Below are 72,089 nucleotides of genomic sequence, written 5' to 3'. Positions count from 1 at the left end.
TGGTATTCCAGTAGTTGTAAATTTACTTCCTGATAAAAACTTTTGTATATCTCCTCCGAGTTTGTGTTTGGAGATAAATTGATTTTTTTTTTGAACCACACACCGAACATATACCTTTTTGTATAACCCTGTTATTTTTACTTTTAATATATGAAATATTTTTAGTATTAGTTTTCTTTTTACATTTGAGACAATAACTCATTTATTTATGAGAAAAATTTCTGCAGAGTGCAAAAACCTTTTTAGTTTCCAACATGCACATTTGAATCTTAATTTTTAAAACATAAAGAATCCTTAGAAATGCCTTCACTCTCTCCTCCATTTATTTAAGAAAAAACTTGAATTAAAATGAATAGCTTGACGATGCTAATAGTTTTGTTGAAAGTATTGCAAATAGACTTCTTAATTCTTTGTATTCCTCCCTGGTGAGATGAGTTAATTTCTTTAATACCTCTATTCTTTTTTGAATCTCACTGGTTTCCATATTTTGATATTTATTCATTCTCTCTCTTTCCTCCCTCTCTCTCTTCTCTTTTTCCTCCTTCTCTTTCTTCTCCCTCTCCTCCCTCTCTCTCTTCTCTTTTTCCTCCTTCTCTCTCTTCTCTCTTTCCTCCCTCTCTCTATTCTCTCTTTCCTCCTTCTCTCTCTCCTCCTCCTCCTTTTCCTCCTCTTCCCTCTCTTCTTCAACTCCTTCCTCATCCCTTACTATACTTGAATCGTTTACACCCCATAGAATATTATACATATATTCATCAGGATTTCTTGTTATTCCTGTATCCAAAATAATTTTTTACAACAGGAAACCAATAAAATTTCTTTTGAATTTCTAAAAGAGCCTTACCTTTTCTTAACCTTATAATTTTTTCATTATTTAACATTCTAATTAAATCTAAAGTTGTCGGTTTATCAACATCAGCATAATGCCAATCTTTTATTGAAAATACCTCATTCTTATGTTGTAGAACATATTTATTAAAATACCGAATACCCTTTTCTTGAAGGTATGCTTGGACACAGAAATGATAATTTTCTTGAAGCCTTCTTGCTGTCATTTATGTATTAGAAATATATGTTAGAATAATATTATGGCACAAAACACCTCCCCATCTTCCCATAGTTAAATCATTTTGTATTTCCTTACTTATTATATATAATCCTGTTTTTTCTGTTTTCATGAGATAAACAAGGGCAAAACCATTATTATATTTACCCTTATTAAATTCTTTTATTTGTTGTTTACTAATCGTGGCTCCACAAAACTCATTCTCGATACCAAGTGGATAATATTCTTCCTTACGAGACTGATTTAATTGTTCCAGGTCTTCGAGGTTAATTTTAAATGACCAATTATACCCTAAATCATTCATATCATACCCCCATTGTTCTATTCTCATACAAACGATACGCCCTTCTTTATAAAAATTTATTTTAATTCGAACTGTGAATTCTGTATGACCTGGAGATAATATCAACACTTCTGTATCTTTAGAATACACAGCCGTTTTATTTAAGTATATATATTGTGATAAATCGCTTAATCTCACCAAGTCATTCGCGTCAGTCGGGCTTGGATAATTTTTTAATTTATAAGCATTTTTCATGTTAATATTTTTGTTTATATTATATTTATATCGTTCAGCCTGTGCCTTTGTATAATAATTTGATAAATCAATATCCAGTTCTTGAGAGACACCAAAGATAGAACCATCTTTACCAACATAAGTCATTTATATTAGATTAAAAATAATATCATAAAATTTTTTATTTTTGTTGAGTTGAAATAACACATATAGACATAATTGACCACAACACTTGGAATTTAATTCTTGGACTTGAAATGTTTGATAAACACCATTCTGTAAGAATTTTATGACTTCAACAGGTGGTGGAAGACCAAAACTATCAAAATAATATTTGTCTTGACTATTAAAAATACAAACCCAATGAGAACCGTTCCCATCATTATCTTCTAAGTTCATAATAATATTCTTTGTATGTTTCGACACATTTGTTAATTCATCTCTCATACAAATAACCACATTATGAATTTTTAATTTCTTACAATATTTGGCAAGTTGTAAATTTGATGTTGTATTCTTTCCAAATTCTTTCAACCACTCATCAATGCTCATTTATTTATTAGAAAGATATAATCCATTACCTCTTTTCGTTAATTTTACACCTGCTTGTGCTATAGAAGAAAGCATATCTCCAACTAACAATCTCGCTTTATCAGGCAGACCTTCAAGTTTTTCAGGAAAATCTACAATTACACCACTTCCACTAATTTGTTTCTCCAACTCTTTGTTATGTCTTTCCAATTCTTTTTGAGCCTGGAGTTGAGCCTTCCTTTCGTTGGCAGTTTTGACCGCTGTTGAAATACCACCCGTCAATGCTCCAACCGCACTTAAACCAGCAAATAAAGGAATTAGAAATGGGAGAAATCCTCCACTCGTCTCTCTTATTGAATATTTTTTCAACATTGGTTTTGTCATTTTAATTTTAAGTGAGCCAGTGTCATTCAAGATTTTAACCTGTTCTCTTGTGAGCAAAACATCAATTCTTACTGCTCCTTTTCTCTGAATTGTATTAACGTTAATCGTACAAGGCTTTTGATTTTGAACACAAGATGATAGTTTATGAAGATTGATTTGATTAACATATACCCCAGTTGGTACTTTGCCACTCATTTATTTAACAAAAAAATTATGTGAGACTAATCATCACACCATTATCTGTATTAATCTGCAATTCTGTTTCTTCCAAAAGCAAACAATATGTATCAACTTCTTCACTCTCTCCTCTTTCAATGTATAGGGAAGTATCCACTCGATTAGACTTTATAGTTTCTTTTTGAGCGCTCAGGTCAAACGTATAGATTGTATACAAACTTTTAAATGCTGTCATATCCAAAATAGGTTCTTTATTTCCATTACTTTCACACACCTTTTGGTAAGACTTGTATGCTTCAGCAAAATCATTTTTTCCCAATTAATTTCCAATCTATCTCGTGGATAAAATGTTCCATCTAGAGAAACGCGAAGTTGTTTCACCTTAGCATTATCACTCAATGCATTATTCTTATCAGTCGCAGTATCACCATCTGGCTTTTTAAAAATCATCCACAGATATCGTGGCTTTCCTTCCAGAACACCCAAATTCCACGTGTAAGTAGTTTGATTGAGTTTAACGTGTTGACATCTTCTTTTGAGGTATGATACACTGAGTGGTCTCTTTGAGTTAAGTCTTCGATTCAACATCTCTTCTGTTTTAAGATTAGGAGTATATTCACTGATATACCAACTCATCTCCTCAATTACAAATTTATTCTGATCACCAAAAGCATTACCAACACCAAAAAGCAATCTATTTTCATTATCATTCCTTTGTAGTTGAAATCTAATTTTAAGACCATACAGAACTTTATCATAATCACAAAATCCAAATATACCTTTAAGAGGAACTGCCACAGTAAAACTATTTTCTGCTTTTGTATCATCATTATACATTCCTTTCCTTTGAATATATCCAGGGTCTGTGTTTGTTCCCGTTGACATATCAGGAATAAAACCTTCGACAGACCCCTTTCCCATTCTATCACTGAATGTATAGAGTGTAAATTTCATCATTTCAGATACAGCAGAGACATAATCAACCGCTTCAACTTCTTGTGTTCCAATATACAATCGCACACTATCAAACATTTTCCAGAAGAAATCATTTACAAGTGTAGCGTTTGTGTTATTCCCAGCCTTAGTGAATTTAAATTTACACAACAAGAAACTTTCGGAGAGATTCAAATAGGTTTGTTGATTATTTATTTCAAAACTTTTTGTACCATTTGTATTCCAGTCTGTTCCAGTTATTGCATTTACCTTGAAGTAATCTTCTTTTTTAGTGGAGTTTGAGATAATAATAGTATCATCCAAATCATAGATACTATCAATTGCTTCCATACTTGTATTTATTTAGGAAAAAAGATGTTAAAACTTTTGAAACCCTGATCCAAGTATTTGAATTATTTTCTGTCGTTCTTGGGGGGACAACTGAGTTTTACCTTTCTTAATTTCTTTTATTGCTTGTAATTTATGAGATTCTTTCTGAGCATCTTTTATACTCTTTACAGCACCTGCTACATTTCCCACAGCAGAAGCAGTTGAACCAATTAGGTCTTTATGTTTAAGAATAGTTGAACCAATACCCATGAGAGTATCAATTATCCCATCTCCTCTAAATTGATGTCCAACACCCCTTTGTCTCTTAGGTTTATAGTATCCTCTACCAAGATACATACCTTCACCCTTGTAGTACGGGGAAAGGAACATCCCATCCCCTGTAATTATTTTATATTTTCCCAACTCGTGCTTCCTCACAATAACCATCGTATTTATTTATTGAAAAACTTCACGTAGGTGAATTCTGATGGATATAACTTCTCCATTAAAAGAGATCACACGATTATCTTGGTCGGTTATCCTAAAATTTACTCTGTGTATGGTTTTTCCTGACACAGGTAGATAAACCAAATTTTTAGGCTCCATATTGAATTTATAACCAATTGGGGTTGAGTATGCGCTGAATGAAAATATTGTATTTGTTTTTAATCCATCATTATAAGCACCATCAATCAAATCACAGTGAATTAACACCGAATTTATTCCTGAGGATATTTGAATGACATTATCACTGTAAAACGTCCCATTAGTTTCAATCTTTTTTGAGGAGAAACCTAATAACTCTCTAAATGAATTATCAATTGTGAAATCAACCTTGTAGTTATTTTTAACTTTAATCGTTGATTTTGAAGTATGTTTTTGAATGTTTATAACAATATTTTTTGGTTCATCACCCTGTTCTTTCATAAGACGAGCAATTTCGGAAGATATTTGAGAAATCTCGTATGCTCCGGTGAGACTGTTACCGCCTTGTGTCCACTTCCCGGATTATAACTAAACTTGTCATTTTTCTCGGTTATATTAAATAAGGTATTATAAGTCTCCATGGACAATAAAGATGCCTCATATTCTTTTGTTGTGTCAAGTTGTAGTGGGTATGGGAATGAAGATGTGTGGTCGCTTGTTGTGAAATTAAAACTCAGGATTGTGCTTCTCATCTTATTTAATATGAGATAAAATGTCTTTATATTGAGATTTATTAATTATTTTCATGTTCATCAACTGGTCTAAAATGGCTGATGCTTCATTAAAACAATTGTTATTTCCAGCCTTCTTACTGCCGAACAACAATAACAGTCTATTAACTAATTGCGATGGGTCATTTGGAAGAAAACTAATACCTGAACCAAGGATACTTAAAGCCTGAATAATGTGTTTCTCCTTCTCATTCTTCCTACTTTTACCAGAAAGAATAACCTTATAATTTAGAGTGTTCAGCAAATCAATATATACTCTATCATCCTTATTTTCCATATCTAATGGTTTATCAATATACTTTGATTCATCCCTCACAGTTGAACCTTGTCTTCCATCTTTTGTGAGAAGAAACATTAATCTCGGAGTTAGTTTAACAGGGGGTTGAGCAGAACTTAAGAACCTTAATTCATCATTAAATATCAATACCTTTTCTTGAACAAGATGAAATATTGCTGGTTGTTCTGTTGGAATGAGTCCTGCTTTGGTTTTTGAATCCGCTGAATATTCATTGTTTTGAACAGCATTCACAATATAATCAGGGGGTTGATTAATCTCTTCCAGTTGTTGAAATAAACCTTCATCATGTTCTAATTCTCCAATATGCTCTAATTCTTCCTCCGTCATTTGACTGAAATCTTTTAACATTTGAAGCTTTCTAGGAGTATATTCTACTGTGGGAACTGTGGAAACATCTTTCATTTTTTCTTGGGAAGTTTTTAAAAGTGGTTTAAAAAATTTCTCTTGTTTTTTCAAATGCTTCTTCGCCCGTTAGTTTCTGTCTGCGTTTCTTCTTTATGTCTTCCTGTTGTTTTACAACTTTTGAAACCAACTCTTGATGTTCCTTAAATCTTCTTGCTCTTTCTTTTGTATCCATTTATTTATTGTAAAATATCATTTAATGAATTGTAAAGATCAACAGGGAAATTTTCCTTTTCTTCATCATTCAAGTAGATGTGTTCAAATAAATCCTTTTCTTTAAATATTTCATCAAATTCTTTATTAACATTAATGCGAGTTGTAATTTCTTCTTCACTAATCCTTGCATCTCTGCTTTTCATACGTTTGTGTTGAGTTTCTTCATCAACATCAAAACCGAATGATAAAATCTTCACTCCGCTCAGATATTTAATAATTTGTCTCGTTCCTTCTGGATTAGTTTCTAATATCCCAACACCACCAGATTTTAGTTTCTTTAACTCACTCTTACAATGTGAATATTTTGTTGTACCAAGAGAAACCTCCTCAAATATTTGTCCTTCATTCCTCAATCGCATATGTTCCTCCACTGAAATATAGTGATAATCTTCACCTTTTACTTCTCCAGGTCTTATTGCTCTAGTTGTTGTTGATACAATGCGTATCACGGGGTGTTTTTAAGTAAATTTACAATATTCTCATTTGTACTACACAAGAACCTTGATTTATGAAAGTTTTTTCCAGAAGCAGATTTACCCACAAGATTTATAATAATAGTTGTCATTTATATATGTAATTGTTTATAAAACAAAAAATATATCCCTTAATATCTCATCTTGTTTCACAACAATATATTTATATTTTTCAGTCGTGTGCTTCATATAATCCTCAAATTTCTTTTTACTACATAATGTAGAACAATTATCTCTCCAAAAATTATTGATATCTATTGAATTTAACTTGAATAAAATAAAAGTATTAGCATTGTTTCTGATGGAACGACGAGGAAGTTGAAAGTACGATTGACTAAGATAAATACAATTACAAGAAGAATGTCTCCCTCTTGTGTAGTAGCTGTCCATTACCGTTTGGTTTCTCTCATTAACACAATCATCAAAGATAACGAGGTTCTTTTTTGATTTATCCAAATCTTGGGGAGACGGTATATCATCCGTATTATCACTAAGAATACAAGTTATAAGATTTGATTTCTTTTTACATCTCTGTGTATCACAAAATAGTTGAATTATATCTTCAATGTTATAATCATTTAGGTTTTTTTGACGTTTAAATAAACCGATTATATCTTCTTTTTGAAGACCAGCATTAAAACCTTGTGAGAGTAGTTGATACTCTGGTTGAAAACTCGACTTTGTGAAAATTATTAAATTGTCATAATCTAAAAAGTTGGGAGTGAGGAGCATTTTTAAAAGTAAGCAGGTTTTTCCACATCCACTTGAACCAACTATGAGACATCTTAATGAATTTGGGAGATTTTTATGGTTGTTAAATTTTATCTTATTTTCCCAAATAGGTAAAAAATCATTCATTTATATATTTGAAAAACAGGTTATTTAATTTATTATTAGCTTTTTTAGAAACTCTATATTTTATCCTAAGTTCAGGTTTAATTTCAAGATAATCCATTATTTTATTTATACAATATCTTGTGTTGATATTTCCCTGAAAATTACATCCATGAATAATATACAACAACAATCCTTTGAACATTTCTCTTATACGTTCAGTTTCTTCCCTTGTAAGGAAAGGTGTGTTATCATCCTCATACTTTACATTCATTTCTCTAATCAATCTTGTAAAGTAATTCATTTTTGGTGTAAATCTAAAAGAATTATTTTCCTTTTTATATTTTTTATTATCATTAATTAGAAGATAATCACAGAATATACATTGTTTATAGGCTTTTGACTCTGTGTTTAATCCCTGTCTTTCACACGCAGGACAATTCTCAAATTTGTCATATGGAGAATCAGGAAAGTCTAGCATATTTATAAAGTAAAACTTTACTTAAACTGAAATTCATCTATACTTTCAGTTGTATATTACCATCGATATCGATATACTTTTTTCATTATCAGATTCAACGACAACATTTTTTAAATTAAAGGTAATTTTAAAATTATCGTTAACTACTATTGAACGAAATGTCATTTCACCTGATATATTAACATCCTTTATTTCATCAAGATTTACATCTTTAGGGTTGTTGAAAAAAATACAAATTTCTCCTTGCATATTACAGATGGTCTTATCTTTTCTTTCTAAAGCTTCATCCATAAGGTTTTTGTTCTTTGATACTTTTTCTTGTTTCATTGCTTTTTCTAGTTTTGAATATATTACTAGAAGGAGAGGAGAAACTTTTGTTAGAGATACTTTAATTGATGTTCTACCAGGTATACTAAAAGCCCTTCCACTGAAGGAAATTGAAGAACTCATATTATTTACCATAATAGTTTTTATCCAATAGTTGTTATATTTATCTTTGTTCAATTTTACATCCTTGACATATTTCTCAGTATCTTTAACAGATGAAGAGATTGATTGAAACTTGTCTTTTGTGTCTTGAAACATTGTATTTATTAAGTGAAAAAGTTGGAGGATAAAATGTTTTTAAGCACAGATTCACCTATAAATTAAACGAAATTTTCATCAAGAAAATTTTAGTTTAAGCAAAGTTTTATTCTATAAATATGGTGAATACAACGTACTGCGATGTTTGTAATCACGAATATAAACATTATAGAAAACACCTCCGAACCAACAAACACACATTTAATCTATTTCATCAATATCTCCTCTTGAGTTGGAAAGAAAACATTGTGATATCTGTTCAAAGGATGTTTTGAAGAGTAGTTATAATCAACATCTTCAATCACAAAAACACAAGAAAAATGAGTTTAAAGTAAAGGGAGACTATTATATTAAAAACACTGATGAGGCATTTAAAGGGCATATAAAAATAAGGATTTTTCAATTTGGAGAACCCGGTCCATCATCAATCGCTGAATCAATTGAAATAGTGAAACCCGATGTTGAAAAATTTATTAAAAAGACATTAAAAGAAATAAAAACTTTAAAGTTTTATATGGGAGTGAAAATGAATATGAAAAGACAAGATGAAGAACAAACTCCTTATATGAGAACAGATCTTCATTTTATAACATCATTTCAAGATTTTTTGAATAGTGGGGTTTATGAAGAACTATCAAGACAAGAGGAGGATGTTGATAATACAGTGGTAGGAAGTGGATTCAATATTAAAAAAATCATCTTTTAGATATACACATTCTAAAATCAAACCCTCTTAAAGCTTCTTCTTATATTGAATTACCAAAAGAAATAAAACTAAAGAAGGCAGTTGTTAATATTAAGAACAATGATAATAAATGTTTTCTCTGGTCTGTTCTTGCTCACTTACATCCACCAAAATGTAATTCAGAAAGAGTAAAACAATATATGAAATATGAGAATACCTTGGACATTAAAGATTTTAAATTCCCAATGCCATTAACAGATATTCCTAAATTTGAGAAAAAGAATAATCTTTCTATTAATGTATATGGATTAACGGATACAAACAAAGTTCAAATATTAAAAATTTCAAACAACTATAAAAATGAAGAAACACACATTGACCTTTTATATTTTAGTGTTGGAAAGAATTCACATTACACATACATCAATAATTTATCAAGATTAATCTCTTCTCAGGTATTCAGAACAGCAAACAAAATATATCCTTGTAAGCGATGTCTTAATTCATTTCATACAAAAGAACGATTAGAACAACATTCAAAATATTGTAGTAATCATAAATCAGCTGTAATTACAATGCCTAAACCTGGTGAAAAGATTTATTTTGAAGATTATAATAAATCTATCATGCACCCATTTGTGATATACGCTGATTTTGAATGTATCCTTAAAAAGATAAATACTGCTTCTCCTAATCCAAAAGAACCATATACAAATAAATATCAAAAACATATTCCTTGTGGTTTCTGTTATTATATCAAATCATCTGTTGGAGAAAAGTATAACAAACTTGAACATTATCGTGGAAAAAATGCTTCACAAGAGTTTGTAAAACGATTAGAAAAGGATTGTATAAGACTCACTAAATTAATGAAAGAAACAAATGAACCGATGAAATTAACCAAAGAAGAAAAATTAGAATTTAGAATGAACAATATCTGCCATATTTGTGAGGGGAAATTAAGGAGTCTAAAGTTAGAGACCATTGTCATCTTACTGGTAAATATAGAGGTCCCGCTCATTCCTGTTGTAATCTTAATTATAAATTACCTTCTTTTATTCCAGTCTTTCTTCACAACAGCGCCAACTATGATACACATCTATTTATAAATGAACTTTCAAAAACACCAGGGAATATTTCTGCCATAACAAACACAAGTCAAAAGTATATTTCATTTTCAAAAATGATATTCACAAAACCTTTAACTCGTATTAGGTTTTTAGATTCTTACAAGTTTATGGGAACACCACTAGCCTACCTCGCATCAAATCTAAGCTCCACGGACTCTTTTCCAAATCTTAATTCATTCTTTCCAAAAGAGGAAATTCTCACTAAAGAGGAAATTCAGATTAAAGAGAGAATTCAAAGTAAAGAGGAAACTCTAATTAATGAAGAAATTCTAACTGAAGATGAAATTCTAATTATAAAGAAAATTCGAACTAAAGAGGAAATTCAGATTAAAGATGAAATTCTGATTAAAGAAGGAATTCTTACGAGAGAGGAAATTCAAACAAGGAATGAAATTCAAAGTAAAGAGAAAATTCTTACAAGTAAGGGAATTTATCCTTATGATTATATGGATTCATTTATGAGATTTAAAGAAACACAACTTCCTTCAAAAGAAAGTTTCTATAATAACCTTTATGAAGAAGAGATAAGTGATAAGGAATATAAACACGCACAAGAAATATGGAAAATATTTAAGATAAAGAACCTTGGAGAATATCATGATTTATATCTAAAAACAGATGTTTTATTGTTAGCTGATGTGTTTGAAGCTTTTAGATCACTCTGTCATAATAAAAATTGTTATGGATTAGATCCTGCCCACTATTTCACAGCTCCTGGTTTAGCTTGGAGTGCAATGTTGAAAATGACAAAACAAGATATAGATTTAATCAGTGATGTGGATATGCTTTTGATGATTGAGAAGTCTAAGAGAGGTGGAATATCACAAGTATGTTCAAAAAGATATGCTAAAGCAAATAATAAATATCTTCCAAATTATGATAGTGAAAAAGATAGTAATTATTTGATGTATTTTGATGCTAATAATTTGTATGGATGGGCAATGTCTCAATCTCTGCCTTATGGTAAATTAGAGTGGGTGGAAGAAAAGGATTATGAAAAGGCTTTGATGAATATTGTTATTTCTTCTCAAGAGGAATTGAATGACGAAGAAGAAGGTTATTATTTTGAAGTTGATTTGAGGTACCCGAGTGATCTTCATAATAAGCATAAAGATCTTCCTTTTGCATGTGAGAAAGAAACTCCAAAGAAAGAATGGTTAAGTGATTATCATAAAAGTTTTAATATTAAAGGTAAATCAACAGAAAAGTTATTAACAACATTCTATGATAAAGAGGGATATGTTTTGCATCAGAGAAGCTTAAAACAGTTTTTGAGAGAAGGATTGAGAGTAGCTAAAATTCATAGAGTTTTAAAATTTAAACAAAGTCCTTGGGTGAAAAAGTATATTCAATTCAATACAGATATGAGAGCAAATACAAAAGTAAAATTTGAAGGGGACTTTTATAAATTAATGAATAATGCTGTATTTGGAAAGACTATGGAAAATGTTAGAAACAGGCAAAACATTAGATTCGCAACATCTTGGAAAGAAGCTTCGAGATTGATAAATAAACCAAGTTTTGAGAGAGAAGAGGTTTTTTCAGAGAACTTTTCTGCAATTCATATGAAAAAGGAAAGTATTGTAATGGATAAACCAATTTATATTGGAACAGCAGTTCTTGATTTATCAAAGATATTGATGTATGATTATTTGTATAATGACTTAAAGAAAGAGTATGGTGAAAATGTTTCATTGTTGTATATGGATACTGATAGTTTTATCCTAGATATAAAAACTGATGATGTTTATGAAGATATGAAGAAAAATATTGGAGTATATGATACAAGTAATTTCAGCAAGAAGAGTGAGTTATTTTCCAAAAAGAATGAAAAGGTTATTGGTAAGTTTAAGGATGAGTTGGGTGGAAAAGTAATGAGTGAGTTTATTGGATTGAGAGCAAAGGCATATGCTTATAAGTATGGTGAACAGATTGATAAGAGGTTAAAGGGAATAAAGAAATATGTAATAAAGAAATCAATAACTTTTAGAAATTATTATAATTGTTTGATGAATAAGAAAGAAGAATATAGGAAAATGAATACAATAAGAAGTTATAAACATAACATATATATAGTGAAGAAGTAAATAAAAAGGCATTAGGAGCCTTTGATGATAAGATATTTATTTTAGATAATGGAATAGATTGTGTTCCATATGGATATTGTATGATAGAGTGTATAAAATAGATTATGTTTTAACGATGGGAAGATGGGTTAGGGTTTTTTAAGGGCTACCGCCGCGTTTTTTCACAATATATAAATGGTTAAACCAAGTATTAATCAAACTAAAGAGTGGAGAAAATCTCAGTCTTGGTATATAAATGGAAAACATAATGAATGTGAAAAATATCAAATAAGTCTTATTGAAAAAATAACTAAAACAAAGGTAAATAAAACAAATAAGCGAATTAATTTAAAAACTAGTAAGTTAGAGGATGTAAAGAAAAAAAAAATGAATATCCTTGAATGGACTGAAAACTTTGATGGTTATCAATTGAACAATGAAAAAACAATTTACTATAATCTCAAAATGATATGTGGCTCAGGAGGTGGTCAGATAAGAGCATTAAGAGAAGTTTATCATTTCGTAATGGCACAAATGGGGTATCTTCAAAAATATAAAGATTCAAATGTTTTGTTTGTCAATATTTTAGATGGGGATTATTGTGCAAAGAAAATTAAACTATTGAAGGAATTTGAGAATGAACAAATCTTTATAGGTTCAATGAGTGAGCTGTTCAACCCCCAGGTGTTCAATTCAATGAGGTTCAACCTCCAGGTTAAAAGGGGAGACAAATAAATATACCTTGGGATAAAAAGGGGGGTTTATTTTTAGGGAAAAAAAATATGAATCGCTGAAAATCCCCCATTCATTTACATGGGGAAAAGTGAGCCAGAATCAGTATTCTTACCCTACTCCCACGCCATAAAGACCCAAGAGGTCCAGTCTGACCCCATTGCCTTTGATGGGGTCTTTTTCCTGCTTTTCTTTCGAATGAATGTTGTGGCGCCGAGTCCCGTAAGTAAAACTGTGTAAGTGACTGTACATTAATAATTGCTTACAGACGGTTGTAGCGCTTTGTCTTGCCCACGTGCCGTGCCGCATCCACTGCTTGTTCTGTGTACGTGCATGTTGGTGGTTTTGAATGACTGCATGATTGTTCCTGCATACGTAGAGTAAATGAATGTGCTGGTTTAAATGTTCACCCGTTCGTCGTGTCCTCTTTCCCTTATTGGAACGCCATCTTGCATTGCGGAATGTTAGTTGGCTTTTAAATAGCCGATGAATAGAATCGGGTCCGGCGAGGTCTGGTGATAATACCCGCTCGGTTATCCCAGAACGGAACGGACCGCTTAAGCGGTTCGTGTCCAAGCAGGCCTTTCGTGGGGCAGATTAAGTCAGTATCCCACAAGAATCTTTCACTTGGTGGCACAAGCACCAAATTTGGTACACATGTGCTCCAGGACCCATTCTCTCAGAAAAGTACGTTACCCACGTTGAAAAACAAAATGTTTTTTTTTTTTTTTGCATTTTTCTTCTTCTTCCATTAATTTGCTAACGATTTGCCAAACCCCTTACCTTTCAGTTGTTTTTTTTTTTTTTAAGTACTGATCTTAATTCTGTTGTTGTTAAGTAATCTGCAGATATTTGATTTGTGAAGATCAAACCACTTATTTACAATTTGATGTGATGTGTCTGTAACTGGACATTTACGTACTCTGTGTCACTGAGAGTCTCTTGGTTAGGTGTTAAAAACAGAGGCGATTATGTTTTGGCCATTATGTTGCATTACATGTATATATGATCTTTCATTCAATGCATATGGGTAAGCAGTTCTTAATTCTTTAATCCAGAAAAAGTTCTCTTTGCTTACATAATTGTCATTGTTTTATCTTCCATCCCATTCATTTTTCGGCTATTACCGCTTATCTTTTCGACAACCTGAACACTGAAGCTCACATTTTTACAACATGCATGTGTAAAGTGAGGAGCGAGTAATAGACCAGCAGTTATTACCTCCACCACCGAAGGTGGAAGGAAATTATGTTTTCACCCCTATCTGTCTTTGTTACTTAAGAAATCTAAAGATTTCGTAAGTATATTGATGACTTCCGTCCTCTGTTTGTGTTTGTTTGTTTGTAGGCACAATAACTCGAACGGAAGAAGCTACCAATGTCAAATTACACCACGTGATTCAGAAGGGTGATGGCTAGCGCTGATTAGATTTTGGTCAAAATCGGTCAAAGGTCAAGGTCACAGTGAGGTCAAACATAATTCCGTAAATTCATGTGGAGAAATGGAGTATTTTTGCTTCGGTCGACGTTACGAGTTCGTTTTAACTTCGATTTTAATTTTGTCTTCGGTTTTTGCGATCGCTTAGGACGCTGAAAACTCGGTTGTCGAAATTCTGGTAAAAGCGGATGTTTTGGAGACGTTTTAAGATTGTATAAAAAATATTTCACTCGCCGCGTCACGGCTCGTCACGTGGTGCAGCGGGCTCAAGCAGACGCGTCGTTGAGTCGCGTAAAGGTTTTGCGTGTGCGCGCTGACGGTGTTTTCGATAAAGATGGTGTTTAAAAGACATTTTTTTTATCCCAATAAAGGTTATCGTCGCATGCCTGACTCGCGAAGCCGTCGGATTCTGTAAAGATTGTTGGTGGATGGCCGAATATTATGGTTTTGTGACTTTGATAAAATAATATTAAATAATTGCATGGAGAAATGGAGCTTTTTGCTTCAGTCGACGTTACGAGTTCGTTTTAACTCAGATCGCAATTCTGTTTTCACTTTTGGTAATGGCTAAATATGCTTAACACTCGGTTGTTGAAATTCTGGTAAAAATCGGATGTTTTATGAGATTTATGTCAGGTGTCATAACTGAGGTATTATGTACTGAAGATTATGCTAATGAGGGGGATTGTAACACACGGCATTACGCGCTCGTTAGGTCATCTCTATCATCTCGGTAGAGATGACCAAATAATAACAGTCTCGAACTTGGTTTTTCCTTCTCAACAGTTTCCTGTGTCTATCAAGAATGGTCCACCACCCAAAGAACATCCAGCCCACGGCAGGCCAGTGGTCAAAAATGGCTCATTGATGAAAGAGTCCAAAGGAGGCTGACATGAATTGTGCAGAGTAAGAGATGGGCTACAGTTAGTCAACTGAGTGTCCAGTACAACATTGGTGCCGAAAAAACCCATAAAATAATGCACAACTTGTCGTGCCTTGACACGAATGGGGAATGGCAGCCGACGACCATACAGAGTTGCACTTCTTTCAGTAAAAAACACAAGAACCTGAGGTTACAGTGGGTTAAGGAATGAAAACAATGGACATTTGAGGATGGGAAAAACATTGCCTGGTATCATGAATCCCGGTTCCTGCTGTTTCACGCTGATGGGAGGACTTGGGTATGGAGAAAACCACATGAGTTCATGCATCCATTATGTTGTGTGTCAACATTGCAGGCTGGTATTGGTGATGTGATTGTGTGCGGTGTGTTTTCATGGCACATATTGGGCCCCTTTATTTATTATTTATTTTTTTACACACTGTCAAGGCTCATATGACAGCTAACACACAGAAATGCACAACAATGGGAGCAGGAGACAAGAGGGGTGCGAGAGGGAAGGAAAAACAATGTGGAACAGAGACATGAGGAGATCTGTGGAAGGGAGAGGGAGGGGGCAGAGGACATGGGGTAAACAAAATGGACACTACAGGGACTTTCAGGTCCTGACACAACAGGGACTTTCAGGAAGGAAAGCAGGGAATTCGAAGGAGGTGGATTTGGGGTGGATTTGCGGGGGTAGAAAAGATCATAGTTTTGGATGGGGGGAGATAAAAGATGGTGGTGAACAGCTGTTTTTAGGACCTGGATGGAAGAGTGCGATTAAAGAGTGTGTGGGAGTTTGTTCCAAAGGTGGGGAAAAAAGAGGAATGAAGGAGTGAAGATGAGCAGTGATTCTTGATTTTGGTAGTTTTACCAGAAGGGGGATGCTGGCAGACCTTGAGTGCCCTGTGGAAATATGAGTAGGGGGGGTATGTCTCAGACAGAGCAGGGGGAAGGGTGAGGCTAGAGAGGAGATGGTGGAAGACAGAAACACCACCGACCTGCATGTGGTGAAAGAGTGAAAGGCCCAAAGACTCAGCCTCATCGTGGGAGATACCAATGATCCTAAGTGCCATGGTTTCCACAGCGTGAAGCTGAGAATGGTGAGAGGCGGGAGCACCAGTGCAGAAGGGAGAGCAGTACTCCATCAAGCTGCAGACGAAAGCTTTGTATGTGGTCAGGAGGTCAGGTGTGCCATGGAAGGACTTTGCACGACAGAGAATGCCCAGTCTGCAACTGGCTTTGGATGCCAGCGTGGAAATGTGACTTTCCCAGGAATGATCATGGCAGATAGTGAGACTCAGAAGCTTAAATGAAAGGACTTCTTCCAGAGGATTGTTGAGAAAGTAGATGGGGGGAGGGGGTTTTAAATGGTCCTTTCTGAGAGACATAGTGAGAGCGTGAGATTTGTCAGGGTTGAAAGACATGTTCCACGTGTTGGACCAGTTTGTGATTTTATCCAGATCTGCAGAAAGTGAAGAGGCTGGACATTTTCCAGAGAGTCAGAGAGATAATTGATGAAAACCAGGAAAAGAACAGGGCCCAGAACTCTGCTTGAGGGACTCCCGCTTGGACAGGAAGATTTCCTGTCTGGCATTAAGGATCTCCATCCATTGTTGAGAGAGCAGAAGCAGCATATCCAGGGTGGAGTGACCTGGTCTGAATCGAAGTTGATGATTAGAAATCAAGCCACAAAAACACTTGACAAATGTGGAGCAACATTTGAATGTCACAGGATATATGAACATCATTGCCTCTCAAGTGCATCCCTTCATGGCAGTAGTGTTTACATCTGCGATTGGAGTTCTTCAGCAGGATAATGCTCCTTCCAACAAGGCTAGGATTGTACAGCAATGGTTCTACAAACTTGACAATTAATTCAACTTACTGCACCAGATCTAAATCCAATTGAGCATCTGTAGGATGAGATGGAATGAGCTATTCGGAGTAGCGATCCACTACCAGCCAACTTGATACAACTGTGGGAAGCATTGGCGTCATCATAGGCCAACATCCCTGTGAACCGTTTTTCACACCTTGTAATGTAAAGTCCATGCCCTGATGATTTGAGGAAGTTCTGAGGGCAATGTGGGGTGCAACTCAAGATTAGAAAGGTGTTCCTAATGTTTCGTACACTGAGTGTATACCCGCTCAAAGCTCACCCCACCCGCTCAAACCGTCATGTCCCCTGTTCTGAATCCCTCATCACCCCACCCTCGTAATGCCACCCCTAACGCCGCCCTCTCAAACCTTCCCCCGCACCCCATACACTCAAACCAACGAAACATTGCAAGGAAAAAAGTTGAATAAATACCATAGAGCAACGATAAAACCTGCAGAATCGTAAATATGAGAGGGTCACAACGTTCTTAAAACGAGAATTGCAATCGTGTACTTTTTTTTTACATCACTCCCTCCGACCTTTTCACTTGTTGAACATTATTCCTGCAATTTTGTTGGATACAAAAGTGAGACACAAAGATGAGCGAGTCGACAAGGTGGCTGAGGGTTAAAAAGACAATCTAATAACAATGGAGCAGAAGGTCAACTGTTGGACACAAAAGGGACAGGAATGAGTGCAAGATGTGCTAACATTTTTTTTGTACTTCCCCAATACACAAGTCCTGACAATGAGAAAACAAAAAATATATTATTTATTTGCAAATATGCATCATCATTCTTTTTATTCAACATGTCTTCGGCAATTTTACGATATTTATGTTGAAGAACATTTTCAATCCCCCAATTAACTCTGTGACCAAAATTATTTCTTACCAACTCTTTGAATATGTTCTGGCTGAATAATTTGTTTCCAGTCTTCTTGAAATGCAATACAAACTCCTCTTTGTTGTGCCTCACTGACAAATTGGGCCCTGCCATTCCTTCCGTACTCATCATCAATTGCAAGAGTACCCAGGTACTCCCAACCAAAATGCACCACCAAACGTACCAAGGCAGATATCCTGTGAAGGTCACTTGAGTATGTGCGAATGAAGAAAGGATAGTGTTTCTTATTACTCAGGAGCTTTGAAGAAGCAGCATAACTTATCTAAAAAGAAAAGAATCAACACGTATTAAGCAGGTCAGTTGCATGATGCAACCAAGATGATGGTATGTAATGTGTACTTAACAATGCAGACTTTCCACTGCTGATCCCATTGGTGAAAGAGGTGGCAGATTGAATTTAGTTGTTGTCAGCATCCCAATGTGAGCATTTGATTCCCAGTACTGTGAATCCTGGAACTCTATTGTCCTCTTCTCCTCTTATCCATGTGTCTAACATGGTGTATCCATCAATCCATTGGGACCATACTCTGTACAGAGTGTTGGTGTTGCCTCAGCAGTCTCCTCAGCAGTTGGGCACAATCCTGGATGGGTCGCCACTCTGACAGTATACCAGCAAGCTGGTACTCATTTTGCCAACCTCAGAAGGATGACAGGCAGAGTCAACCCCACCTGGTGTTAATTTAACAGCCAAGTAGGATTTGAACTCAGGATCCAAGGATCCCAAGCCCACCACCCTAACCATTAAGCCAACACAAAGCACAACATGGTGTATGGTATCCAACATACTGCATGGTCAGTGTGTCTAACATACTGCATAGTCTTTTGCTGCAGTCAAACATCCATGTAGATGGAGATGGCATGTAATGTGCTGTGGTCCAACGTCAATGTGTCTAACATACTGTGTGGTCAGTGACTGCAGATGTAAGATGGAGACAATGTAAGCAACATAATAAACGCACACAGCAATTACATCTGAACTTGTCCTCATTAATAATTTTGAACAATGATAGAAATGCACTCAAACGTTGTGCTTCCTCACTCTATGGCAAGGTCGAGCAGTTCCTGATTCGCAAGAGAAGGACAGCAATCCCATCAAGCCTAATGTTTGTCAGCCTATGGTTCTTTGGCCTTGCTTTATCCTTTTTAAATGCCAGGCGTCAAACAAGGAAGGAAACGTCATGTACCATTTTCAAGTCTTTACTATGATTCAAACAGGATTCAAACCACCGACCTTTCAGACTCTGAGCAAACACTCGAATCATTCATCTCAGCTGCACCCAACCAAAATTTGCCGCATTGTTACAAATTTCCTTTGAGTGCAGTCATGGTGGACTCGATCGATCGCATTCTGTATTCCTAGTTGTTGCAATAAGCAATTAATTGAATTGATTTCTTTTTTTTTAGTGTCATTTGTGGACAGTATAGGTGATGTGCCAGGAGTTTGTGGAAGTTTATCTGTGTTGTCAGTGCATTCGACTGAGAAACCAGTCACTAATTTGTAGATGGTATGATGATTTGTATATTTGTAGATGATACTTTTTCCTTAAGAAACAGAAACCCGATTGAAAACAGGGAAAACTAGAAGGGAAGTAAGTAGAGCACATACCTCTGCCACACAATGCCTCATCCACGAGAACATATCAAGCCCAATACGTTTTTGAAATATCATGCTATATATCCTTTTTTGCCTAATCTCTCAATGGTGAATAATCACTTATAAAATTAAATAATTCTTGTATCCAGATCCCGATTCGGTTATTCACCAAAATCAAAACAATTCATCCTAATGACACGCCCAACCTGTCCACCAAGTTTCATCCAAATCCGTCCACAACTTTTTGAGATAGCATGCTACATATCAATTTAGCCCTCTCTTCATGGTGAAGAAGCACTTAAAAATGCTCGTATCTGGATGCAGATCTTTACCAAAATCTCATCAGTTCATCCTTGTCATATACCCAACTTGCCCTCCAAATTTCACTCGGATCTGTCCAAACTTTTTGAGATATCCTGTACACAAACAGACAAACAAACAACAAACAACAAAAGAGACAGACAAGGGTGAAAACATAACCTCCTTCCATCTTTGGTGGCGGAGGTAAACAATAAAGTGTGAGATGGTAAAGGAAATAATAAAGTGTGATGAACATTGTTGGTGTTGCATAATACATGTACTGTAACTGAACTTCTCTTTAGCCATTTTGTACTTCATTTAAGCTACTCGGGGACACACTGGTCCATCGGACCAAATTTTCATTGGTCTTCATGGCCTTGGGCATTTTTACTAGTCTGAACAAAAACATTAGGTTTCCCAGCATGGAAGCCTTGGAACGCTAATGATAATTTCAGGGTCTTGGTGGTCTTAAGGGCCTTGGGGTCGAAAAGGGTCTTCGAAGGTCGACATGGTCTCAGGAGTCTGAAGGGTCAAAAGATACATTCCAATAATAAGTAATTAATTAATAGACACAAAAAGCATGAGACGCACACACATACACACAATAGATGCTCCTCAGCCATTTTTGAGCAGACTCTCAACTCTCATTTTGTACGATGGAAGTCACATTCATTTTTACAAGACAGTTTTGATCATCTTTCTTCATTCACTTAATCATAAAGCAGTTCAAACATACATGCCAATGGCTGACCACCCAACAATGATTTTTCTTCTACTCTTCTGTGATGGTGTGGATTTATATATATATATATATATATATATATATATATATATATATATATATATATATATATATATATATATATATATATATATATATATGTATGCAGCTTGTGGTTGCTTGGCGACATCATTTCTTGGGGGCACAGCTGTGCCGCTGATGCAATGCCCCTGTATTTTAAGCTGCCACTCATTTCACCAACCTCTGAAGGATGACAGGCTGAGTTAATCCGCCTGGTGTTAATTCAATAATCCAACATGGATTTGAACTCAAGGCCCTGAGATCTTAAGCCAGCCACCCTAATCTTTCTGCAAACACCAGTCTTAATGGTGTAAATGTTGTTTTGTGATGTTGTTTTCCTTGGCATCGAAAAGATTTCACAAATAAAATGACATCTACAAGATAAGTACTGATTATGTCACATACTGATATTGAAAAAATAACTCTGCATTAAAAATTTAATCCAATGTTACCTTTTCCTTGGTGATTATTCAAAATAAATTTAAATCAACGAGAGGAGCTCAACAACAGAAAAGGTGTTGTAAATCAGGTCAAGACGTAATCACGTAATGAAACGGCTCAGATGCAGCAACAGAGTGGGGATGGGGATGGGTGACAAAGAAACATGAGAGCATGGGTACAGCAACATGAGAATGACAAAGATGAAAGAGGGTTGACAGAAGATGCTTCAAACTGATGGATTGTCTCATTTACTCTCAAACTTTAATGTTCTTCAAAAACAACATTTAATGCATTAAAACAAAAATACTGAATTTCACCTGAGGAAGGTTAAATAATGTGAGAAATGGACTCAAAAACGTTGCTATTTCTGATGAATATGGTCCAATCATTACACTTGGCTTGCACAAACTTTTGGATTTATTTCCTACAACAATGTTTTTTTGCAACAACCTCAAGCTGTTTTCTAAGGCAATTGGTATTTTTAAACAAGAATCGTAAATATCATATGTCAATGTAATGTTTGGAAGAAGATCATTCTTTTCATTTATTTCTTTGATGGCATACTCCATGGTGACAGCCCATTTTAATGCCTGATGAAACATGCTGCATGGAACAAACGTTGTTTCAACGTTCAGATTGGCATTCGGAATTAAAGTCTCTTATGCTTCTGTATAGTGTTAAATTACAATTATTAAACTACTGTCACACGATGCATTGACCACAAGAATTGGGAAAAATCTAGCAACGAGGAGAATTGCTTTTATAACGTTAATCGTAAACATGACTTACCCAGTACAGCGTCGATCTGCAGGTGCCTCTGTAAAAGACAATTCATCAATCGTGAATGAATTCCCAATGGGAAAAAATCCCACAATGAAAAATACTCTCTTGGTTGAATCGTTCATCAATATTTCCGCACTTTGAGTGTTGCAAGTGCCTGAGTTTGCGGTTGGAAAGTTACCGAGTAGAAATATAAGTATCATCATCACTATCATAAAATACAGTTTTGACATGTTAACTAATATTTGCGTTCATTTAGATCATATAATCTCAATTGTAAATTCTTCCTTGAATAGCCAGAAGATATTGGAAAGAAAATTATATTTCCTGTATTTTATTATTTTTTTATTCTGTCTTCAGTTTGATCCTTTTTGGCAGTACATGCACAATGTTGCTCCTGTGATGCTATTTCATGATTCCTATTTGTTTTTTTTTATGCAGTCTTTTGTGTATTTTCTCATTGCCAAAAATTATCAGGATAATTACTTCAATTAAAAAGGAATGTGATGGTGGAGGAGGGGGAGGGGGTGGGAGGGGTGGGAGTTAGACCAATTATTTGTGATAAATATCCAAATACATAATGTATTTCAGAAACAATTATACTTGAATGAAATTCATCTTAAATTTCACTATTCAGTTGAATTCAGTTGATTGGGGGTGTTATTGCCACAAACACAACGAATGAGTATGTTGAGCAAGGTGGGTCAATAACCCCCTGCTGGGAAAGCTTGATTTCAGAAATTCCCCAAGATTCCCTTTTTAATTTTCAGAAATGCCCCAAGGTCAACAGACTTTTATGATGAAAATATGGAGAACACAAATTAATAAAATATACATTTTTTTTCCCCTGTTGTTTTCATCAAGATTAGTTCAAGAACAAAGCAACATGGAGGGCTTTTGGGATGCTTTCTTGCTTTACTTGTTTTTACATTACTCCCTCCAACCTTTAACTCACTCAACATTTTTCATTCATTTTTTTTTTTTTTGGATATAAAATTGAGGTACAAAGATTGAGTGAGGTGACTGAGGGTTATAAAGGTAACCCAATGACCATGGAATAGTCGGTCAAATGTTGGATTCACCGAGCAGGGTCATTTACGAACAGGAAAAGAGGTGAGAGAGCAAGGGTGTATAAACAATAACCTTCAGTGGTTCCCAAGTTATGGCCATTTATTTACCAAACCAATGACAGGACACGGTGCTATGACGTCACAACTGACGGCACAATTCTTTTTTTTGTTTGTTTGTTTTTGCACGTACGGGCACGTAGTATCTTATAATCAAAAGTTGTGAATAATTTTACATGTGTTTCTGTTCAAGTCTGTCAACAAATGATACAGCAACAACTTGCTATGTCTGCAGATGCATCCACAACCTTTTTCGAAATGTGATTTCCTTCTAGAAATTCTGACATTGCCAACTTCGAATTTCGTTTATTTTTATCTTCAAAGTTTTTCAATTCGTGGTTTTATGTGTTTTATTTGGAGGTATGTTCAGATACATTTGCATTTGCTGTATTGAGTGGCGTCCGATACACTTTATATGCACTTGTTTCTTCCAAGCCCCTTCAGTTCTCCCCAGCCCCTCCACCCTCGCCTCTGAGACCAATTTTAATTTTCTCCCCCATTATCCCCCAACCACATCTTTCTTATGGATAGATGTGTAAAATATGTAAACAAACTGTGTGGTGTTTGGCCGCCCAAAACTGAGGTATAAGTAGAACCACGCACAATAGTGTTGGGTTATATAAGTTGGAGTGCAAATGCAGCGCAGGCTGGAGCGAAGCAAATTGATTTCTCTGCTTCTCACTTTCCTTACATTCTTGTTCTGCCTAAAAAAAATTAATGATTTGATCAAGTCCCATCATTCAAAGACTAGAATATATATAGGTTTGAGTCTCAATGAATGTTTCACGTTTGTGACAAAGAGAATGCGTATGCTGACAAAGCAAAATATAATTGACTACTCAAAATGCTTGTATAATTTAGGAAGTGAACAACTCAGGACTGCAGCACCAGCCAGCCTGTTCCTCCAGTGTGAGAAGCTATTCCACACTGCTTTTTGTCACCAAGTCTCATTTTAAAAGCCTAAACTTTTTTGTAAAACACAACACTTTATAACATAAAAATAAAAAAATGGAAAAACGTAATGAAACTCGAAGGGCACTCGGTGGAGCGCATACCTCCGCCACATAATGCCTGATCCACGAGAACATATTGGGCCCAATACATTTTTGAAATATCATGATATATATATATATATATATATATATATATATATATATATATATATATATATATATATATATATATGTATATGTATATATAGTTTTTGACCCGATCAATGGTGAAGAATTACTTTAAAAAATTTAATAATTCTCGTGTCCTGATCCATATTCAGATCTTCACCATATTGAATCAACTCGTCGTGGTCACACACCTCACCAGTCCACCAAGTTTCGTCTGAATCCGTACGCAACTTTTTGAGATATCGTGCTCTATATTAGCTTCGCCCTATCTCTCAATGGTGAAGAATCACTTAAAAAAATTATCAGATCTGGATCCCCATTCGGATCTTCACCAAAATTGAATCAATTCTTCCATGTCACGCACCCAACCTGTCCACCAAGTTTCATCCGAATCCGTGCACAACTTTTTGAAATATCCTGCCTACAGACAGACAATCAGTTAAACAGACAAACAAACAGAGAGAGGGGCGTAAACATAACCTCCTTCGTCCTTCCCTTCGGTGACGGAGGTAAATATCATGTGATATATCGGTTTTGGTCCTATCTCTCAATGGTGAAGAATCACATAAAAAATTCTCGTAGTCAGATCCGGATGCGGATCTTCACCAAAATCTAATCAAATCGTCCATATCACACACCCAACATGCCCACCAAATTTCATCCAGATCCGTCCACAACTTATTGAGATATCCTGGATACAAACAGACGGACAAATAGACAGACAGGGGTGAAAACATAACCCCCTTCACCTTCTGTGGTGAAGGTAATAACACTTCGATTATTCACATTACAAAACAGTTATGGTATATTTCCTTTTCTTTTAAAGACATCGTGGTTACCCATAAGACATTCACTGTTTTAAACAGTCATATTGATGTCAATTAACATTGGCAGTGCAATACACTTTATATGCACTCAAAACAAATATTAAATTATGTGGTTTAATTACATTCATATGTAAAACAATTCAGCAAGAAGGAGCCAGACACTTGAGGAGATGCTTGGACCATATTCTTCATTCATGATAATGTGATGAAGCTGTACCAGGTAATTTGTAGAAGCAAATCACATATTGGTTATGAGCAATTACAACTCGTTGCTTCGCTGACGGAAATATTATGGGGTGAGGGTGGGAGGAGGGAGAAAATGGGAGGGAGAGACAGGAGGGAGGGGTGATAGAGGAGGGAGAGAAGGGAGTGAGGAGTTGGAGAAGATAGAGGAGAGGTGGGGGTGAGGAGGGGTGGAGGAGCTAGGAGAGGGTGAGGAAGTGGGAAAGAGCGAGCAGAGGGGGTTGGGAGTAAGGAGGATGGGGGAGAGAGGCTGAGGAGAAGAGGGAGTGGAGAGGAGTTTTGGGAGGTGGTAAGCGTGAGAGGAGGGGGATGTAGACTTGCATTTCGTTTGGGGGACTTGAGGTGGAAAGTGAGGGGGAGTGTTCTCGACTTGTGTTTGGCAGTGGCGCTTGTGGAGAAAATGGGGGGGGGAGGGGTAGTAAAGGGTTGAATGAAATGGGGTACTTTAAAACAGCACGTTAACACAGCATGCGGAGACTGCCCGTAGATGTACATGAGGGGTAGAGAGGAGAGGGTTTTGGAGGAGATAAGTATGAGAGGGGAGAGAGGCAGTATGAGGGGAAGGGAAAGCAGCATGAGGGGAAGGGAATGGCGATAAAATGTGCCCAAACAGCCACATTTTCTTTTGCACACCTGGGTTCCATATAAAACTGGGTTAGAGCATTTAAACCCCACATTATCTTCCTGGCAAAGGCTTTCTGCATGCATGCGCGCATGCTCACACATTAAGTAAACTTTGCACCCCTCCGGTAAGCTCACTCCAAATCTGATTCGTACATGCTGCACTCTGGGGAAACTATTTTATGTCCCAAGTCAAGGCACTGTTGAGCAAGCCCAAAAAAAAATTGGTGAATTAAGACCCCAGCGAGGGACAGTGAAGTGACGAAGGATGACTCTTGATGAAGGATAATTAAATAATGCTGTTAATTATCTTCAAAAGGGGTGTTTAAATTAACCCAAACACCCAATTTTCACTCATGCACGCCCTTGTATTTCTTTGAGCATGCAGTCAAAGTTTGGGGCCTCAAGGTTTCATGGTTTTGGAGTAATGGAGGAGACCTTTGAACTAACAGACCAACAGACAGACACCCACTGTAACTGACATTTATTAGTATCGATACATTTCAGGATTGCAAAAAGAGAAAATGTAGAAACATTAAATATCATTCACATCACATCGTGTTATGATTTCCGAAATGTAACATAACATTTCGGAATGAAAATACATCCAAGAAATCCATACCCAATGGCGATGATAGCAAAGATCTCTGTTGTAACAGCAAACTTGCCTTGAGTGCTGCTGTAAGCAGGGAAAAATGCCAAAATTACCATGAGGCAAAAAAGGATGCTGAACCTGATGAACTTAATGTCTTGTTGAGTCGATATTTCCTCGTGGACAAGGCAGACGACAAATAAACAAAATATGATTAGAATTCCGAAGTAAACAAAAGCACAAATATCCCAGATTAAAGATGCTCCACCACATTCCAGAGCTATCACATCCACACGAGTTTCTGTCATCCTTACAGGTCGAGGTTTTCCCACTAAAGCCCAAATTAGACAGAAAGTAAATTGAGGAGAAACACAAAGTGTCCCAAGTAGTAGTGGCTTTGGGAAAATCGTGCAAGGATTTTTTTTAATGAAGATGGCATGTTTGGAAACTATCAGTTGAATTGTTGTAACAAGCACACAGGCAATGGCGAGGGTTAAGACAGACAGAGTGAGAGGATGGCGCATCTTGCAGAGAAAGTCTGTGGGTTGTCCAACAAAGGTCACACTACTTCCAAAGCACCCTACGATAGCTACAAGCATGATGCAATAAACTGAGAAGTTTGTAGAATTCATAACAGATCGTTTCCAGAATTTTACCAGCAGCCCAGCAACCATAAGTGCCATTACATTTCCAATCACAACAAATCCAAGTAAGGAGAGTGTCAATGGATCAGAAAAGGAAAGAAATTCCATTGGCATATGCACACAAGCACTTTTGTCTTCACGAGGCCATTGATCTTTTGGGCACCGTAAGCAATCTGGAGAATCTGAAATGTAATGACATGCAAATTTATTGAAAGCAAAGCACAAAGTTAAAATCGCTCTTCAAGCAATTCAGCCTTCAAGGCAGTAAGATGGCTTATTGAATTCAATGACAGGAAGTATATATCCTCTTCAAATTTCATGTCAATCGGATGAAAATTGAGAATTTTAGAATTACTAACTTAGTTGTTGACCTTTGGCCTACGTTGACCCTTTGGTCCTTGTTGACCTTATAAATAATTGGTTGGTTGAATTCAGTGACCTTAAATATAAATCCTCTTTAAATTTCAAGTCAATCGGATGAAAATTGAGGATTTTAGAAATACCACCTTTGTTGTTGACCTTGGGACTATGTTGACCTTTTGGTTAATGTGAACCTCCAAAATAATTGGATGCTTTAATTCAGTGACCTGAAATATAAATCCTCTTCAAATTTCAAATCAATCCAATGAAAATTGAGGATTTTAGAAATACCACCTTAGTTGTTGACCTTGGGCCTATGTTGACGTTTTCGTCCATGTTGACCTCAACAATAATTGGTTGGTTTAATTCCATGACTTGAGTATAAATCCTCTTCAAATTTCAAGTCAAGCAGATAAAAATTGAGTATTTTAGAAATACCATCTTAGTTATTGACCTTTGGCCCACGTTGACTCTGGTCAATGTTGACCTTAAAAATAATTGGTTGTTTGAATTCATTGACCGGAAGTATAAATCCTCTTCAAATTTCATGTCAATCTCATGAAAATTGAGGATTTTAGAAATACCACCTTAGTTGTTGACCTTGGGCCTATGTTGACGTTTTCGTCCATGTTGACCTCAACAATAATTGGTTGGTTTAATTCCATGACCTGAATATAAATCCTCTTCAAATTTCAAGTCAAGCAGATAAAAAATTGAGTATTTTAGAAATACCATCTTAGTTGTTGACCTTTGGCCTAGGTTGACCCTTTGGTCAATGTTGACCTTAAAAATAATTGGTTGTTTGAATTCATTGACCGGAAGTATAAATCATCTTCAAATTTCATGTCAATCTCATAAAAATTGAGGGTTTTAGAAATACCACCTTGGTTGTTGACTTTGGACCTATGTTGACCATTTTGTCCATGTGATCTCACAAATAAAAGGCTTCTTGAATTCATTGACATGAAATATATATCCTCTTCAAATTTCAAGTCATTCGGATGAAAATGAGGATTTTAGAAATACCACCTGATGTGTTGACCTTTGTAGTCCATTTGCCGTTATTATGTGTTCCATTGTCAACCTTGTTGATGTGGAAAGTGTATGGTTTTATGATTGTTTTGGACTAACATGGGTCCATTAATAAAATTCAGGTTGGTTGCCGGGGTGGCTACCTTGGGGAACTCCTGTAATTTGCATAAATTCAAGATGGCCGCTACAGGTCAGACGATGGGGCTAAGTTTTTAATTGGTCAACATATAATCCTGTGCAATACCTCTTTTCCATATGATTTTGACATGAGGAATTCAATTTTGGGGTTATTTTTACATTCAGGAATAAATAGAGGTTCACATGAAATGTCCATGACTATTTTCTGCTGAAAATTATGCAACACCAATGCAAAAGTGAAGTCATGAATGGTTCACAACAGTATGTTGATAATCAGAAAGCATACACATTGTCATGTCATCATATTGGACATCTGAGGAACAGAGGACATAGAGCCTCGTAGACAACTTGCGCATTGCTCATTCCCATTCATTGTACTCGTCCCCTTCCATATCCTCATCTCTTTCCAGTTATGCTTCGACACTCCCTTCTTCCACTTCACTTTCACTGTCCTCCACAGTCTTGTGTGGGTTGAAGCACTTGTCACTGCAACCACAAGTGCAGTATAGCGTGCAGATCTTTGCATGGTGACAACTGCAACTTGCAGTACTGCAGGCCTTCCCCTCTGCTTTGCATCCACACCGCACAACATCCATGAGGTCCAAAGGGGCTGGTGGAGTAGCAGAAGTTGCTGGCACTGGGATTCCATCTCTGATGTCCCATCCATATTTTGTAATGTCAAGTTCAGGTGGGGCCTGCTGATCAGCTGATTTTGCAAGTACTGTCTGAAGATGTGCACGCAAAATATGTAGGAAGAGATTGATCTCAGTTGGCGGTAATGCCATGAGCTTGAGGGATTTTCCAGACTTCCTTGTGTATATATAGTACCTCATCTCACTCATCGTGGTACCTTCTGGCTGACCATACAGGGCACAGAAGAATGTCCGCCCTGCTTCCATGAGCTGTTCATGGCTTGCGTTCAGCTCGCCAAGTGCAGAGTACAAACCAGGGAAGTTGCCAGCTCTCAGTATCTTCAGGGCTGACACTTTGCCCTTGCCGTATGGGTATGACGTGGTATCTGAGCCAGTGATGTAGTGCATTCCCAAAAGCTGCAGACACTTGGGGCCAAGCTGGTCACAGGTGGTGTTGATATCCCAAATTGCTCCATCCCACCTTTCCATCTGCACTGTGGCCTGGATGTTGCGCTGGTAAACCATCAATACAAAAACATCAGTGTCATCAGAGAGGATACGTATCACTCTTGCATTACATTCAGCAGCCATGAGCAGGTGTGAGATCATTGTAATGTCTGCTTCATCATGGTTGAACGCACCATGGCTTCGGCTCTCCACAGTAACTCCTTCACCAAAGTTATAGGTACTCAAAACCTTGGACAGCTGCAGCTTGTTCTGCTTGTTTTTCAGGATGGCGTCTCGACTCGGCAGGGGTGTGTTTATTGTGAGGTCATAGTTGATGGAACCAATGCCTGCACGCCTCACTTGTTCATGGTCCTTTGCAGAAACATCATAATATTTGTCAAAGACCAAGATCTTCTGACCAGTAATGGTACACAGCCTTGTCTTGATGGACTCAACTAAGACTGACACAGTTCCCCTGAAAGGCCAGACAATATGATCGAGAAGTTGGCTCGCGTCAACAATGGTAACATCTGGTTACAGAGGCTGTTGTGCCTGAAAACAGAGTTTGTGTGCCAGTGGTGCTTTGTTGCCTTTCCTTTAGCACCCATATTCATCAATCGGTGAGGGGGGTACTGCGCAGAGCTCAAACTGGAAGATAGGTCCTAGCTCCATTTGTCTTTGCTGTCCAATAGTCAGCAGCCTGAGGAAGATGGTTTCTAGATCAAAGATCGTCTTGTCCCCAATTTTCACTCCTTTCTGTAAGTGCTCCATTGTCTTGATGGGGCATGAGATGGTTGCATGGAATCCACCTGGAAGGGATGCATGGAACTCTGCAACCATTTTCTGACCTATAACCACGGAATCCTCAACATTCACTTCAGCTTCTCGGGAGCAATTCGACCATTGGCAATGTTGTACAGATGTGGTGAGTGATTCTCAAGAGGATGAGACACATTCGACAATTCAAGTAAAATCCGGCGCCTCTCATCTGCATCAAGTTCTCCCCTCTTCTTCCCCTCCTTCTTGTGACGTGGTCCGATTCTTGTGTCCTTTTCTCTCACTTGGTCTTCATTGTCCTTGTTTGAGGAGTCAGGGTAGATGTGCTCCATTGTATCTGAGATGTAGGCAGTGACAGGAAATGAATTTATCCACTCTGCTACCATCTATGGAGAAAGTCATACCCTTGAGGCCACCCTTGCCAATTCTAATAGCAGTTTGTTCACCGAACTGATCAGAGCTCACACTATTCCATTGCCAGGATTGCCAGGAACTCGAACATTGACCTCAAATTTACTTCTAATCACAAAAATAAGGTTAAATATCGATTCCTCTTGCCCAAATTATATGGAAAAGATGTCTCATGTGTAATTTAAAGTTCATTACCTAAAAAGTTATTTTTTCAGCCCGGTCGACGACGGCCATATTGTATTTGTGCAAAAATAACAGATTTCCCCATGGTTTCCATCCGGGCAACCAAGCTTAATTTTGTCTATGCATGCCTGTGAACAAGAAACCACCATAGAACCATAAACTTTTGAGGACAACAAGGTTACTTCTCTGACAAATGGACTATTGGCCTATGTTGAACTTTTGTTCGATGTTGAACTTCAAAATAATTGGTTGGTTAAATTCAGTGACCAGATATATAAATCCTCTTCAAATTTCAAGTCAATCGAATGAAAATTGAGGATTTTTGAAATCTCACAGAAGTTGTTGACCTTTGGCCTGTTGACCTCAAAAATAATCGGCTTCTTCCTTATGACAAACTCTGCCATGTGGTGAAGCTAAAGTAACGGGACTGACTTCACAGAAATTTTATTCCAAAAAATATATTGAAATCACAGCTTGTCCCCTTCAAAAGAGTTTCCCTCCAGTCTCACACACTTGTCCATCATCTTCTTCCAAGCTTCGATGGACCCCCGGAAGGCTTCTTCTGGAATCCTCCAGAGCTCTGGTGTCACGGCCCTTTTGATGGCCTCCACATCAGGAAATCGGTTCCCCTTGATCACCCCCTTGAGCTTGGGGAATAGGAAAAAAATCACAAGGAGCCAACTCTGGTGAATACAGGGGGTGCTCCAGAGTTGGCACGTTCCTCTCCGCCAGAAACTGATATATATATATATATATATATATATATATATATATATATATATATATATATATATATATATATATATATATATATATATATATATATATATATGGATGCAAGCAAAAACGACATAATATACATACGACATATTATAATAACGATATAATATATAACAAACGACATAACGAAAAAAAGTGACCGAAGCTTTTCGTGCAGCACTCCATAGGGTAAAAAAATTGCAGCAAGTGAAGAAGGAAGTGAAGGCGTGTGCTTTATACGCAGGTCTCAATGAGGTAGACGCTGATTGGTTCAGCTGTAATGACATCACGGTTAATCCGAACACCCATTGGTCAGCTCATCATCTTCACCTCGAGCTCCCATTGGCTGGAGCAGAGTTCGTCGATGTTTGACGTTTGCAACCACATCCTTGAGAGAGTGGGGAAGGGTTTCCCCTAAGGTCCATTCACCATTTGTTACCGTATTTCCCTTGATCTTTCCATGCTGAAAGAGACACAGAGATCGTACAAATTCCTTTTGACGACATAGTATTGGATCGGAGGTAAGGATGAAGGTTGCTTCCAACATACGTAAAGGAAATGAGCTCCGACCTCCGCTCAATATCCTGAACATATCTGCATTGCACTGGTCTGCACAGAGAGGGTTTGTGGTATAGCCTGCGGGCATGCAGGGCGGGGCATGATGAGGGGAGGAGTGGTCGGCGTGGTCATCGGGTCTGCAAGGGATATAAGGTGTGCGCGCCGCCTGAGGTGTTGTAGGAATGCTGTAGTCGCCCGGCTTGTGCGTGTGCTGCATACGTAATAAAGGGGAGCCGCGGGCAAAGTACGCCCGCGCTCGCGCTTGTGAAACACAGCCCGGCTCGACTGTTCCCCCGCTCGTGTCTGCCTGCTAAGCATCTTCTATTCAGTACACCACAGTTGGCTGACGAGGATCTTCGGATCGGCGTGTGCAGGGCGGCAAATGACCCGTGCGGTTCCAAGCTACGGAGCCAAAGGTCTCGCCAGTACGAGCATGGCAGAGGGTCGGTGCACGGCGCACGAACGCGTGCCCGCCTTCGTCGGAATCGACTTCGGCCACGTCGAGTGGGCGACGGCCGCGCTCGGTGTTCGTTTTATTGAGGCACGTCAGATCGGGGGAATGATTTCTGCAGAGCCACGGCTAAAGAACGAGGACACGCGGTTCGGCTCGAACGCGGCGTGGGACGTCGCGCGAGCTCTGAAGAATGTCCGGGGTCTTGATGGTCGGGGCACAGCAGATGGTCCGGGGGTCAGCGCGATGGGCCAGGGCGACCCGGAGCGGGAGATGCTGCCGGAGTTGGACCTGCTTCCAATTGATCCGGAGATGACAAGATCAGTGGCAGGGGAGGTTGAAGTGATCGAGGCACTGACCGGGTGTCGAATTGAGTCCACTCGTGCTGCCCGCGCATCGCGCACGTACACCGGCGAAGCGGTTGCGCCGCTTGCAGCGCCCGACGTCTCGGTGCTTTACCGGGGGCGAAGCGCCCTACTCACGGTGTTTGGGGTGCGAGGGGAGGGGCCCGTCCTTTTGGGTCGGGACTGGCCGGCGCACCTCGGGCTGGATCTCCAGTTCGTACCTCCAGGTGTGCCGATGCTCTCTTCGATGCTTTTGTCGGGTACCGAGGGCGAGGTTCTGGCGGCGGGAGCCACGTCGATGCGACGGGAGCGGCCGTTTGTTGCTGCCTGCAACGGCGGTGTGCGGTTCGGGAGCAGCAGGGGCCGTGCCAGCTCTCGCGCGTCGGCGGCGTGCATGATGCGAGGTGCGGTGTTGTTCGAGCAGCTTCAACAGGTTGCGGTGAGCCCGTGGCGTTAAAGGAAGTCGCGAGTCACAACATCGAGTCGACAACCAAGAGACGGACTCGTGATGGGGGTTGTGGGTTGCTGTTCATTGCATATTTGTTTTTCCTTGCTCTAGTGATGCAGTTTAACGTTGTTGAGATAAATGCCAGCAGTTCCCGTGTGAGAGTGGGTTTGGTGGAGATCAATCGATGGGATTTGTATTATGATCAGTGTGATGTGGGGGCTTTGAGAGAGGTGGGGGCGAATAAAGAGGGTTTATTGGCCTCCAGTTGCCCCAGGCCACGGGTAGTTGTTTTGTCAGGTGCTGGGATTTTATCAAGAGAACGCGCTGTACGGAAAAATGAGTTTGCAATGGTTCAAATGTTATTCCTATTGATTTATGACGAGCTTATGGTTGAAGTGTGGTTTAAATGGGATTGCTACCGTCTAGCTGCCGTGTGGGTCTCGGAGATCGACTCGGAGCCAAGACTGGTGCGCTGGTCGGCGTTACCCCCACCTCTGGTTGCGGGCGCAGCTCTCTGTGTTCGCTCAAGGCCGTTTAGACGGGCGTTGGCGTCTCAACTGATTGTGGTACGTGGGTTGTTTTGGAACATTGAGTGCGTCCAGCCAGCGGCGCTGTTCAGCGCCCCCAGCCAAGGTCGATTGAGGCTGGCGCTGGCGCCACGGCTTCCAGACAGTGGGCTTCCGGCCTCGGAATGTTTATCTACGTCGGGTCTGCCTGGGGGGGAATGGGCCGGAGGCGTTTGATGGTGCCGGGGGAGGTCGGGAGGTCGCCGCGACCTCGCCGAGGGCCATGTAAGCATGAGCCGCCTGGGGGCGTTTTCGCTGTGTAGTGCTGCTGTGCTTCTCCAGTAGCTCGCTTCCACGCATTATATGATGTGATGTGCTGTTATACTTCGCTGTTTTCTTTTTTGTGCCTTGTCTACTGTTATACCGTAGTCCTTCGTGCTGTTTATGCTTATTATGATGGTGATCATTTAATAATCATACTTTTAGGAGGGAGGAGTGTGGTATAGCCTGCGGGCATGCAGAGCGGGGCATGATGAGGGGAGGAGTGGTCGGCGTGGTCATCGGGTCTGCAAGGGATATAAGGTGTGCGCGCCGCCTGAGGCGTTGTAGGAATGCTGTAGTCGCCCGGCTTGTGCGTGTGCTGCATACGTAATAAAGGGGAGCCGCGGGCAAAGTACGCCCGCGCTCGCGCTTGTGAAACACAGCACGGCTCGACTGTTCCCCCGCTCGTGTCTGCCTGCTAAGCATCTTCTATTCAGTACATCACAGGGTTGGCAACCAGGTGCTGTGCAATGGCAGATGAAGCAGGTACAGTGGCCGGTGGTGGCTGGATATTTCTCCATGCCCGCAATGATTGTGTTCTGACCCTCACAATCTTTCTTCGAATCGCCAAGGGGATGTGTTGTTTGATCCGATCAGCCAATCTTTCTGGCTGTATCAGGATCAGCCAAATCAAACATATTGTATCCAACACGTTTCTGGCTGTGCAACCCCAAGTAATCTTGACCTCTCGCCATTTGCTGATGTCAGTCAACAAGGATGTGTTTCCCACCTCACAAACCAGCAATGTTATTTATGAGTTTAAGTGCCGATGTGAAGCTCGGTACGTGGGCCGCACAACACTAAGATTGGCTGATCCTATGTATATATATATATATATATATATATATATATATATATATATATATATATATATATATATATATATATATATATATATATATATATATATATATATATCAGAGCAAAGTGAGATCCTCCATCCCACCCATGTTACTCTCACAACTGCTGTCTGCTCTTCGAACATCACCCTTCTTTCACCCACTCTCTGATGTCACGCCCATTCGTCATCCACCTCCGGGCATGGCTTGTTGGCACGAAAACTGGGAAGGCGAGGCTTATCGCCTGCTCGCACGTTTAGCTCACTTGTTGTTGTTATAAAAACGTAATTCTTTCATTGCTGGTTTATAAATACAACAACACCGCAATGTCGCCGCGCTGTTAAAACGTAGGAGAAGGTCACAGGGGGCAATTATATACTGGGGGAAATTGGCAGCCATGTTTGAAAAATGGAAAAACTTTGGATCTCTGTATCTCTGAAACTGCACCAAGGAAAATATTGAAACTTGGCACTGCAAGTACTCCTCATGGGGAATGTGTTTTTTTTTTTTATAACATCATCGGTGCCTTAGTTATGACGTTATAATTGCGCATGTAGAATGCTACATCTGATCAGAATGAAATTTTTAGGGGTTATCAAGGGATACAATGGTCCACAGAAAATTTTTGGATGATGTCATCGGTCATGTAATTCGACAGCCATATTGTTTAAAAAAAAAGAAACTTTCACAAATCTTTTTCTCTGAAGTGGTTGAACAGATCGAGGCAAAACTTTACACATATGACCACCTATCCACGAGGAACAAAAGTATCACACATATGATGTCACATGGTTTGGCAGCAATATTGGATTTACCTTAAAACCTATAAAAAATCGTTTTCTCCAGAATGGCTGGACAGATTGTGGGAAAACTTCACACAAACGTTCCCCAAGCCATGGGTGTACAAGTTTGTTGAGGAATAATTGATTGGTCACATGATTTGGTATCCATATTGGATTGAAGAAAAATATTAAATCATGTTTTCTCTGGAACCGCTTCATCAATCGATGTGAAACTTCAGATTTATGATCTTGTGGTGATGCGGAATACATGTTTTAAATTTCAACTTGATCAGATACATGGTCTGGCAGCCAGGATTATTACATTTTTTGATATGGGTTCTTTTTTTTTGAATAAGGCTCACTTGGCTGTGCCTGGATGGCTTTGTGGGTAGAGGAGTAGCAGCTGAAATATGAATCCTGTCTAGGTTCCTCCTGATGTCTTAATCTTTGCTTTTTGCTTGTTTGGGTTCCTTCTGATTACCCCAATGCAGTACTGTACCTATTTGGTCTTCCATCCATCCATCCTTTGGGACTATACTCTGTGTAGAGCATTGGTGCTGCTGAAGCAGTCTCCTGGGTGATTGGGCACAATCCTGGATGGGTCAGGATCCTAGGATCTCAAGCCCAAACCCACCAACCTAACGATGAAGCCAACACCAGGCTTACTCCTGCAGCGGTAGTAGAGAATAGTAGTTTGTTCTGATCTAGCAACCTATTGAACAATGGGGGTAATCTTTTTATTTTGGGACCTTGGTTTTGGAGATTTCTGACACTAAGAGAATATTTCCCAATCTAGTTTGATTTTACTCAACCAATCTCTCCCCAATAGGCATGAACATGTCCCCTTTACCAACAGAAGTTCCATCAATATTTCTGGGTTACCTGTGTATTTGACCGGTACCTTTACACAACCCAATAGAGGAACTAATTGCCCTGTGTAACTACGCAGAGTTATGTTTGCTTCAATCAAAGGATACTTATGCAGATTATTAATATAAACAGTCTCTGAGATTGTTGAGTGTGATGCTCCAGTATCCAGATATATTGTGATATCACAATGTCCGACAGCCACCTTTACCTTGATAGGTTTAACCTTATTGTGCGAGTCATCACCATTTTGGTACAAACCAAATCCTTTGTGGTCTCGTTCCATGTCTGATTCATTATCACTGTTTGAATCAATCTAGCTTGTGGAACTTACAGATTTTAAGCTGAATTTTTTCTGTCTTCGATTCTGTTGATGGTTGTTCCCTGGACATACCTTGGAAATATGTCCCTTTTCATAGCAGGTATGATAGTTCACATTCCTGAGTCGGCAGTTTGTTATATACTGAACAAATGCCTTCATGTCCGCATTTCAGTGAAGGAGCCGGCCCGAGTGAAGGACACAGACACCATGGAAGGACGCAACAGCAGGACCTGTTTATTATAATTTGGTCTTCCATTTTATTTAAATTGAATTTATTTTAATCCCATTCTAAATTCAATTGAATAATTAATAAGAAGAAGAAGAAGAAGAAGAATAAACAAGAGCTCAAGTGAGCACAATATAGGCCTGAACAAGAATTGTGCTATAACATGGAAATATGTATGCAGAATTGTGCGACTACATGGAAAACAGCATCCTGGTTGCCATGGCAACCACTTTAGATGACGAACGTATGTTGCGACACACCGTCTCCACAGTCTGTACCTATGTACCAAATATGAAACGTGAAAGTTGAGAACTTTGGGAGTTAGAGTGTGGACAGGAACGGACGGATGGACGGACAGACGGATGACCGGTATCACATAATACGCCCCGATATATATATATATATATATATATATATATATATATATATATATATATATATATATATATATATATATATTGTTGTGGTTACCACATTCGCAAACCACCATTCAGGTCCCTTAGGTGAGGTATCTCGGTAAGTACATGTGTAGTTAGGCCCAAACCCGTTGTCTAGTGGGAATACATGTCATTTATGCGTGCTGCGACTCTTCAGGATAGCCGTTTTTCTTTTGCTATCTTTATTTTGGACCAACCGCCATGATTACCACCACCAGTCACAACATCAACCACCAACCACAACGCCGCTTCACCACAACCGCCACGACCTTCCCGTCACACCTCGCAACCGTCGCATCGCCACCGTTCTTGCGCCGCCTGTGGGTACCGGTGTTGGACTCGTGCAGGGCGCGCGCCGAACAGCGTGTACAAAATCACGGATTTTGTGCTTCAGGAACGGATCAAAAACGACACACGCCCACTTTTTGCCGTCCAATCGGTGAGCGAGGGGTGAATTGGCCCCGCCCCCAGGGCGATCGATATATGCAAATTTATGGATCAAAAAGCCTTCACGCCCACTTTTTCTCGGGCCAATGGGGAGCGAGGTGAAAGGTCAAAGGGAGGGGGTCAAAGGCGAAGCTACGGGGCTGATAAAAGGACCGTGTTCGTCAGTCCAGAGTACGAGGAGAGTACGAGGAGAGTACGAGGAGAGTACGAGGAGAGTACGAGGAGAGTACGAGGAGAGTACGAGGAGAGTACGAGGGTAGGAGAGTAGGAGAGTCGGAAACAGAGTCAAGACTTCGCGGGCGGTGGAGTTGGCAAGAAGGAGCTGGTCGTCGTGTGCGTTGGAGTCGGAACGGAGGGGACGGAGCTGTGGAGAGGCGGCGAGGGCAGACGAGGGGGTGCTCGTGTCGTGCAGGGAGCTGCACCCCAGGAGGCCGACAGCGCGACCTGGCCGAGGTGGAGACGCTCGTCGCGGGGCAATAAAAATCCTCTATACCCCGAGCATCAGCAACCCCCTCCTGTTTCCCCCCGCGCTGAGATAGTGCGACCAAGGGGGCCCCTTTCCCACCCCTTACCAGACACTGCCCGCGAGGCCCGCGGGGTTGGGGCGCCATTGCCGCTCCGCGTCTCATCACCAGACGGGTAGGCCGACCCGGTCTCGGCCTCAGGCCCGCCTCATCCTTGAGGGTATTCTTTTCCTTGGTTTTGGGTATGTGTTGTCGGCGCCGTCTGTGAAGTAAAATTGTATAAGTGTTGCCGTGTGCTCGGTAGTCGGTATTAGCTCTGCATTGTGTCTTCTCTTTTATATTTGCTTTTTGTGTAAATTGCATTGTGTCTTTTTTGTGTGCTTTTGGTGGAATTGAATATGTGTGCTTTCCGTTCGTCGCGAATAAATGTGCTTTGTGTTGAACTGTTTCCCGCTTCGCTTCGTCATTTCTTTCTTTGAATCCTCATCTTGCTTCACGTAAAGGGTTGGTAGTGGGCTGAATACGCCCGATAATTAATCGAACCGTCGAGGTCGACGAATAACACCGCTCGGTTATCCTGATAGTACGGAACGGGTCGCTTAAGTGGCCCGTGTCCGAAGTCGACCTGCGGCGAGGTGCGATCGCCCGGTCTACCCTCCGCATGGGTACTTAGGTAGGTCGAATTTGGCGAGCAACCCTATCCCATGCGGGGGCTGATTGGCTCGATCGCGGTGAGACCGAAAGGTCCACCCGTGACTGGTTCCCGGCGTTAGTCCGAGAGGGTCACGACTGGATTGTCCGTCCGGTGGGCGACGTGCCGCGATTCGAGTTACGTGGCCGTCAGCACGCCGGCGGGCGCGAATCCGCAACAATATATATATATATATATATATATATATATATATATATATATATATATATATATATATATATATATATATATATATATATATACATATATATATATATATCGGGCGTATAAAAAGTAATGGGTCAGGGACAGGTATCCGATCAAAGAGGGGTTGCATCAAAGCGGGAATTCTTGGTACCAGATCATCACTGCCAGCAGTTATAAAGTGGAACTTCTAATTATTTCTCTTATTAATTACGTAACACACCAGCACACAAACACAACATAAGATACACCACACAAAAGATGTCCTGGCGAGGGTCTGCATCTCTGATTGTTCTTTTTCTTGTTACCCTTTGAATTATCACTTTTCCCCATCTTTTGATCTTGCACAATATTTTGAACAAAACAAATGAGTCCATCACTTGCAATTTTTATTTTTGTAGCAGCATTACAGTGCATTCATATTTACAGAGAAGATCTTATAAGTTACATTCAATCGGAATGATGCTAAAATATACGAGTTGTTTTACACACTTCATCTCAGAAAATGCAAGACCCCCTCACATCATCTACTCGTCCTTGGTAATAACCCATGTGTACAAGCCGTCCTGTTTTCTCTTGATTGTGGACATAAATTTCCCCTTGTTATCTTTCTCAGTAGTAGTCTTTAGGGCGAAAACTACATGTCCATGTAAATCCTCATGAATCAAATAATATAAAATGATGTTGATGGCCTTGGATGCCATCAATGCCATCAACATCATTTTGGCCTTGGAGGCCATTAACATAATTTCAAAATGACTTTGTGGGCCCCATATCAAAAGGACTCTTTATAGACAGTATCGAGTTCCTTTTTATTTAACATGTTTTTCTTTATTAACCATTTTAACAAGTTTTCTCGCTTCAAATAATTAGTTTCCATAAACGATTGAGATTGAAGAAACCCACTCATTTGAGACATGTGTTTTCTGTCACTAACCTGTGCTGTTGGAGTACTCTCCAAAAGTACAAGGGATGCAGTCGAAGCAACAGAAGGGTTCTCCTTTACGGGAAAGTTTACGCGTTCCTGGTGGGCAAGTGTCGCTGCAAACGGACACCGGGACCTGTAAAATAACTTTATTAAACGATGTATATTTTGTGACGAAAATGGCTTATGAGGTAAAGATATTGTTCCAGTTCTGCAAAACCGGCACTCCTCTGAGGCAATGGCACCCAACATATGGCGATCCCATCCCAGTTATCTCATTAATATTTGTTTAGTTAGCCCTTTCCATATATCTAGTGGGTAAATGGGACAAGATGTTCGGGATTTTAGTTCGGTGTTCAATTCCTTATTCTTTCATTTCTTTCACTTATTTTACTTCACGTTATTTCATACACAAACGCCGCCATGCAAGCATGCACACCAGATCAAGTTACTCGAGAAGCGTAATGAGGCCAAACAGCCCAGCTCGTTTGCATATGTACACCAAGTTCCTGTGCAAATGGTACGCTATAAGCCAACAGATGCCTCGCATCTGATCCTCACCACGCTCACCACGATGTTACAATGCTCACCATTATCACAACAAATGTCTCCTAAAATTCCCCACAACAACCTACGCCTGACCTCATCACCACAAGCACAGCCAACCCCTTCAGTCTCCTCACCAAAACTGCTTCAACCATTCCCAATGTGTAAACTCCTTCACCACAAATGCCGCAGCGCTTCCTCTATGTCACAACAACCACGACAAACCTTTCCAACCACAGCTATCTCCAAGGCCACTCAGCACAGTCTCTGAGGCTGCTGGGGGGAACGAAGGACATTGTGAGCCAGTTTGTATCGGAATGTAACGTGAAGCACAAACGTGTGCTGAGGTTCCTTCAACGACATCTGGGGAGCTTCGGCGTGCTGCTATATAACCACGTGTGATGTCGTGGAGTCCAGCACACGATCAGGGCTGGAAAGCACTCAAGAAAACCCTCGGGTCATGTTAATTGTGGAGCTCTGTCACGTGGCCCAGCCGAGAAGCATATGAAGCCATGTTCGACTCCGGAGTCTGGCAGGGCATGGCTACGGAATGGGGTGAAGACTATGCACCAATGGGGGAGTTAAAAAATGCCTACCAGGCCTCCTGATCCACTTTTTGTCCCCTCCCTCGCCCAGGCTGTATAAAAGAAAGCAAACAAGGCTCAGTCGGTCTCTTTCGTCAGGCTCTCTTTCGTCCAGGCTCCCAGCTGAATCTCTTCACCCAGCCAAGGGCAAGCGAGTGGGGGAGGGGGGGGCGCTCTGGCTTCAGCTTCGACTGTGCAATGCAGCCGATATTCATAACACTTACAGACACTCTCGCACGTCCCCGTTAAAATTTCCTCTCACACATATTTTTCTCCCATCTTTGTGTCATCCACTGCAGATGCAGGAACTAAAAGAGCAACGATTACTGATTTGCACCTCACACACCTTCCTCTTGCATTACGCTGCACCACATTTTGAACCTCCCACTCATGCACTGCAGATACCACAGTTTTCTTCCCTCCTCCTCTTTCCTAAGTGATTTGGTTGCATAGGTCTGTCGACCATGCCATGTACAACGAGGTCGCTACACCTCAACTGTTCCTCTTCTTTCTGGGCTAAATGTCACTTCATCAGGTGTGTGTGTTTGTTTGTTTGTTTGTTTGTGTGTATTTGTGTGTATTTGTGTGTGTGTGTCCGTTTTTTTACTATTTATTTATTTAGTGTGTGTGTGTGTGTGTGTGTGATAGAATTGTTAGGAACAGTTGTGCATGAAAAAAACGAGATGTGTGATGGCACCTGTAAAATGTGTAACATACAGTAAGTAAGTTTGGAGAAGGTTATCGTGTTAACTCTGCTCTGTCTTCTTTTATGAATAACTTTATTTCTTTAGCCACTCCTATGAATGCCTTGCTTTCCCCTGCTGTCCATTTTGTGAATATACATTTTTTTTACTGTGCCACATAACTTTCTTTGCCCTCACTTGTAATAAATTGCTTTATTACAAATGTACCCAGCTCGTTTTTCATCTTTTCCTTCATTGGTCCAGCATGGTCCGCACAATAAGCTTGGCCACGAGAATTCCCCAACGGATTGGCTCTCACATCAGTCCGGTATTGTGCTAGCAGTAAGCTCAGCCGCCTTAATCAAGATCCAATAAAGCTAAAAGTAGCACAACTGCCGAGGACATGATTTTCCAGATAAGGAAACCTCGTGTACCACAGTTAAATGGTAGTCAGACAGAGGACACTGGGTCACGTGGTTAAATTGTCGGCATTCGCAGTCGACTAGCGACCCATCATGACACGACTTATTCATGTGTGAGGGCCTCGATTTCCAGTGAGCCCAGAAAGAACTGGGGAGACCCCACACTCGTCGTACCCCCGCGGACCTGGGTCCACAATATTAAACAAGTAATTTCTTAATTAATGATGAGCCATATTATAATTACCCCAATTAGGGCTGTCAGGGTTGAGTGTATTGATAGACCCTTGTCTTCCCTGCAGACCTCTGTTATTTTCACCGTTGTGTGTATATTTTTCTTGCGACCCTTTTATTTAATTCTCCACCTCATGCTCTGAGGTAATGGCTCGGCCATTACCTCAGTGGTCTCCTTCCAGCTTCCGTTCATGAGGATTGGAGAGGTCACATGGTCGGTATCTCAGCTAATTAGAGAATGGCACCGACATCACATCCCACAGCATTTCAAAAGAAACAATCGAGATAGCTCACGGATCGGCACCAGAGAGTTCACCAGTCGAGGCTGCCAGAGAGCATTCGGGATATGTTGCAGTCTGAGTTGTGCAGCCCACGAGTTGGGGCTGGATGCCCGAAGGTGAGAGAGTATGGACCATTGTCCAAGTCCTGATGTATGTCTCAGAATGAGTAGCCTCCATCCTGATCAGCTCACCCCCATGTTGAGACATCTCAGTGCCCCAAAAGGGAAAGGCATTTGCCTGTACCACCCATATCTTCCTTTTTCACTCTGTTTTTCTTCCTGTGTTTCCTGTGAGAACCTATTGTGTTTAAGTTTTATTTTAAGGCAGCTGTAATTACAGGCTGTAAGCAGTCGTTGTCTCAACATCAGCAGTCCATCAGTACCTCTGTATCTTCGTTATTGCTCTATTGCCTATTGTGTCATCCTCCCCTATTATAATTAAACCCCCAGTATTTCTACCCATGTCACGATGGTGTTCGAAACACGATTGCACCTCCAGTGTCACGAAGTTATTGATTGTAAAAATATAAGTGTGCCATAATATTGATGAGCAAAGTAAGTTAAGTAAACCTAATTACCTTGAGCTTGCGGCTATCGTTCCACATACCATAGCGACTCACTCGAGTCATCCTCCAGAGGTTGCCTCCACAGAATCTGGCACACTATTCCCGGTTACAATACGTTTAAGTATTTTCACATGGTTGGCTGGACGCTCTCAATCATGCAATCACAAATGGCACTTGACAAGAAAACGCACATGCTGATGTCTCAGCTTTGAGCTCAATTTGGTTAGTCGCACTCCTGAGTGGTGCGGCGAGCAATCTTATTCTGAGTGTGGGTTAATCCCAAACTGGTCAACAATTTTAATTTGATTTCATGATTTCCCCCAGGGATGTCTGGTATCCTGAATCCAGTGATGCATGGGAGGAGGATGGAGAGGGCACACACAACTTATGAAATATGGATTTATTAAATAAAGAGTTATGAGCGCCAACTCTACTCGTGAGAAGGCCGAATGCCTCAATTCTGTGTTTGTTTGGAAATGTTGTGACCCCAACCCCTTGCTCTGTATCCACCCTTCTCAGTCGTATGCAACTCCTCCAGAACTCTGTTTCTTTTATACTGATAATGTGGAGAAGGTTCTGGCAATGTCCAACTCTCAATCTGCAACTAGACCTAACGGCATCTGCTCACATGTCCTAAAAATCTGCTCTGCTGCTCTTGCACTTCCTCTCTCTGCCCTTTTCATCATATCATTTGCCCTCATCCATATTCCATCTGCTTGGAAATCAACCAACATCATCACATAAAAAGGCACAAAAATGGATCCCCTTAACTACAGACCTATTGGCTTTCCCATTGTGTTCCTAATATTCATCAACTGCTCTGACTCTGGAAAATTTCTTTACTAACAAATACAACCCATCGCTTCGCTGACAGAGACAATAAGGGTGGGGGGAGGGGGGAGGAGAAAGTGGGAGGGAGAGAGGAGGCAGGTGTGTATGGTGAGAGAGGAGAGGCAGAGAGGATGAAGAAGGGGGAGCTCGGGGGTAGATGGGGAGAGCGAAACCTCACCAAACATTGCTCTTCACGGCGGGAGGGAGGGATGCATGAGAGAAAGATATGCAGAGACAGCAAGAGAGCGGCAGAGGAGTGGGAGGTCAGTGCTGCATTTCATGAGGAGGGGGTAGCGAGGAGGGGATACAGTGGGGGAGAGGTGGAAAAAAAGACAGGTGAGGGGTGGTTAACAAAGATAATGATATGTGACGCTTATTGACCGAACACAAAAAAAAACGTCAGAACAGCTGTACACACAATGACACAACATAGTTTGTCAAGTAATCTGCTGGCATTACTGCAAAAACTTTGATATTCAAGTTCCAGAAAAGTTGTGGGAAAATGAACCAAAAGCAATCACTGAAAACATTGAAGTACCGCTGACGTGCGACCTAATGATCCCATCGGGCGTGAACATCGAAAACAAAGCATTGCGACCAGATATCATACTTCAGTGTAAAAAAAACAGAGAAGGCATTGCTAATTTAGGTGTTATTACTGATGATTTTGGACTCAAAATGCAGAAATCAAGAAAATGACCTAATACGAAGACCTCAAGCATGAAGTAAAAAGATCCTAGAAGCTGAAGAATGCCAAAGTTGTACCAGTGATGACGAAGAACCTCACAGAGATGTTAAAAACCATCCCAGGAAATATTACTACAAACAAACTACAGTGGGAAGTGACGTTCCTGTAGAAATCTTGAGGCACAAAACGTTGAAAACAGAAATCTTCATAGCTTGGTCCATGAATCGTGACCCCTCATCGAAATGAATGTGGATACTTTGAGTCCGCCCTGGGAGGACTCCATTCCACATTCTGAAACCCCATATGTAGACACACACACACACACACACACACACACACACACACACACACACACACACACACACACACACACACACACACACACACACACACACACACACACTTTGAGACATGGCAGGTCTCTGTTTCACCTCCTGAAACACACCCACATGAGGAGGTAGCAGGTAACAACAACAACTTGCATGCACACACACACACACACACACACACACACACACACACACACACACACACACACACACACACACACACACACTTTGAGACATGGCAGGTCTCTGTTTCACCTCCTGAAACACACCCACATGAGGAGGTAGCAGGTAACAACAACAACTTGCATGCACACACACACACACACACACACACACACACACACACACACACACACACACACACACACACACACACACACACACACACACACACTGCCTTTTATTAGTATAGATCTTTATACTATACTTGATGACTCCAACCAATGCCATGACATCAGTCAACCTTGAGGTAGACAAGCAGCAGCCTCTTCCCTCTGTTCAGACCTTATCAAAATCACAAACTGGTCAAACACTTGGAATATGTCATTTAATCTTGAGAAATCTCTCTTTCTCTTTCTCTTTCTCTTTCTCTCTCGGAAAACCCTCCCCTACACTTTCTTAACAACCCTCTCGAAGAAGTTCAGTCACTCAAACTCTTATATCTCACTCTCAGCCATGATCTTTTTGGGCAATCCACATTTCAAAGTTGGCTTCCAAAGCCAGCTGGGCTGATGACTGGGCATCCTTCATCATACAAAGTCCTTCCTTGGAACAACTGAACTCCTATCCACCTGCAGGGCCTTCACCCGCAGTTTGATGAAGTGCTGCTCTCGTCTCTGGACTGGCTCCATTGCCTCGTACCTTGCTCAGCCTGATGCCATCGAAATCAATGCCTTCAAGATCATTGAAATCTCCTACATTGAAGGTGAGTCTCTGGGCCTATCACTTCGCTATCGATGACAGGTTGGTAGTCTCTCTGTTTTCTGCCAACTAATTTCTGATGTTGCACTGCTTAAATCCAGAACCACTGTTCATCTTCACTCATTTGTTCCCCTTTTTCCCACCTGTGGAACCACCTTCCACACTCTCTTCAATCTCATTCTTCCCTTCAGGTCCGCCATCCAAAATCATGATCATTTCTACACCTGTTAAACCACCCCCACCCCTACCAAAATTTTGCTTATGTATCCATGTTGTCCACTCCTTGCGTTCCCCCTTACCCCTCGTCATAACCTGCATCCCTTGTTTTTCCGTCTCCATCTACTTTCTCCCTCTGCCCCACTGTTAGTGTTTCCTCTTTCTCCTGCTGTTCCCTTTGTTATGTTGTGTCCTGATCTGTTCTGTGTCCTAGCTCTTCCATGAGCCGAGACCATGAATAAAAAGAAAACGTAGACAGATGATTGGTCAGTCAGTCGCACAGAGCTCATTTTAATATCCCCATCTCCGACCTTGTCGAAGGAGCCAGGGAACAATAATTATCTATTCGATGTAAGCACATACTCCATGCTAAGGCCTTCCCTTTTGATAACTGCTCTGCACCCCACACATATAAAAGTATTATTTGTCTGCCTGTCCCTGGTGCTACGTTACAGTATTATTTGGCTGCTTGTCTCTGGTGCTATTCCCAAAGCAGTCTCTTGGGAAGGATTATACTGGTTGCTTTGTCTTTGCCTTCCAACCGATAATCAGGGAAGGTATTTCAAATGTATTTGGGGTGCGAGTGATAACTCACCCACCCGCTGTGATAGACACTGTAGGGTCCATATCGATCACAAACTAATGCTGGGAGAGGGATCCACAACTTAGCATCAATCTGAGTGATGGCACACTTTGTGATGTAACAACTTGACTGTGAAGCACCGATCCGACGGTTTATAGTTGGTTTGCAAATCAAATCCAGGCAAGATAACTGAAAAGTAACTGAGAAACCTCTGCACCATCCTATCTGAACAACCTTTCCACAACACACACCAAAAGCATTCAATTTTTAGCTTTTCTAGAATTTCAATTCCAGATAAGGTATTGTCATCGCGCACCATCTGCCCGTCCGTCTCATATTTTGACATCTCCAGCCAAACTGCTGGGCCGATCTGGCTGAAATTTGGCAACGTTGTTCCTCTCCTGACTGGTAACAAGAATGGCGAAACTAGTTTCAGTCACATGACTTTAAATAGGTCAAAAGGGTTATACTGGTTACTTTGTTTACCTCGTAAATTTATACCATAATTTGCTGACAGTAAATTTCTTCAAAAATACTCATCTCCAAACCCACTATTCAGAATGCTCCCTAATTTGGGTTCCAACATTAGACCAAGGTTGGGATGTTAAATTGCAGGGGTCATTCCAATCAAATGACTGGAAGTGTGTCAAAATGGCTGAATTCCTCAATTTTGGGGAAAATCTCATAAAATTCCTTCAAAAAATTTTTCCAGACGCAGCAATCAGAATGCTACCAAATCTTGGTTGCAGCATTGGAGCACCGTCCTGGTGTTAAATTGCAGAGGCCATGCTGATCACATGACCAGAAGTGTGTCAAAGTGGCGTTCGCACAAATTCCTTCCAAAATCTTCTTGAGAACCATCAGTCAGAATGCCACCAAATTTGGGTTACATTAGGCCAAAGTAGGGATGTTAAAGGTCCCCTGACATGCAAAACTTTCTGGTTATCTATATATTAACTTGACCTTCCTAGTGAAGAAATCACCCATGTTTTTTTTTAATCAAAAATGGGATAATTAGAGCAATATTTCGATCATTTCTGGTGCCTTTCACAACTTGCTATGCCCCGCCCCTAAAAAAAGTTGACTTCAGCGAATCGCAGCATTGACGTCACATACAGAAACTCGCATAGAGTGGATTGACTCTAGATCTCTCGAGTCTAGACCAGCGTTTCTCAACCTTTTTACCTTTGTGGAACCCTTGAAATAGTTTTCATGTCTCAGGGAACCCCTGCATAAAAATTATTATATACCATTATTAATATCTTGCTCTTTTATATTTTTATGGAAGTTCACGTGGTAAATATAATATTTTTTTTCGGATACCTGGTTTAAGGGAAAAAATGACCCCCTTTTTGTCAAATTTATTGGCAATGAAAAAAAAAACATACTGCTCATTTATGAGACCTCACACACAATTCACACACACAATGTTTTAATTCACAAAAAAAATTTATTTTTTTTTGTTTGAAAACGTCATTTTTGAAAGTGTTTGTCAACCCCGAGTCTGTTTTTCAATTAAAAAAACACACCTCATGTAACTTGATAAACAAAACTTAAACAAATAAAGCTGAAGCAATAAAGGTAAACAGAAGAACTAACCTGGAGAGAGAGAGAGACTTCGCGCTAGGAAACACAGAGAAGATAGATGGACACCGTGCATGCGTCCCGTACTTGAGTCAGTCACTCAATGGTACACGAATCCGCCGCGTACTGGACGTCCACGAACCAGTGAGGGCGGTTTCATACTGGTGCCATATAGACATCGTCAAATACATTCCCTATGGTTGTTATAATTGTAAATAATACAAGAGGTTGAAGCCTCTTATAATAACCAAGGAGTTTCTAACAATATGCCGTACGTGTATAGTAAAATTACGAATATTAAATCAAACAAAAACGTCTCAAAAATACATTAACCTATTTATTTCTGTTTCTCGCGGAACCCCAAGCGACCTCTTGTGGAACCCTAGGTTTCCGGGGAACCCAGTTGAGAAACACTGGTCTAGACTTGTCCGATAAATCCGTCGTCCGTCCGACTCGGCCGATAAATCCGTCGTCCGAACGACTAGGCCGATAAATCTGACGTGCTGTAGCTTTCTTTTATTGTTCTCTCTCTCTCTCTCTCTCTCTCTCTCTCTCTCTCTCTCTCTCTCTCTCTCTCTCTCTCTCTCTCTCTCTCTCTCTCTCTCTCTCTCTCTCTCTCTCTCTCTCTCTCTCTCTCTCTCTCTCTCTCTCGTTGCATCATTGGTTGGGACGCAGTCTCCCCCTTACCCGTACACTGGTGCTCATTTTGCCGACCTCGTAAGGATGACAGGCTGAGTCAACCTCCTGGTGTATTTTAATTCAGGTGCCAACCAGGCTTGAACTCAGGACCCTAGGATCCCAAGCCGCCACCCTCACCACTAAGCCAACACCAGGCTTATTGTTTTCTACTGGTGCTACATAACAACAGTAGGAATAAAATAAATAAAAATGCAACAGAACGTCAGATTTATCGGACAACTCAAGACAATTGTGTCACAAGGTGTGTTCTGCACACAAGTTTTCATCGTATCCGGACAGCGAGATTGCTTCGTTTTATGCGTGGAGAGATACGGCCGATGTTATGCGCCGGCCTTGCTTGCGATTTATTCGCCGCGGAGAAACATGTCCGCTGTGCTGCACTGGTCACGTCACCTCACTAAAATATTTCTGATATCGAGCAGTATGCAAGTCGAATTTACATTATTGAATTACGAAGAGGATTTAGTCTATCCAGTTGTTATTGCCAAGTCTTCCTTAGATGTCCTCCCAATCATCATGAACTCCGGGAATTTCATCGCCAGTTTCCTCTGCTTGTCCTGTTTCGGGCTCGAACTGCTAAGGCCGTATTTCATTTCCAGCTGCCTGAACTTCACCTCCCGCGACTACATTATCCGACAATTCTCCATGTGATTCAGACCAAAATCCTTCATTTCTCTCACACTCACTGTAGTTACCAGACAAATGAAAGTCCATGCCATCCATTATTCAAAACCAAATGTTCGATTTTTTTTAAAGCAGAAATGAACGAAGCGACAAACCCTAACAAATGTGGAAACACACAGAAAGCCAATAGAATCACGTAGACCACCAACCCGAGTAATTTACGTGCTGCCTTTGTAATCCTGTAGTTAACGTCATGTGGGTTACGCCCCTTTCAGGAGAATTTTTAGGGGCATTCCCGAAGAGGTTTGTTTTTCTAATTTTACATTTTACAGAATGAGTATTGTGAAAAAACATTGTCAGATCTGAAATCACGATGAAAAACTCCTATAGGACATATATAAATGAAATTTCAGTATTTTTGCATGTCAGGGGGGACCTTTAATAATAATGCAGAAGTCATGTCGATCACTTGACCAGAAGTGTGTCAAAATGGCCGACTTCGTCAACTTTTGGGAAAATCGCATTCATTCCTATAAAATTCTTCTTCTCCAGACCCAGGAGTCAGAATGCTACAAAATTTGGGTTGCCATATTAGGACAGGCTTGTAATGTTAAATTGTGGAGGTCATGCTGATCTCACGACTGGAAATGTGTCAAAATAGTGGACTTAGTAATTATTTGGAAAAGTCATGTAAATTCCTTCAAAATCTTCATATCAACACCCAACAGTCAGAATGCTACTAAATTTGAGTTACAACATTAGGCCAGGGCCCAGATAAGCTTCAGTTCCAGTGGTCCTATTTTACTCGTGGCTTTAAACTTACATTGCGTGCTCCTTCTTTCCACATAATCGCTTGATCTTCTAACTGAAGTTCTTGTCCTGCTGGAGCATTTGAATCATACCAACCAACAACCTTCAGTTTCAGCTCATTTGTTGCAACAAATTGCCAGTTCAACAGTTCAAATATTCCTGGAGGATCTCCATTCTCATCAAAACTAATTTCATTCCCCATGTTGTTCACAAAACGCACATTTCGCATGTAGTACATTAACTGAAACAAATCATAAACCATAAAGTTCAAGGATAGTTTTGATTCTCAACGAGACTCAACACTGTGGATTGATAACATTATTTTTAATTAATCATTACAATTGAATATTTTCTTGCTTTATTAACTACTGGCTGGAGTGCCCTTTGATGATGGGTTCCCAGAAATACCATAATATTTTCTTTCAGCTTCTTCTTCGTTCATATGCAGCATGAGGCTGTGGGGTGGTATCATTGGCTGAGGACAGGACTGTGCTGCTGATGGATTGCCCTCTCCGAGTTCGGGCAGGAATTTGGAATTTGTTCAAGGTGCCAGCGATAGTTCACTTACTCTTCATGAAGGACACTGTGGGATCTGTAACATCCACCAATGAATGCTGGCAGGGAATAAAAACGCCCGATTAACATCTATCCAAAGCACTGCACAAGCACATCCTTGTTACATTTGTTACACCACATTCACGTACTTCCGTTGATCTTTCCATGCTGAAAGAGACTCAGAGATCGTACAAATTCCTTTTGACGACATAGTATTGGATCGGTGGTAAGGATGAAGGTTGCTTCCAACATACGTAAATGAAACGAGCTCCGACCTCGGCTCAATATCCTGAACATATCCGCATTGTACTGGTCTGCACAGATAGGGTTGGCAACCAGGTGCTGTACAATGGCAGATGAAGCAGGTACAGTGGCCGGTGGTTGCTGGATATTTATACATGCTCGCACTCTTCGCACTACGTGCTATTTCCACACGCTTGTATTCTAACCCTCACAATCTTTCTTCGAATCACCAAGGGGACGTGTTGTTTGATCCGATCAGCCAATCTTAGTGTTGTGCGACCCACGTACTGAGCTTCACATCGGCACTTAAACTCATAAATAACATTGCTGGTTTGTGAGGTGAGTAGCACATCCTTGTTGACTGACGTCAGCAAACGGCGAGAGGTAAAGATTACTCGGGGTTGCACAGCCAGAAACGTGTTGGACACAATATGTTTGATTTGTACTTCAAACCTTCATGATTATTGCCCTTTCCAGGGCATCCTGATATAGACTGGACATTTGTCCGGACCAATCTTCCGGTCTCTTGTCGTGTTTAGAAACTTGTGTATGTATCTCTTAACTATATGCTCAGATAACCATTCTCACCGAGTACATTCATGATTTTGTCGATTTCAGCTGGAAGATTACAAGGTGAACAAATCCTCTGTGCTCTGTTAACCAGGAGGTTGATCAAGGTGATTTTGTATTTCGTGGAGGTGTCGGAGTCTCAGCGAGTATCCTGCCCTGTGAAAGTCGGAATCCGGTCGATGGATGTTGTGAAACCAAGGTTGAATCTATCAACCAACACGTCCAAAAACGGAAACGTGTTTGACGATTCCAGCTCCGTGGTAAACTTCAGCGCTGGATGGAGAGTGTTGAGCCATGCCTGGAAATTGTCACATGCCGTCCGAGACTCAAACAAAGCAAAAATGTCATCAACATACAGATAGTATACAATGGGGGAATTGACACCTTGCCGACCATTCAGTTTCTGCAGTCCATGATAGCCTACAAAGATATTTGCAAGAGCTAGGCCTAATGTAGAACCCATGGCCACACCGTCCGTTTGAACATACATCATGTTGTTAAAACTGAATTCCACCTCCCTTGTTGCTGTGTTCATTAATTCCACGAAGACGTGTTCCGAGGTCATCGGTTGTTCCAGATCGGTGTGATACAGCAAACGTGCGGAGATCTCAATCGTCTCCGTCAATGGTACATTAGTGAACAAGCTTTTAATTTCAAAGGATGCCATGATGTTGTCCTCACTTGTCGGTGTTTGAGCTTCAATTGGTTCTGCAAATGTGAAGGAATCCTTAACCATGAAATGAGAAAGTGAATCCAAGACTGGTTGCAGTACCTCTCCCAACCACTTGGCAAGTTCATGTTGTGCCGATCGCACCATGGACAGTATCGGTCTTAGAGGGATATTCTCCTTGTGAATCTTCGGCAGGCCGTACATTCTTACAGGTTGGGCTCCAACAGGTTTAATTCTGTCGATAAAATGTTTCACAAAAAATTTTCATGACGTCATCGGCCACATGATTCGGCTGCCATATTGTGTAAAAATAAAATAACCTTCAAAAATCTTTTCTCGAAAATGGCTGAACAGATCGAGGCAAAACCTTATACCTATGATCACCTATCCATGAGGAACAAAAGATTCACACATATGATGTCATAGGTGACATAGTTTGGCAGGCATATTGGATTAATCCTAACATATATTCAAAAATCTTCTTCTCCAGAACAGCTTGACACTTCACATTGAGGCGAAACTTCACATAAATATTCCCCAAGGCATGCTTTTAAAGGGTTGTTCAGGAATAATTGGTTAGTCACATGGTTTGGCAGCCATATTGGATTTAAGAAACATTAAATAATGTTTTCTCAAGAACCACTCAATCAATCGACGTGAAACTTCACATTTGTGATCTATTGGCGATGCTGAAAACATAGTTTAAATTTCAATTTAATCAGACGCATGGTTTAGCTGCCAAAATTATTTATTTTTTAATGTGGGGTTTTTATTTATTTCATTATTATTATTTTTGAATCAGGCTCACTTGGCTGTGACTGAATGGGTTTAGGGTAGAGGAGTAGCAGTTGAAATGCAAATCCTATCCAGGTTCCTCCTGATGACTTCATCAATTCTATTTGCTTGTTTGGCTTCCTTCTGATTACTCCAATGCAGGACTGTACCTATTTGGTCTTCGATTTGATCTGCATTGAAGGTATTTTAATCCCATTCTGAATTCAATTGACTAATTAGAGTAAACGTCTTGGGTCAGGGTCAGGTGTGCAATCAAAGTGTGGTTGCATCAAAGCGAGACGTCTTTGTACCCGGTCATCTTTGCCAGCAGTTCTAATTATGTCTCTTATTCATTACGTAACACACCAGTACACAAACGCCACACAACACACTCCACAAAACAAGTCCTGGCGAGGATCTGCAAACTCTGATTGCTCTTTTTCTTGTTTACTTTATTCGATTGATATGTTTTTTTAATTATTTCAGAAAAGTATTGAAGGTGAAGATCATTGATCAGTGTAAAAAATACTTGTTTAAACTCTTATATTTTGATCAAACTCTTATCTATAAAATCTTATATTTTTTAAACTCTTATATTTTGATATATTTTTTGGGAGGATCGGCAAGTCAGAAAGTGCACTTGTTGATACCAATATGTTCATGAAAGGCGATGTATTGATGTTGCCTCTTCTCTCTCCTTTATTGATTTGCTTATGTTTCTTACGCCCTACTTCTCTTGCATCAATAAACAGTGATCAAGGAGTTATTTGTGATGGAGAGTCATGGGTCATATGTTAAGGTAGAAAGGCATGGGTGTAGACGTTGGATGGAGATACCGAACAAGCTAAGACGATGGGATTATTATCTTTTTCCTTCATTTCCCTTTCCTTGTATTTTATTTATATCCCGTGACTACAGCACTATACTAGCGTGGCACTTGATAGAGTGCATACCTCTGTCAGGCTGAACAGTTTATGTTTTGTATCCTACTGAAAGGTTGGATCTGGATCTTCACCAAAATTGAATCAATTATTCTGTCACATACCCAACATGTCCACCAAGTTTTGTCCGAATCTGTCCATAACTTTTTCACATGTCCTGCTCACAGACTTTGCTGGTGGAGGTAATTACTTCTTAAAGGCATAGCTTCGATGAATTCAGGCTTTGCTGTCACATTCAACATATCATTCTGACGAGAAACTCTTCAAAAACATTCAGATTTGGAACCCTAAGTGTTCTTTTGATAAGAATCCTTTGGATAGTTTCAGAATTACCTGCATTACTTTCTGTTGATAGACAAATGTAGTGAGGTATGTTCCAAATACTTTTCGAAAGAATGTTACATATCGTTGTTGTGCTGTAAATCAACATCAGGACTGAATATCAAACATCGGGATACATGCCTGGTGCTGAGAGGGGAATCGTGGAGGAAAGAAAGAACAATTAAGATATAGCTTGAGTGCTTGTGTGCAAGTTGGAGAATTGGTAACCGGTGAAGTTTTCACTGGTGTATCGATTGTCAAGAAGGGCAAGAAGAGCAAAGTTTTAAAATGCTCAGGAAATGCATAATCATAGCAACTTTACTTCGTGCTTAAGATTAACACTCACAATTATTTACCAGTAATGCACACCTTCAAAACATGACCAGAATAAAATCAAAATCTTTTAATTACACAGTTCAAGTGGAGAATTGGTGCCAAAAACTGATCAGTGCAATCCAATAAGGATTAAGACTCACCTGCCAGGGTTCAAAGTTGTCAATATTTTCACAAGAGCCATTATTGAAAGGGCAATGACTGGGTGTCCTTGAATGTAGATCGTGTAAAGCGTGCGCAAAAACATAAACTGCTAAATATGATAAGTAAGATACACGAAGCTGTGAAACATCTGTCAATGATGGAAGTACTTCATCAAGTTTCTCATGTCTACTGCATATATTTAACTCATTATGAAAAGTATTCCAAGAACAATTGAATGTTTCTTTCCAAAAGTCATCCAAAAATACATTTGTGGAAGCATCAGGATTTTCAGAACAGGTGTTCTCTGCATAATATCTGAGGAAATATTGAATTTTGAGAAATTTTATTTTTTCATAAAATTTTGCTTCATACTTGAGGATATTGCAATATTGCTTGTTTACTTTTTGTTTTTGCATTTTGTTAATTTACCCTCTTTCCATTCATGAAATCCTTACGTTTGTTTGCAAAATTGAACAACCCTTATTCCAATCAACCTTGATACTGATTTCTAAATGTGTGCAGAGGTCCATGGATTTATAATCTGCCTTGATCTTTCTTTTGTGGCTGTTTCCCCTTCTCTCCCATTTTAATTTCATACAAATCCTATGCTGCTCAAAGAGCAAGGTGATTCATAACAGAATGGTGCACTGACATTGGGTTGGTGTGGAAACAACCTGTCACAAACAAGCAATTTCGGACTGAATGGCAAAAGAGGATAGGAATTCGACATAAAATGATTAGTTACCACAATAAATAAGGATGGGTGTTGCATATCAAATTATTGACTGTTATGCCTTCCATTCCTTGTGAGTTGAGGTAAATGTGTCCTTTGGGTTGAGAACCTTTTATGTTCTGAACTCCCAAGTTCTGACATGTTCTGAACCAAGTTTACCCTACCAGCAGAGACCATTTGCCAGGGCGTGACCAATGCATGCAAAATAGCTTATTGCAGCCACGTGTGAGCGGTGAGTGCCAAGCAAAAGACCAATGTGAGTGATCAACACAAAGGTGCTACCTTACATTCCAAAACGGTGTGATCTCTGCCGTACACCCAGTACACCCAGTCTACTATTCCTCTGAAAATACCGTCTTCTATTCCTCTTATCTGAATACATGATACATGCGTACATTCTTTTTGATCTCCACTCTCAATTAAAATCATCAAATGCATTGTTACCTTGTGTTTTGTGTTCTTCTCTTATAATTTGGGTAAAAAGGTTTTGACACATTTTCATAAAAATCAGGCAACAATATCTTTGTTTGACCAAGTGAAGCACTCCTTTGAAAATAATGATATTTTTGCTTTTTTTCAGATTCCAAAAAATGTTTTGTTTGTCGAGGAATTTTTTTTTTGTTGTGATTGACGTTTTGACCATTCTGAGGTTGCAGACTAAGAATAAACTTTTTAAAGCCTGGAATCTTTCCTTGGAGTTGGTCAAATCCAATTGTTCCATCATAAACGTGAGTATAACGTGAATTCTTCATTACAGGTGAACTGATCCATCCCAGCCATATCTTTTCAGTCACATTTCTTAACAAGAGCAATTCGCCAAGTGCAGCAAAATCATTTAGATGAATAATAACAAAGATTACAACAGCTTTTGTTTCTCTCAGTACCTCACCTGAATACAACAGACAATTACACTGAATGTTTGCACAAATATCAGATGAAAATGGCAGATGTTGCCAACAGCGCAAATTTTTTATCTTTTTATCATGTGGACAACTTTGGTAGGTTTCTCCCGATAGAGCGATGCTGAAAATTGGACATTAATTTTGAACAACATTCAACTGTTTTTGTCGGACAAGATGTGGGTTAAAATGGAGCTTGAGAAAATGTTACCTTTCAACCCGGTGTGATTGTTTATTTTATGTTGTTTATATGATTAATCTATATAATAATATGCTTGTTTGTCCGTCCATTCATCGGTGTGTAACATTCCATTCCACCCATTGGTTGGTCAACTGGCCTGACGACACCCACAATTGTCCCCTGAAAAATCATACAACCACCATGTTGGTGCTATGTGAAGCCAAAAACATCTTTGGAGCTGTCATATTCACAATTGCCATGTCCTCCTTCTCAATTTTCTCTTCATCTGTTAAAAGGGTCATCATATATTGAGAGGGTGGGGTCAATATTCATCACAGGCCTTGTGAAGGTCACAATCTGCATGGACCTCAGGCTTCAGGATTGGCAGCAGTCTGTTGTCCACACACCACCCAAATTACTGTCATTCTCTCGAGCAAGGGCTTTTACTGCAGAGGTTTCATGGGTCCTTGCATTATTTCTGACTTCTATCTTTAATGACTGGAACAAGGATGGTACAACCCATGTCATTATAAATGTCTTTTTCTGAGGAGTTCCGGGAATGTCACGAGGTTGTGAAAGAAAACAACTGTCATTATTTCCTTCGAACGATGTGTACATATTGTTACGGACATATTAGTTGTGTTTTTTCACCAGTGTTATGGAGCAGTATAACATATAATTGTGCTGTGGGTGAAAGTTAATTCGACTGTGGTGAAGGAATTGTTTTGGCTGTTGAAAGTCCGGTTGGCTCACAATGACAATTGCTGCCGAGGCTGAATTGGCCTTGACAAGGACAGCAATACGAGAGAAGAGAAACCAACCGCACCTTCGGAATGGCAACAACATGAGATAAGAGAACCACCAAAGGCTGCTGTGACCTGGTCAACGATAACGAAATGAAGAACAGCACTAAGTAGCATGCACACCTCTGCCAAACTGAGAAGTTTGCGTTTTGTGTCCCACTAATAGGCCAGATCTGGATCCGGACCCAAACCAAAATCTAAACGGCTTGTTCTTGTCACATCCCCAACTCATGCACCAAGTTTTGTCAAAACCCATCCATAATTGTTTGCGATATCGTTTTTGGCACCAAAGCAATGGTAAAGAATCACTTTAAAACAAAAATTTCATATCCAGCTTTGGATCTTCACCAAAATCTAATCAATTTGTCCTTGTCACACACCCAAACTGTTCACCAAGTTTAATCGGAATTCAACCACAACCTTTTTGAGATATGATGCAAAATATAGTTTTTGCCCTATCACTCAATGGTGAGGAATTACTTTAAAAATTGTAATATCCGGTTCTGGATCTTCAGCGAAATCTAATCCATTCATCCTTCTCACATACCCAACCTGCCCACCAAGTTTGTCCAAATCCATCCATGTTTTTTGAGATGTCCTGCTCACAGACAAGCACACAGACTGACAAACAGACAGGAAGGAAAACTTAACCACCATCCACCCTTGTGGTGGAGGTAATGAAAGGGACACTGACAGTTTGCAGAAGATATTTCAACAACCGGAAGTTTGCTTTCAGCAGGAGAGAGGAAATGTAGAAGGAAAAGGAACGGAGACAAAGGGGAGAAAGGCATTCTCCTGAGCTACACGATTTCAAGTACTGCCAGAAAGGTACATTCTCTGGAGCTGCAGTGCTAAACTCATGCAGTGCAGATTTACTGTAAAAACAACTGTGCCCCATTGGATGTTGGTTCATCTCAGCTTGTATTATACCTGGTGAAGTGAGTTTGGCTGAACTCCATCTGCTCGTCGAATCTACTGATAGCTCAACTCGTTGAATCTACTGCACTGCTGTGGTCTAAGAGACCACTTCAAAGCAGGCATCTCCTCACTGGCTTTCTGGAGAAAGCAGCCCACCTGTTCTTCGACTCTCTCCTCACCTGTTTTCAGTCACGCATTGTCCTTCACAGCGCAGAGTGCCCATCTTCAACCTCTCTCTGAGGCAGAATGACCTTTGCACTTCAGTTCTTCTCCATGCTCCAGTGTTGCAAGGCTTTCACCCTCGAAGGACGTTTTCAATTCGACTGGCCTGTCGGCTTCATACTGCATGCACTCACTGGATAAGATCCTTTCGAACATGTTCACAGCTGACCCTTCATCCATATATTACCTGCTGGAGTTTATTTTACAAACTGGTTACTTGAGTTAAGTTGCCACCTTGAGAGTCCTGAGTTAATTAACCTCCGCCATCGAAGATCGGAGGCTACTGTTTTCACCCCTTTCTGTTTGTTACTTACAAAATCTAAAGATTTCGTAAGTATATTGATGACCCGTTTCTGTTTGTTTGTGTGTTTGTGTGTTTGTTTGTGTGTTTGTTACTTATGAAATCAAAAGATTTCATAAGTAAATTGATCAGTTCCGTTTCTATTTGTTTGTTTGTGTGTTTGTTACTGACGAAATCTTAAGATTTCGTAAGTATATTGATGCCTTCCGTTTCTGTTTGTTTGTTTGTTTATTTGTAGGCACGATAACTCGAGAACGGAAGAAGCCACCAATGTCAAATTACAGCACGTGATTCAGGAGGGTGATGGCGAGTGCGAATTAGATTTTGGTCAAAATCGGTCAAAGGTCAAGGTCACAGCAAGGTCAAATATTCGATTTTTGATGGTTTGGTACAGATAGCTCGAGAACGGAAGAAGCTACCAATGTCAAATTACACCACGTGATTCAGGAGAGTGGTGGCGAGCGCTGATTAGATTTTGGTCAAAATCGGTCAAAGGTCAAGGTCACAGTGAGGTCAAACATCCAAAACATTCGATTTTTGATGGTTTGGTACAGAATCATCTTAGAAACTTCTGGTTTGCGTCGCTAAGTTCTCGCGAGACAGCTTTTATTAGACAAGGTCAGAGGTCAAGCTGACGATTTCGAAAGTACCAGTCTCTGACTGCTTGTTTGTTTGTTTGTTTGTTTGTAGGCACGATAACTCAAGAACGGAAGAAGCTACCAATGTCAAATTAGACCACGTGATTCACGAGGGTGATGGCTAGTGCTGATTAGATTTTGGTCAAAATCGGTCAAAGGTCAAGGTCACAGTGAGGTCAAATATTCGATTTTTGATGGTTTGGTACAGATAACTCGAGAATGGAAGAAGCTACCAATGTCAGATTACACCAGATGATTCAGGAGGGTGATGGCTCGCGCTGATTAGATTTTGGTCAAAATCCGTCAAAGGTCAAGGTCACAGTGAGGGCAAACATCCAAAACATTCGATTTTTGATGGTTTGGTGCAGAATCATTGGAGAAACTTCTGGTTTGCGTCCCTACCTTCTCAAGAGACAGCTTTTATTAGACAAGGTCAGAGGTCAAGCTGACGATTTCGAAAGTACCAGTCTCTGACTGCTTGTTTGTTTGTTTGTTTGTTTGTTTGTTTGTAGGCACGATAACTTGAGAACGGAAGAAGCTACCAATGTCAAATTACACCACGTGATTCAGGAGGGTGATGGCTAGTGCTGATTATATTTTGGTCAAAATCGGTCAAAAGTCAAGGTCACAGTGAGGTCAAACATCCAAAAAATGATAACTCGAACGGAAGAAGCTACCAATGTCAAATTACACCACGTGATTCAGGAGGGTGATGGCTTTCGCTGATTACATTTTGGTCAAAATCGGTCAAAGGTCAAGGTCACAGTGAGGTCAAACATCCAAAACATTCGATTTTTGATGGTTTGGTACAGAATCATCGTAGAAACTTCCAGTTTGCGTCGCTACCTTCTCGAGAGACAGCTTTTATAAGACAAGGTCAGAGGTCAAGTTGACGATTTCATAAGTACCAGTCTATGACTGCTTGTTTGTTTGTTTGTCGGAACGATAACTCGAGAACGGAAGAAGCTACCAATGTCATTTACACCACGTGATTCAGGAGGGTGATGGCTCGTGCTGATTAGATTTTGGTCAAAATCGGTCAAAGGTCAAGGTCACAGTGAAGTCAAACATAATTCCGTAAATTAATGTGGAGAAATGGAGTATTTTTGCTTCGCTCGACGTTACGTGTTCGTTTTAACTTCGATTTTAATTTTGTCTTCGATGTTTGCGATCGCTTCGGACACTTAAAACTCGGTTGTCGAAATTCTGGTAAAAATCGGATGTTTTGGAAACGTTTTAAGATTGTTTAAAAAATATTTCACTTGACGCGTCAAGTGTCGTCACGTGATGCAGTTTGCTCGAGCAGACGCATCGTTGAGTCACGTAAAAGTGTTCCGTGTGCACGCTGACGGGGTTTTCGAGAAAGATGGTGTTTAAAAGTCATTTTTTATCCGAATAAAGGTTAGCGTCACATGCCTGACTCGCTAAGCTGTCGGATTATGTAAAGATTGTTGGTTGATGGCCGAATATTACGGTTTTGTGACTTTGATAAAATTATATAAAATAATTGCGTGGAGAAATGGAGATTTTTGCTTCGGTTGACGTTATGATTTTTGATGGTTTGGTACAGAATCATCATAGAAACTTCTGATTTGCATCGCTTCCTTCTCGAGAGACAGCTTTTATAAGACAAGGTCAGAGGTCAAGTTGACGATTTCGTAAGTACCAGTCTATGACTGCTTGTTTGTGTGTTTGTTTGTTTGTAGGCACGATAACTCGAGAACGGAAGAAGCTACCAATGTCAAATTACACCAGGTGATTCAGGAGGGTGATGACAAGCGCTGATTATATTTTGGTCAAAATCGGTCAAAGGTCAAGGTCATAGTGAGGTCAAACATAATTCCGTAAATTCATGTGGGGAAATGGAGTATTTTTGCTTCGCTCGACGTTACGAGTTCGTTTTAACTTCGATTTTAATTTCCTCTTCGGTTTTTGAGATCGCTGAGGACGCTGAAAACTCGGTTGTCGAAATTCTGGTAAAAGCGGATGTTTTGGAGACGTTTTAAGATTGTATAAAAAATATTTCACTCGCCGCGTCACGGCTCGTCACGTGGTGCAGCGGGCTCAAGCAGACGCGTCGTTGAGTCGCGTAAAGGTTTTGCGTGTGCGCGCTGACGGTGTTTTCGATAAAGATGGTGTTTAAAAGACATTTTTTATATCCAAATAAAGGTTATCGTCGCATGCCTGACTCGCTGAGCCGTCGGATTATGTAAAGATTGTTGGTGGATGGCCGAATATTACGGTTTTGTGACTTTGATAAAATAATATTAAATAATTGCGTGGAGAAATGGAGATTTTTGCTTCGCTCGACGTTACAAGTTCGTTTTAACTTCGATTTTAATTTTGTCTTCAGTTTTGCGATCGCTTCGGACGTTTAAAACTCGGTTGTTGAAATTCTAGTAAAAATCGGATGTTTTGGAGACGTTTTAAGATTGTATAAAAAATATTTCACTCGACATGTCACTGGTCGTCACGTGATGCAGTGCGCTCGAGCAGACGCGTCGTTGAGTCACGTTAAGGTTTTCCATGTGTGCGCTGATGGTGTTTTCAATAAAGATGGTGTTTAAAAGTCATTTTTTATCCCAATAAAGGTTATCGTCGCATGCCTGACTCTGAGCCGTCGCATTATGTAAAATTGTTGGTGGATGGCCAAATATTAGGGTTTTGTGACTTTGATAAAATAATATAAAAGAATTGCGTGGAGAAATGGAGATTTTTGCTTCGGTCGACGTTACGATTTTTGATGGTTTGGTAAAGAATCATCGTAGAAACTTCTGGTTTGCGTCGCGACCTTCTCCAGAGACAGCTTTTATTAGACAAGGTCAGAGGTCACGTTGACGATTTCATAAGTCCCAGTGTATGACTGCTTGTAACTTATGAATTCTAAATATTTCGAAAGTACATGGATGACTTCCGTTTCTGTTTGTTACTTACGAAATCTAAAGATTTCGTAAGTATATTGATGACTTCCGTTTCTGTTTGTTTGTTTGTTTGTTTGTTTGAAGGCACAATAACTCGAGAACGGAGGAAGCTACCAATGTCAAATTACACCACGTGATTCAGGATGGTGATGGCTCGTGCTGATTTGATTTTGGTCAAAATCAGTCAAAGGTCCAGGTCACAGTGAGGTCAAACATCAAAAAATGATAACTCGAGAACGGAAGAAGCTACCAATTTCAAATTACACCACGTGATTCAGGAGGGTGGTGGCGAGCGCTGATTAGATTTTGGTCAAAATCGGTCAAAGGCCAAGGTCACAGTGAGGTCAAATATCCGATTTTTGATGGTTTGGTACAGATAACTCGAGAACGGAAGAAGCTTCCAATGTCAAATTACACCACGTGATTCAGAAGGATGATGGGTAGTGCTGATTATATTTTGGTCAAAATCGGTCAAAGGTCAAGGTCACAGTGAGGTCAAACATACAAAACATTCGATTTTTGATGGTTTGGTACAGAATCATCGTAGAAACTTCTGGTTTGCGTCGCTACCTTCTCCAGAGACAGATTTTATAAGACAAGGTCAGAGGTCAAGTTGACGATTTCGTAAGTACCAGTCAATGACTGCTTGTTACTTACGAAATCTAAAGATTTTGGAAGTTTATTGATGACTTCCGTTTCTGTTTGTTTGTTACTTAAGAAATCGAAAGATTTCGTGAGTATATTTATGACTTCCGTTTCTGTTTGTGTGTTTGTTTTTGTGTGTTTGTGTGTTTGTGTGTTTGTTGGAGGCACGATAACTCGAGAACGGAAGAAGCTACCAATGTCAACTTACACCACGTGATTCAGGAGGGTCATAGCGAGCGCTCATTAGATTTTGGTCAAAATCGGTCAAAGGTCACGGTCACAGTGAGGTCAAACATGCGAGTTTTGATGGTTTGGAACAGAATCATCGTAGAAACTTTTGGTTTGCGTCGCCACCTTCTCAAGAGACAGCTTTTATTAGACAAGGTCAGAGGTCAAGTTGACGATTCCGTAAGTTCCAGTCTATGACTGCTTGTTACTTACGAAATCTAAAGATTTCGAAAGTATATTGATACCTTCCGTTTCTGTTTGTTTGTTAGTTAATTTGTTTGTTTGTTTGTTTGTAGGCACGATAACTCGAGAACGGAAGAAGCTACCAATTTCAAATTGCACCACATGATTCAGGAGGGTGGTGGCTCGCGCTCATTAGATTTTGGTCAAAATCGGTCAAAGGTCAAGGTCACAGTGAGGTCAAACATCCAAAACATTCGATTTTTGATGGTTTGGTACAGATAACTCGAGAACGGAAGAAGCTACCAATGTCAAATTAGAGCACGTGATTCAGGAGGGTGATGGATCGTAATGATTAGATTTTGGTCAAAATCAGTCAACGGTCAAGGTCACAGTGAGGTCAAACATTCGATTTTTGATGGTTTGGAACAGAATCATCGTAGAAACTTCTGGTTTGCGTCGCTTCCTTCTCTCGAGACAGCTTTTATTAGACAAGGTCAGAGGTCAAGTTGACGATTTCGTAAGTACCAGTCTATGACTGGTTTTTTGTTTGTTTGTTTGTTTGTTTGTTTGTAGGCATGAAAACTCGAGAACGGAAGAAGCTACCAATGTCAAATTACACCCCGTGATTCAGGAGGGTTATGGCTAGTGCTGATTCGATTTTGGTCAAAATCGGTCAAAGGTCAAGGTCACAGTGAGTTCAAACATCCAAAACATTCGATTTTTGATGGTTTGGTACAGAATCATCGTAGAAACTTCTGTTTTGCGTCGCTACCTTCTCTCGAGACAGCTTTTATTAGACAAGGTCAGAGGTCAAGTTGACGATTTCGTAAGTCCCAGTCTGTGACTTTTTGTTACTTTAGAAACCTAAAGATTTCGTAAATATATTGATGACTTCCGTTTCTGTTTGTTATCTTGCCAAAACGAAGTTTTTGCAAGATATGTTAGTCAGCTTGTATGTTTTTTTTTGTTTGTTTGTTTGTCTGTAATCACGTATAAAAAATTCTTCAGAGCACAGTTATCATTGGAAATTTTTGTAACTTCGCATATCAGAGGCCTATAGAGGTCCCTTTCATTGCACAAAATTTTGAAGGTCAAGGTCAAAGGTCAAGGTCACTTTGTCGCAAATCAGGTTAGAAGACGAAACCCTTATTTGTTTGTTTGTTTGTTTGTCGGCACGATAACTCGAGAACGGAAGAAACTTCCAATGTCAAATTACACCACCTGATTCAGGACGGTGATGGCTCGTGCTGATTAGATTTTGGTCAAAGGTCAAGGTCATAGTGAGGTCAAACATCCAAAATATTGGATTTTTGATGGTTTGGTACAGAATCATCGTAGAAACTTCTGGTTTGCGTCGCTACCTTTTCAAGAGACAGCTTTTATTCGACAAGGTCAGAGGTCAAGTTGACGATTTCGTAAGTACCAGTCAATGACTGCTTGTTTGTTTGTTTGTTTGTAGGCACGATAACTCGAGAACGGAAGAAGCTACCAATGTCAATTACACCACGTGATTCAGGAGGGTAATGGCTCGTGCTGATTAGATTTTGGTCAAAATCGGTCAAAGGTCAAGGTCACAGTGAAGTCAAACATAATTCCGTAAATTAATGTGGAGAAATGGAGTATTTTTGCTTCGTTCGACGTTACGTGTTCGTTTTAACTTCGATTTTAATTTTGTCTTCGATGTTTGCGATCGCTTCGGACACTTAAAACTCGGTTGTCGAAATTCTGGTAAAAATCGGATGATTTGGAAACGTTTTAAGATTGTTTAAAAAATATTTCACTTGACGCGTCAAGTGTCGTCACGTGATGCAGTTTGCTCGAGCAGACGCATCGTTGAGTCACGTAAAAGTGTTCCGTGTGAACGCTGACGGGGTTTTCGAGAAAGATGGTGTTTAAAAGTCATTTTTTATCCGAATAAAGGTTAGCGTCGCATGCCTGACTCGCTAAGCTGTCGGATTATGTAAAGATTGTTGGTTGATGGCCGAATATTACGGTTTTGTGACTTTGATAAAATTATATAAAATAATTGCGTGGAGAAATGGAGATTTTTGCTTCGGTTGACGTTATGATTTTTGATGGTTTGGTACAGAATCATCATAGAAACTTCTGATTTGCATCGCTTCCTTCTCGAGAGACAGCTTTTATAAGACAAGGTCAGAGGTCAAGTTGACGATTTCGTAAGTACCAGTCTATGACTGCTTGTTTGTGTGTTTGTTTGTTTGTAGGCACGATAACTCGAGAACGGAAGAAGCTACCAATGTCAAATTACACCAGGTGATTCAGGAGGGTGATGACAAGCGCTGATTATATTTTGGTCAAAATCGGTCAAAGGTCAAGGTCGTAGTGAGGTCAAACATAATTCCGTAAATTCATGTGGGGAAATGGAGTATTTTTGCTTCGCTCGACGTTACGAGTTCGTTTTAACTTCGATTTTAATTTCCTCTTCGGTTTTTGCGATCGCTGAGGACGCTGGAAACTCGGTTGTCGAAATTCTGGTAAAAGCGGATGTTTTGGAGACGTTTTAAGATTGTATAAAAAATATTTCACTCGCCGCGTCACGGCTCGTCACGTGGTGCAGCGCGCTCAAGCAGACGCGTCGTTGAGTCGCGTAAAGGTTTTGCGTGTGCGCGCTGACGGTGTTTTCGATAAAGATGGTGTTTAAAAGACATTTTTTATATCCAAATAAAGGTTATCGTCGCATGCCTGACTCGCTGAGCCGTCGGATTATGTAAAGATTGTTGGTGGATGGCCGAATATTACGGTTTTGTGACTTTGATAAAATAATATTAAATAATTGCGTGGAGAAATGGAGATTTTTGCTTCGCTCGACGTTACGAGTTCGTTTTAACTTCGATTTTAATTTTGTCTTCAGTTTTGCGATCGCTTCGGACGTTTAAAACTCGGTTGTTGAAATTCTAGTAAAAATCGGATGTTTTGGAGACGTTTTAAGATTGTATAAAAAATATTTCACTCGACATGTCACTGGTCGTCACGTGATGCAGTGCGCTCGAGCAGACGCGTCGTTGAGTCACGTTAAGGTTTTCCATGTCTGCGCTGATGGTGTTTTCAATAAAGATGGTGTTTAAAAGTCATTTTTTATCCCAATAAAGGTTATCGTCGCATGCCTGACTCTGAGCCGTCGCATTATGTAAAATTGTTGGTGGATGGCCAAATATTAGGGTTTTGTGACTTTGATAAAATAATATAAAAGAATTGCATGGAGAAATGGAGATTTTTGCTTCGGTCGACGTTACGATTTTTGATGGTTTGGTAAAGAATCATCGTAGAAACTTCTGGTTTGCGTCGCGACCTTCTCCAGAGACAGCTTTTATTAGACAAGGTCAGAGGTCACGTTGACGATTTCATAAGTCCCAGTGTATGACTGCTTGTAACTTATGAATTCTAAATATTTCGAAAGTACATGGATGACTTCCGTTTCTGTTTGTTTGTTTGTTTGTTTGTTTGAAGGCACAATAACTCGAGAACGGAGGAAGCTACCAATGTCAAATTACACCACGTGATTCAGGATGGTGATGGCTCGTGCTGATTTGATTTTGGTCAAAATCAGTCAAAGGTCCAGGTCACAGTGAGGTCAAACATCAAAAAATGATAACTCGAGAACGGAAGAAGCTAACAATTTCAAATTACACCACGTGATTCAGGAGGGTGGTGGCGAGCGCTGATTAGATTTTGGTCAAAATCGGTCAAAGGCCAAGGTCACAGTGAGGTCAAATATCCGATTTTTGATGGTTTGGTACAGATAACTCGAGAACGGAAGAAGCTTCCAATGTCAAATTACACCACGTGATTCAGAAGGATGATGGGTAGTGCTGATTATATTTTGGTCAAAATCGGTCAAAGGTCAAGGTCACAGTGAGGTCAAACATACAAAACATTCGATTTTTGATGGTTTGGTACAGAATCATCGTAGAAACTTCTGGTTTGCGTCGCTACCTTCTCCAGAGACAGATTTTATAAGACAAGGTCAGAGGTCAAGTTGACGATTTCGTAAGTACCAGTCAATGACTGCTTGTTACTTACGAAATCTAAAGATTTTGGAAGTTTATTGATGACTTCCGTTTCTGTTTGTTTGTTACTTAAGAAATCGAAAGATTTCGTGAGTATATTTATGACTTCCGTTTCTGTTTGTGTGTTTGTTTTTGTGTGTTTGTGTGTTTGTGTGTTTGTTGGAGGCACGATAACTCGAGAACGGAAGAAGCTACCAATGTCAACTTACACCACGTGATTCAGGAGGGTCATAGCGAGCGCTCATTAGATTTTGGTCAAAATCGGTCAAAGGTCACGGTCACAGTGAGGTCAAACATGCGAGTTTTGATGGTTTGGAACAGAATCATCGTAGAAACTTTTGGTTTGCGTCGCCACCTTCTCAAGAGACAGCTTTTATTAGACAAGGTCAGAGGTCAAGTTGACGATTCCGTAAGTTCCAGTCTATGACTGCTTGTTACTTACGAAATCTAAAGATTTCGAAAGTATATTGATACCTTCCGTTTCTGTTTGTTTGTTAGTTAATTTGTTTGTTTGTTTGTTTGTAGGCACGATAACTCGAGAACGGAAGAAGCTACCAATTTCAAATTGCACCACATGATTCAGGAGGGTGGTGGCTCGCGCTCATTAGATTTTGGTCAAAATCGGTCAAAGGTCAAGGTCACAGTGAGGTCAAACATCCAAAACATTCGATTTTTGATGGTTTGGTACAGATAACTCGAGAACGGAAGAAGCTACCAATGTCAAATTAGAGCACGTGATTCAGGAGGGTGATGGATCGTAATGATTAGATTTTGGTCAAAATCAGTCAACGGTCAAGGTCACAGTGAGGTCAAACATTCGATTTTTGATGGTTTGGAACAGAATCATCGTAGAAACTTCTGGTTTGCGTCGCTTCCTTCTCTCGAGACAGCTTTTATTAGACAAGGTCAGAGGTCAAGTTGACGATTTCGTAAGTACCAGTCTATGACTGGTTTTTTGTTTGTTTGTTTGTTTGTTTGTAGGCATGAAAACTCGAGAACGGAAGAAGCTACCAATGTCAAATTACACCCCATGATTCAGGAGGGTTATGGCTAGTGCTGATTAGATTTTGGTCAAAATCGGTCAAAGGTCAAGGTCACAGTGAGGTCAAACATCCAAAACATTCGATTTTTGATGGTTTGGTACAGAATCATCGTAGAAACTTCTGTTTTGCGTCGCTACCTTCTCTCGAGACAGCTTTTATTAGACAAGGTCAGAGGTCAAGTTGACGATTTCGTAAGTACCAGTCTATGACTGCTTGTTTGTTTGTTTGTAGGCACGATAACTCGAGAACGGAAGGAGTTACCAATGTCAAATTACACCACGTGATTCAGGAGGGTGATGGCTCATGCTGATTAGATTTTGATCAAAATCGTTCAAAGGTCAAGGTCAGAGTGAGGTCAAATATTCGATTTTTGATGGTTTGGTACAGATAACTCGAACGGAAGAAGCTACCAATGTCAAATTACACCTCGTGATTCAGGAGGGAGGTGGCTTGCGCTGATTCGATTTTGGTCAAAATCGGTCAAAGGTCAAGGTCACAGTGAGTTCAAACATCCAAAACATTCGATTTTTGATGGTTTGGTACAGAATCATCGTAGAAACTTCTGGGTTGCGTCGCTACCTTCTCCAGAGACAGCTTTTATGAGACAAGGTCCGAGGTCAAGTTGACGATTTTGTAAGTCCCAGTCTGTGACTGCTTGTTACTTTAGAAACCTAAAGATTTCATAAATATATTGATGACTTCCGTTTCTGTTTGTTATCTTGCCAAAACGAAGTTTTTGCAAGATATGTTAGTCAGCTTGTATGTTTGTTTTTGTTTGTTTGTTTGTCTGTAATCACGTATAAAAAATTCTTCAGAGCACAGTTATCATTGGAAATTTTTGTAACTTCGCATATCAGAGGCCTATAGAGGTCCCTTTCATTGCACAAAATTTTGAAGGTCAAGGTCAAAGGTCAAAGTCACTTTGTCGCAAATCAGGTTAGAAGACGAAACCCTTATTTGTTTGTTTGTTTGTTTGTTTGTCGGCACGATAACTCGAGAACGGAAGAAACTTCCAATGTCAAATTACACCACCTGATTCAGGACGGTGATGGCTCGTGCTGATTAGATTTTGGTCAAAGGTCAAGGTCATAGTGAGGTCAAACATCCAAAATATTGGATTTTTGATGGTTTGGTACAGAATCATCGTAGAAACTTCTGGTTTGCGTCGCTACCTTTTCAAGAGACAGCTTTTATTCGACAAGGTCAGAGGTCAAGTTGACGATTTCGTAAGTACCAGTCAATGACTGCTTGTTTGTTTGTTTGTTTGTAGGCACGATAACTCGAGAACAGAAGAAGCTACCAATGTCAATTAAACCACGTGATTCAGGAGGGTAATGGCTCGTGCTGATTAGATTTTGGTCAAAATCGGTCAAAGGTCAAGGTCACAGTGAGGTCAAACATAATTCCGTAAATTAATGTGGAGAAATGGAGTATTTTTGCTTCGTTCGACGTTACGTGTTCGTTTTAACTTCGATTTTAATTTTGCCTTCGATTTTTGTGATCGCTTTGGACGCTTAAAACTCGGTTGTCGAAATTCTGCTAAAAATCAGATGTTTTGGAGACGTTTTAAGATTGTATAAAAATATTTCACTTGACGCGTCACGTGTCGTCACGTGATGCAGTGCGCTCGAGCAGACGCATCGTTGAGTCGCGTAAAAGTTTTCCGTGTGCATGCTGATGGGGTTTTCGAGAAAGATGGTGTTTAAAAGTCATTTTTTTTATCCCAATAAAGGTTATCGTCGCATTCCTGACTCGCTCAGCCGTCGGATTATGTAACGATTGTTGGTTGGTGGCCGAATATTACGGTTTTGTGACTTTGATAAAATTATATAAAATAATTGCGTGGAGAAATGGAGATTTTTGCTTCGGTTGACGTTATGATTTTTGATGGTTTGGTGCAGAATCATCATAGAAACTTCTGGTTTGCGTCGCTCCTTCTCGAGAGACAGCTTTTATTCGACAAGGTCAGAGGTCAAGTTGACGATTTCGTAAGTACTAGTCTATGACTGCTTGTTTGTTTGTTTGTTTGTTTGTTTGTAGGCACGATAACTCGAGAACGGAAGAAGCTACCAATGTTAAATTCCACCACGTGATTCAGGTGGTGATTGCTAGTGCTGATTAGATTTTGGTCAAAATCGGTGAAAGGTCAAGGTCACAGTGAGGTCAAACATCCAAAAAAAATTTATAACTTGAGAACGGAAGAAGCTACCAATGTCAAACTACACCACGTGATTCAGGAGGGTGATGGCTTTCGCTGATTACATTTTGGTCAAAATCGGTCAAAGGTCAAGGTCACAGTGAGGTCAAACATTCGATTTTTGATGGCTTGGTACAGAATCATCGTAGAAACTTCTGGTTTGCGTCACTACCTTCT

The 72,089-nt window shown here is 39.9% G+C and overlaps 1 protein-coding gene across 1 annotated transcript; it reads right to left on the bottom strand.

The window, feature by feature from the left end:
* Window positions 1-26,578: 26,578 nt before the first annotated feature.
* Window positions 26,579-59,729, bottom strand: LOC147025036 (extracellular calcium-sensing receptor-like). Its single transcript, XM_085887065.1, has 7 exons — window positions 59,686-59,729; window positions 55,972-56,038; window positions 51,435-51,662; window positions 40,837-40,960; window positions 27,266-27,435; window positions 26,924-26,940; window positions 26,579-26,696 (listed from the first exon to the last, which is right to left on the bottom strand). The coding sequence occupies exons 1-7, from the start codon at window positions 59,727-59,729 to the stop codon at window positions 26,579-26,581; spliced, it is 768 nt and encodes a 255-aa protein (XP_085743191.1).
* Window positions 59,730-72,089: the final 12,360 nt, after the last annotated feature.

Source organism: Eptatretus burgeri, chromosome 6 (assembly GCF_056783735.1).
Source record: "Eptatretus burgeri isolate ZD-2024b chromosome 6, Ebu_testis_v1, whole genome shotgun sequence".
Lineage (NCBI taxonomy): Eukaryota > Metazoa > Chordata > Myxini > Myxiniformes > Myxinidae > Eptatretus > Eptatretus burgeri.
This window is presented reverse-complemented; position numbering and strand designations above follow the sequence as displayed.

Bases quoted from the DNA above. Each gene is read 5' to 3' on its own strand.
- LOC147025036 (XM_085887065.1), bottom strand. From the start codon at position 59,729: ATGGGCACTCTGCGCTGTGAAGGACAATGCGTGACTGAAAACAG. The intron at 51,663-55,971 runs GTGAGTCTTAAT...GATTTGTTTCAG, and splicing joins ACAACTTTGAACCCTGGCAG to TTAATGTACTACATGCGAAA. The intron at 27,436-40,836 runs GTTAGTGACAGA...ATTACATTTCAG, and splicing joins AGAGTACTCCAACAGCACAG to ATTCTCCAGATTGCTTACGG.